Consider the following 51,380-nt stretch of genomic DNA (forward strand, 5'->3'; position numbering starts at 1 on the left):
TCATTAGAGAAATGCAAATCAAAACTACAATGTGGTATCACCTCACACTGGTCAGAATGGTCATCCTCAAAAAGTCTACCAACAATAAATGCTGAAGACGGTGTGGAGAAAAGGGAACCCTCTTGCCTGTTGGTGGGAATGTAAATTGATACAGCCACTATGGAGAACAGTATGGAGGTTCCTTAAAACACTAAAAATAGAACTATCATACCACCCAGCAATCCCACTACGGGGCATATACACTGAGAAAACCATAATTCAAAAAGAGTCATGTACCACAATGTCCATTGCAACCTTATTTACAATACCCAGGACATGGAAGCAACCTAAGAGTTCATCGACAGATGAATGGATAAAGAAGATGTGGCACATATATACAATGGAATATCACTCAGCCATAAAAAGAAACAAAATTGAGTTATTTGTAGTGAGGTGGATGGACCTAGAGGGTGTCACACAGAGTGAAGTCAGTCAGAAAGAGAAAAACAAATACCGTATGCTAACACATATATATGGAATCTAAAAAAATAAATAAAAGGTTCTGATGAACCTAGGGGCATGACAGGAATAAAGACGCCGACGTAGAGAATGGACTTGAGGACACGGGGAGGGGGAGGGGTAAGCTGGGATGAAGTGAGAGAGTGGTATGGACATATATACACTCCCAAATGTAAAATAGATAGCTAGTGGGAAGCAGCCGCATAGCACAGGGAGATCAGCTCGGTGCTTTGTGACCACCTAGAGGGATGGGATAGGGAGGGTGGGAGAGAGACCAAGAAGAAGGAGATATGGGGATATAAGTATACGTATAGCTGATTCACTTTGTTATACAGCAGAAAGTAACACACCACTGTAAAGCAATTATACTCCAATAAAGAAGTTAAAAAAAAAAGTGGACGGGCGAGAAGCAGGACCTTTGGGGTCGAAGGAGCAGGGCACTGCTGTTTTCCTTCATAAGCCTTTTGTTACAATCTGATTCTCTTTTTAAAAACTGTGTACCTGAACTATATTTCAAAAAACATTTTAAATGTATTTAAAAACAAATAGGATGTTTTCCAGTACACCATAAAGGATGCTGAATGCTGTCAATAATTTCGGAACAGTAATCTTGTTATCATCCCCTTACAAAACCAGCGGTGTGAAATGCACCCCAGGAGCCGCCCTCGGCAGCTCCCCGGAGGCGGCGAAACAGGACCCCGTCCGGTCTGGGGCCCCGGAGGCGGCGTGGGATGCGCCGGACTCGCGTGAGGCGGCAGCTGCTTAGTGCGCACTCACTCGCGGGGCCGGGCATTTCTTCTCTTCCCGGAAGACCCAGGACAGAGGTTTGAACGGGAAGCAGGCTGCCGGGGTTAGGCCGCTTCTCTGAGGGAGAAGTAGCCAGTAGGAGGTCGGGATTCACTTCTGACGGTGCCAACAGTGGCCTCCTTCGCCGTCGCAGTTTGAGGAGACCACTTACTGCCCCGCCAGGACGGTCGTGGAGGAACCCAGTGAACGGTGAAGAGGGGGCGAGCGCTCCTGACCTACGACAGGGACTAAGCCCTCTTGCAATCACAGCTGCAAGACCCCGAGGACCAGGAAGAGAAGAGCCTGGCCCTCTGCCGCCAATATCGACTGCCCGTGGAAAATTTCCAATGGAATTGGGAGGGTATGTTGAGTTCTCTAGGCGACAGATTAACTGAGACACTGGAAGTTAACACTGTCGATGAAGTGTCCAGTCCAGAAGCAGCGGTGCTGGATGCCTGGTACCTTGTTTGGCTTTCAGAGTTGGGTAAGGAAACAACAAATCAGATGTGCTCTAAGTCACTTGATTCAGCACCATTCCCTGATCTAAGGCTGTCTCTCTCAAGCGATGATGACCTTTAGAATAATACTAGACAGGCACGTGTAAACTTCTTGAAGAGATGTTAGTCACCATTACACCAAATCTTGGGTTCATTCAAAGTAGAGCCTCCTCTGTCAAAACATCGACTTGAATGTCAGAAAAAAACAATGAAAAGTGGAAGAGAGTAGAGCAATGCCCTCATAGTTGGAAACTGTGGAGGGGGATGATCAAGAAAGGACAGCAAAAGAAGTGGAGAGAATCTTGGAAATGTTGCAAAATTAGCCTTGAAACACTAAGACACTGCTCTTTTTTTTGCGGTACGCAGGCCTCTCACTGTTGTGGCCTCTCCCGCTGCGGAGCACAGGCTCCGGACGCGCAGGCTCAGCGGCCACGGCTCATGGGCCTAGCCACTCCGCGGCATGTGGGAGCTTCCCGGACCGGGGCACGAACCCGTGTCCCCTGCATTGGCAGGCGGACTCTCAACCACTGCGCCACCAGGGAAGCCCTCTTCTTTTTCTTAATGATCGATACAGAATTCTTTTCCTGTCACTGGAAAATATTCATATATCATATTTTAAAATTTTCAGTACTGGAAGGAAACTGCAAAAATTTTAAACATCAAATGCTGTGATCTCTTCTTGTTTCAGCAAAGCCTCGGTTCTTCATAAAAGGGGAATTTTATCTTAAATGGATAGTAAAATCCAAACAGAGAGAAGTGTATATTATATAATGAAACCTATTTTTTAAATATATCTGAAATTTCTCTTGATATTGTCTCTTTCTTGAGAGTTTATGAAGATGTCAGTCTTCTGTAGGAAAAAAAAAATTCACTGGCGGGCGTCCCTGGTGGCGCAGTGGTTGGGAGTCCGCCTGCCGATGCAGGGGACACGGGTTCGTGCCCCAGTCCGGGAAGATCCCACATGCCACGGAGTGGCTGGGCCTGTGAGCCATGGCTGCTGAGCCTGCGCGTCCGGAGCCTGTGCTCCGCAGCAGGAGAGGCCACGGCAGTGAGAGGCCCGCATACAGCAAAAAAAAAAAAAAATTCACTGGCATATTCATAATAGGTTAAAAAAAAAAAGGAAAGAAATCTGTCCTTTCATTTTACAGATGATGAAACTGTGATCAGAAAGGGAAATGACTTAACAAGGATCACGCTGAATCAGACATAGGAACTGGAGCCCAGCCAGGCTCCTTGGCCCAGTGCCTCTCCTTGCTCTGGAGGAGCTCATACCCAACTGTAACAATCAGATGTGAGTGTGGCATCAGATGACTGCTCATAAATCTCTTCATCATACTGAAGTACTGGGGGAGATAAGGGGATTGGTCCTTCAGGATCTAGAAAGGGTTTTAAGAAAACCTTAGGGATAGAGCTCTCCCTAAATCACACAGACTTCTTTCCTTGGGAGATTAAAATGGGTGAAATCCTTTTTTTTTTTGAGTAGCTTATGAAGGGGGTGGGTAATCACTTTAATCACTTATTGGGGTTGTTGTCAAGGCAATTCAATCCTCTGAAGTCCCTTCCATCTGTGGGTCTGATTCTTTGGTTACCAACTGGCTTGCAGGTCATATGTGGCCAGGAATTATAGGGAGGAAGGAAACTAATCCCTCTTCAATGTCTACTTTGAGTCACGTAGTGTTATGCATTTCATATACGTTATTTAATCTTCACAACAAGCTTTCTAGATAGGTATTATTCTCAGTCTACCCCAGGAGTTCACAAAGGTTAGGTAACAAGCTCCAAGCCATGCAGATAATAGGCAGTACAACTACAACTATTATACCATCTCTCACCTCCAGATGAGTGGGCAGGAGAGGATGATTACACAGTTGGTTCCCCAGCTTCTCCCTAGTGTAGGTAACCCCCTTGCACTGCTCAGTGGGTCTTCAGGGCAAGTAACTCCTGTTATCCTCCTGGTCTGACTAACGGCTAGGGCATGAAGCTGCAGCGGAGGCCCAGGGTGGGAACGCTCCTGCTAGGAGGAAGGCATTTGGGTTGGCATCTCTTCCCAAAGGCTCCAGAGCGTTGCATAACAGGCAGATTCTCATTGAACAATGAGGCCAAACTTTGCTGCCAAAATTGTCAGTTTAAAGGTTCGCTCTGGGATTCCATTTTGAGACCAGCTTGGACTGGTTTGTGAAGGAAGAGGCAGGGACGATGGGATCTAGGGAGATGGTTAACATCTGGAGCTCAAGTAGTTTGTGCTGCGCAAAGTCAGCAAGATCATTTGATATTCCTCAGTGAATGGCCATTTCCATTAGGATCCAACCAATTTCTGGTGCCCCAGGGACATGAGCCAGCCTCCCGTTGGGAGGGGCGATGTGTTAAAGACAAACTCCAGGGATGTCATCCTGTCCCCAGGCCTCTGCCTTTCTAAAGATGAGCCCTCCTCCTGCCCTGCTGTTACTAATCAAATTAAACACGTTTCCCAAGTTGGTGCTGTAACCATGACTGTACATTTCTGCTTCTTGAAAAGTTGTGGCTGCAGGGATGTAAAACTCACCAATCAGCTGTGGCCCACCTGAGGCATGTCAGTCAGCTTCCTCTCTGTATCTTGCAATAGCTACCAGCCAGCCACAGAATTAAGCACCAACTCCCAGGTTCCTTTCCAGCCTCTTCACCCACCCCCTACATCCATTCTGGCCACATCAGAGTCCTCTTTCCTTAGCTAGATTTCCCCCTTCCCTGCTTCCAATCCTCTGTGTGGTTTCATCTGCTGGATTGTTCTCCCAACCTCCCCTTGTCCCCAGTTAAAAGTTTCATCTTCCCTCAAAGTATAGCTTCAGTGATTAAGATCACAAAGCAAAATTGACTTTAGCAAACTCCATTAAAAGACAACCAGGGTCCAAAGCAGTTGGATAAATAGGGTGGCTTTAGGTTCACTTCTAGTTCAGAGATCATGCAGGGGATTGGAATCTGTGCAGAGACCTGTGGAACAACCTGCTTCCCTGAGGCACCCCCTCTTTCATGCTGCTGGGACTTGCACTACCCCTCAGGAGCAACTGGACAGCTGCAGCTGAGTCACACAGGCTGCCAGGGGCCAGCCAGAAGCAGAGCTGTGTTTCTTGGCATTTCTCCCAGGTCCCCTGGTGGCCAACTTCTGTGGCTGTGCTGGGATTCAGACGTATCTCTGTGCTCCATGGTGAGATGCTTCAGTGCACTCGATCAGGATTTATTCATTCTAGCGTTCCTCCCACCGTAGCTCCAAAATAATCCTGAGAGGGGATTTTGAGCCCCTCCCACCGTGCCTCTTACCCTTTGCATGCTTTCCGTTACCTCCTGAAGCAGACAGTTCCCTGCACCTGCAGACCCTAGCCCAGCACACACTGGGCCAGGCTGCAGCAAGTCCTGGTACCTAGAGCACTTTGCTTTGCTCACCCTTGCAATACCAGTGACCTTGCAAACACTTGGTTGATCAAACAGTCCTCTCTCAACTTCCAGCAGAAAACTCAAGTGGGTGACTGGAGGGCAGGAGCCAGGTCCCATCAGAACCTGTGACTGTGTCCCAAACCCCCCAAACGCGGGCCCACCCCTCTCTAGGCTTAGCCAGGTCTTACAGAGTGGGGCTTTACTAAGATCCAAACATATTAGCTGTTTGTTAGATGAGCTCGTTTGTAGCAGATATTCAGAGTAGGGTTGAATCCAAAGGGAAAGGGAAAAGAGAGACCAAACTATTTTAGATTATATTTCAAAGCGAGATTGGTTTGTGAACTTTGAATTTTCAGAACAAACTCTGGGTGTGTCCAGGTCTGTCCACAGGGCCCAAGGTCTTAGCTCCATTCTGAGCCATGGTGCAGACCAGCCAAGCTCCGTGACAGCTCCTGGTTCCTCACTTTCATGGGTGGCCTTGGCAGAAGCTTAAATTCCTGCCATGGCTGTCTCTGCAGGTTGATCCCTGCTCAGTTCCTGACCAAACCTTGACCTTGGGTTCTGAGCTGCTGAGCTGGCTCCAGAAAGTGTTACTTATCAGAGGTCAAGTCCACTGGCTTCATAGACCACCTGTGCACCCGGGGTCTGAATATCTCCATGTTGTCTTTGTTCCCTCCAAGGTTTACGTCTTCAGGATCCCACTGTGGAGAAAAGACACAAGAGGTACCTTGGTGGAATAGGCCCTTCCCATCTCTTACAATTTCCCCAACGACAGCTCCAATCTTGGTCCTCATGGCCCAGGCACAGACAAGAACAAACAGGTAAGGACAAGTTAACCAGGTCTGTGTTTCTAGAACCTAACAGGGCAAGTATAACTTTAAATCAAGGAATTAATGGGCAGCCACCCTGAACAGACCAACCCTACTTCCCCCTCCTACTCTCTGTTCCCCCCTCTTCACCAAGTCCTTCTCTAGTGAGACTCAGTCATGCTCCCTTTATCCTGATAATTCCCACCTCCCTGCCTAACTCATTCCTGGAAAAGACCAGGCAAACTCAACCCATTCTTTATGGCCCAGGTAAGTTCCTCCTCTTCTTAGAAGCCTATCCTGACACCCATTGAGCTCTCCCCAGCTTCTCTATACTGCCTGTACCACTGGTTTGCAGCTGAGCATGGGCAGCCCTGCCCTGTGTGTCCACCTTGTCCTCTCAGGTAGATGACAGAGCTTCTTAGGAGCAGGGTACTGGTCTGCCCTTGCCCCCCCACATGGTGTTTCCTCTAAACTTGAGGTCAGCAGACTTGTCAAAAACAAACATTTAAAACCTAATCCAGAGTGGTGGTCACTGCCTGTGAGTATTTCATCACTCTGACTCAGACAAGTATGGGAAATTGAAATGTGTAGGGGTTAAAAAAAAAAGGTTAAAAGGAAAAAAAAAATAGGTGAGCACACAAGAACTGATGAAGCTGTTTGCAAAATCCTCCTATTGTTCTAAAACAACAGATAAAAGAGAGAGCTTTTCATGTGGGCCAAGAGCAAGGGCATCATCTTTAGTGATTCCAGCCACAGAGGCAAGTAGGGGTCGGGCTCGGGTCCTCTTTCTGCCACTAACTTGCTTTCTCTTCTCTGGATCTTGATTTCTCCATTTGTAAACTGGGAGGCTGAATCAGCAGCTAGATAATACGATCTCTCATTTCTGAGTTTCTATGACTGGTGATTCTGAGTCATAAGGTTGCATTTGACAGTAGCAAAAGACCCAGGAAACAACAAGCAAAGGCCACGTAGGATGTGTCAGCCCGGGCCAGACAATCTTATTTGGGCAAGAAAATAGAGCCAGGCACGGACATGCACTCCAAGAAAAGTGTTCCACCAGCTACTCAAACCTGAGCAGAATCAAACAGTCCAGTCCTCAGAGGGTCAGGACAAGGTCCTCAAGGCTCCCTGAGCCACTGAAAGATAATGCCCACACCCCATTAGTTATAAAACACAAATTGTAGCTTTGTTTCCAACAGAAAGAGAGTCCCGTTCAATTACTGATTTACTGCTCATAACTGAACTGAGTTCTACTACTTGGTCATGAAAAACAGTATCATGTTAAAAAGACCACCTCATCCCCAGTAACCATGCAGGCCAGGGACTGAGCTGATTTCATTGGTGCAGTTCAGCCCCTTGTACGTGTCTGGGACTGTGTCAGGCACACATACGCTAATTTCTCATCTACCTGTGGATGCAGACTTGGGCAGACACCTATAAGCAAATTCCTTCCAGACGTTATCAGAGATCCCAAGTAAAAGAGCTCCCTGGCCCCTCAGCCTCTGAGACCCAGTTGCCTAGCAGTGGAAGTGGGGGCCTGTTCCATTCTCTGAGAATGGACAGTGTGCTTTTTGATGAATTCTGTTTTCAAGTGGAGACCCACGTTCTAGATCTCAGTTCTGGACCAGTCTCACCAGGACCGCCCAGGGTGCTCATTAAAAAGAGTGATGCTGGGCTTCCCTGGTGGCGCAGTGGTTGAGAGTCCGCCTGCTGATGCAGGGGACACGGGTTCATGCCCCAGTCTGGGAGGATCCCACATGCCGCAGAGCGGCTGGGCCCATGAGCCATGGCCGCTGATCCTGTGCGTCTGGAGCCTGTGCTCCACAACGGGAGAGGCCACAACAGTGAGAGGCCCTCGTACAGCAAAAAAAAAAAAAAAAAAAAAAAAAAAAAGACTGATGCTGGGGACCCACCCCAGACCCTATCTGTGGGTTGGGACCTAAGGCTTGGCATTTGAACAAGCTCTTAGGGTGGTTCTTAGCCGCCCTGATGTGTCAAAACCACAGCTCCAGTTCCTAAAATGCCTTCTTAAGAGTTATCCTTGCTACTCCTGACCAATTCCACTGCCGGCAAACAGAAACAGCCCACCACTCTGGTCAGGTGCACTCTTTAAAGTGGATTAAGCCTTCGAAAACAATTTAAATCTCTTCCTTCTGAATTCCCAGAATATTGTGTTTTAAAATGTCATTTTAAGTAATAAAAACATCACTGGAATCCAGGCATTCAGAGAATTTGAGCAAAAGATAATCTACTCTCTTATCAGAAAAAAAATCCTGGGAGGTGACAGGCACAGGTGGCTGTCATGAATCATGTGCTTATTTGTCACTTGGAGGCGAGGAGGGCATAGAGACAGCAGCCAGCTGCCCAACGTCTCACAATGACAACATAGGGGAACGTTGATCTCGACTCCTGCAGCCACTCCCGGCACCACTACCATTAGTGACCTGCTGGGCTTCCTCTTGTTCAAAAACTTTTGTTCCAAGCAAGTTTCTTCCTTGGGTTATGCATCTTCCCTGAGCCCCTACTAGATGGTTTGGACAAAGCAGAAAGAACTCTGAAATGGAGAGCCTGGAAAAAACCCTCGACTTTCAGACTCTCCACTCATTTTCAAATTCTTTTTTTTCCTAGAGGAATTTGGCACGGGCCCAGCCATCCAAGGGGGGCTCACAAAAGCAGGAACTGAAATCAAGCCACAGGAAGTCCCTTGCAGAATAAAGAGAGAGCACGATTGTCCATACCTGCTCCGAGTTTAGGGCTTCCCAATAGTTCTGCTGCAGAATAAAAAGAGAGATTAAAAAAAAAGTGTTGACTAGATTTTGCCACCATCACAGAGCAGAGATCAGCGCCAGCCCCTGTCTGCTCAGTGAGCCAGGAGAAAGGCCCTCCGCCGGTCCGGAGGCAAAGGAACAACTGACTTCAGCAAGCAAAAAGGCAGCAGCTACGAGTGGCTACAACTTAGTTAAATGGTCAGTAGGATAATTGTGATAATTATGAAGGGCTACAGGTCCTTGAAAAAATTATCATCTATGCAGATTTAAAAATTACTATTAGAACTTATTATTAGGCATAATCATAAAGATTCCATTTATTAACCACATGGCTGAGATGAGTCAACACAAACCCATGAAACTAAGAAAGAGAGATGCAAATAAAATCCTCATCTTGAAACTATGGGGTATTTGCTACCAGCCAAGATTCATATTTAATCAGCCTTTACCGCACGGTTGGTTCCACCCCAAGCCTCAAATATGTCTGGCTCAGGTTCTTGAAGGGTAGTGTCGCCGTCTGCTCTCATTCGTCCAGCACCTCCTGTAGTGCCCAGGACACGTGTGTGTGTGTGTGTGTGTGTGTGTGTATTCATAAGCTATGAATCTGCAAATGTCTGTTATACTGATCTGCTGCCAATCTGCACAGTACACAGGATTTGGCTTTATTGTCACATTGAAACAAAGCCCCTACTGTTCAATTCTTTTAAAATTTCCATTTTGAACAACTTCTGTTTGTTTGCTTTTGTTTGGTTTCTCTGAGCTCCTTGAGGGCTGCAGTTTGACTCAACTTTGAGTCTTCAGGACCGGCAGGGCTGGCGGAATGCACTCAGCCCAGTCTGTTACGTGAATCTGTACGTGCCTGCGTGTGTGCAGCTGTGTATCTGTTAGGATTATAAAAACTTTATTGAACACCTCTATTTGTCCACGGATAACTGCTAGCCCAGAGATGGGGCTCTGCTCTGGGGCCTGCACAAGTCCCATTCTGGGTCAGAGCTGGAGGTAGGGGTGGAGTCAGGCAGAGAGGTCTGACCCAGGCTGTGCTGGCAGAGCTGTGCCCCAAGCTCAGTGGCAGGGCACCTGGCCGACTGGAGGCGAAGGGCAGAGGTTCCACCTTGAAACTGAGGAGGGCAGGGAAGGGGCACCAAAGCTGGGTCCTTGGTCAGTGCCCCCCACAAGAATGCCCTGCCCCCTGCTGGGTAGGATGAGGTGGCCACTGCAGGAGGGAGGGCAGGATATGGGGATGTGGGTGGCAGAAATGAAGCTTGAGAGTCGTCTCCCCAGTTTCTCCCTCTTCCCTCCCTCTCCCACCCACCCCTTCCAGGTCACATGCTTCCAGCCTGGTACCTATGAACTACTTCCCCCCGTTCCACGGGAGGACAGAATGGACCTAGAAAACTTGAGTCACCACTGACTTCAGCTGTACCACGCCTTTTTCTCTTGAACAACTTTTTAATTATAAGATTTTCAGTCATACACAAAAGCAAAATCTAATGAACACCTGTGGACATATTCTCTTTCATTTGCTCTAGCTCCCCCAATTTTTTATTTGCTGAAGTATTTTAAAGTAAATAATTTCATCTGTAAATACTTCAGTATGTATCTCATAGATAAGGACTTAAAAACTCCTAAGCACAGGACTTCCCTGGTAGCGCAGTGGTTGAGAGTCCGCCTACCGATGCAGGGGACGCGGGTTCGTGCCCCGGTCCGGGAAGATTCCACATGCCGCGGAGCGGCTGGGCCCGTGAGCCATGGCCACTGAGCCTGCGCGTCTGGAGCCTGTGCTCCGAGGCGGGGGTGGGGGTGGGGCCACAACAGTGAGAGGTCCGCAAAAAAAAACAAACTCCTAAGCACAATGCCATTAATACCTAACAAAACCGTGATAATTCCACAGCATTCATCTTTTAATGACATCCTGCTGGGGAAAACATAAACTAAAAAAAAGATTAAATGGAGAACACACAAAATTACGAAAAATGATGTTTCCACACACACTGCAAAAGACGGAAATGTTGGTGACAACACAGGTGGAAAAAGTTACATAACTTCTGCAAATGTAATAGAAATAAAAAGAGAGATGAAAGAAAATATGCTAAGAATAAGAACATTAATAGAAAAACTGGTGAAACCCAAATAAAGTCTGTACTTTAGTTAATAGTAATGTACTAATGTTAATTTCTCTGTGTTGACAAATGCAGCATGGTGGTGCAAGATGTTAACATTAGAGGGAATTGGGTGAAGGTATACAGGAACTCTCTGTCCTACCTTTGCAACTTTTATGTAAATCTAAAATTACTCCAAAAGAAAAAGTGTATTTAAAGACAAGCAAACAAATAAAAAAGTTTAAGAGTCCTCCAACTGAATTTGAAATGAAACCTTGAAACCTCCTTTTCAAAATCTTCAGCATCACAAGCAAGCTAAAATTTCAGAAGAGTACCCACTAGTGGAAGTAGTAGCCAGGATTTCTTTTTTAAGTCACTTTCTAAACTAATGATAATGTGCCTAGGGAATACAATTAACTCAAATCTTTGTAACTGAGGTCTCTCTCCACCCCCCACAAAGAAGTAAAAATAAATAAACATTTGTGTAGTCTTCCCTGTTTCAAGAGCAAAATTTGTTCATTTTTGTATAGAAAATTTTTCAAAACCCAAAATAAAGATTGCTCAGGGCTTCCCTGGTGGTGCAGTGGTTGAGAGTCCGCCTGCCAATGCAGGGGACGCAGGTTCGTGCCCCGGTCCGGGAAGATCCCACATGCCGCGGAGCGGCTGGGCCCGTGAGCCATGGCCACTGAGCCTGCGCGTCCGGAGCCTGTGCTCCGCAATGAGGAGAGGCCACAACAGTGAGAGGCCCGCGTATCGCGAAAAAAAAAAAAAAAAAAAAAAAAGATTGCCAGGATTCTATCCCTAAAAGAGGGCCTCTATGAACAGTTATTGAATAGCCCTCTGAAATACAAACAAACACACACACACACCCCCCCCAAATTATGCAAATGGCTTTTCTCTCTTAAAGTATAGTGAGCATTTCCACATATCCTTGAATTGTCTTTAGGATCACAATTCCATCATCTCCGTGAACCACAGCATGTAGCGTTTCAATTCACCTCATTTCTAAAAGAACACTTTTTCGTGCTTCTGAAACCAAGAAGCAACCTATAGGCGCTGTCCACAGGGCATGTGGTAAGCTCTCCTTTGTTCCTGAAGACTCTGAGGTGTGTCTCAGCCACTGAGGAAACAGGGTCACTTTCTAGGACTGGGAGCTGGATGGGCCCTCAGAGACCATTTGTTCAACTCCCTCCTCTTACATCTGGAGAGAAGCGACTTCCCCAAGATGGGGGAGGTGAAATGGTGTTGGACTCAGGACCCATTATAAAGGTTTTTTGTTTTTTCTGATCATAAAGTTTTTTTTTGTTTTTTTTTTTTGCGGTATTCGGGCCTCTCACTGTTGTGGCCTCTCCTGTTGCAGAGCACAGGCTCCGGACGCGCAGGCTCAGTGGCCATGGCTCACGGGCCCAGCCACTCCGCGGCATGTGGGATCTTCCCGGACTGGGACACGAACCCGTGTCCCCTGCATTGGCAGGCGGACTCTCAACCACTGCACCACCAGGGAAGCCCTGATCATAAAGTTTTGAGACTGGCCAGATACACGCCAGCTACAGTTCCGTCTTAGATTTCATCAAGTAGATTTCCTTTTTGATTTTCCTAGTACCTTACAGGCTTTTAAACCTTAACACCATACGCTTCAAAAATCTCATCCTTTCAATTTCTTTAGTTAGTTAATTAAGCAGTTCTATAGCACTTACTCCGGATCAAGCACTGTCTCACCTCCCATACTTTCTTTCCTCCTCTCTACCAGCCCAAACTCCCCACTCAGCTCTTCCTTCCTGGGCTGTCGTGAGGAAAATGGGATGTGAGGAAAAATGGATCACAGGCCGTGGAGTGCTGTATGCAAAGCCCATGGTGAACTGGATCAGTAAGAGAGAAGTTCTGACCCACACTGGGCCGGTTTCCCTTATAAAGATGACAGTTTCACTGCAGGGACATCCCACGGTTGGGATGAAGGGGAAGCCGAGATGAAGGCCTATGTATTACAACGGTGGGCAGCAAGGGTTGGGAGCGAGCACCTCTGAACTCCACTGACAAGGAGATGCAAATACTGTATTTAGGCCAAACTCCAAGACCACCAGTGGGAAAGGCCTTGGCAACCCTGGCTCCTGTTCCTGATTTTTTTTAAATTATTTTTTCCCATTAAAACAGGAGATATAATTGACATAAAACATTGTATGTTCCTGATTTTTTTGGAAAAAGTTTTGCTATTCATATGCTGCTCAGAACCGAAGAAGTGGCCCAGGGAAGGGCGGGAAATGGCCATGATCAAGTTGGATTCAGGAGCAGGGCTGCTGCAGATAAAACACAGGATACACCGTGAAATGTGTATTTCAGATAACAAATAATGTTTTAGTATAGGTGTGTTTATCTGAAATTCAAATTCACTGGCCTCTTGTATTTTTTGCCTGTTAAATCTAGCAACCCTACTCAGGAACACAGGGAAGGCTTCCCGGAGGAAGCAGGATTTAGCCAGGGCCTTGAAGGGCAGAAGACAGATGAGCAAAGGAACCCAGAGAAGGGAAAGCTGGCTGGATGTGCAGAGGAAAACCTGGAGAGTTAGCCCTGAACCAGACAACGAAATGTCCTAGAGGTCAGGCTAAGGGGTCTGGACATAAACTGTAAGCAGTAAGGAGCCACAGAGGGCCTTAGAGCAGCAAGGCCATGGAGCTGATGGAGTGTTGGGAAGAGGAGGAGGGACGGAGGCAGGAGCTCAGTCAGGAGCTCTTCCCTGGATTTCAGGCAGCGTGATGGAAATGCTTCTAGAGACTGCGGAGGCCAGAAGAGGTTTTCTGAGTGGCACCCAGGCAGACACAGCAGCCCATTTTGCTGGTGGTTGGCCCCGCTGTTTTCCTGATGGAAGCCTTTCCACTTCTAAGAACCGACTCAGTGTAATTCACCTCCGCCTAACTCCCCCAGTACACTTGCTCACTTAAGGTCACTTGCTAAATGGGACCTGAAAGATGGCCCAGTTCAAAGCTCATCATCCGCGGGAACAGTGCTCTGTCAGAGCCTCACCAGCTCCCTGAGTTCATTATCTCCACTCACTGAGCAAGTCCAGAGAAATGAACGGCGTCACCTGGTTCAAAGGCTCTCAGGGCCAGCATAGGTGTCTGAGCCCGCTTGCAGCCCGTTGTCCACTGCACTGCATCTAGCACCATCGGCAGGCTTGCAGGGCCCCAGCAGCACCCCCACTTGATCCTCAGAATCACTCCGTAATGTAAGTAGGGCAGGTCTCCTGATTCCCACTTACAGAGGGAGAAACTAAAACCCAAGAAGTCCAGGGCAGAACCAAGGCCGCCTGGCAGGTCAGCGAGAGCCTGGACAAGCCAGTGTCCACCCGACCCCTGGTCAGCCCTCTCTCTCCTGCCCAGCCCCGTTGCCCTGGGGGGGCCCAGTACAGTCTTTCCTTACCCCCAGGGGAACTAGCTGACTGTCCACACATTTCCGGACGCACCATCTCTCACTGCTGCCGAGCACATAGGGGCACACAGATCTGTGCAGGGCAGATACCATGCCCTGAACTTAATTTCTGGTCTTTGGGACCTATTAGAAATTTCTGGCCTCTTTCTTCATACGTATATGTATTTACTTCTAAAATTAGCACTTTTAGAGTCAGTGTGTGGGTGTGTATTCTTTTTATTAACTAATTAATTGTTTTTTCCTTGAAAGAATGATTTGGCTTTAAGAATGACAAACATCCAAGGGACTGTGTCCTGGTCTGCTGGTGCTGGAAGCAGGGTCTGGAGAGGGAACAAGCAGTCCTGGCTGTCAAGAGCCTTAGGCACAGAATTAGCAGGACACGGGGTCTGGGACGCGAGCCTCTTCAGACAGCAATCTGGTGTGTGGTGTTTGGCTCTATGCGCGCGCGCGCGCGCGCGCACACACACACACACACACACACACACACACACACACACTGAGCCAGCTCCAGGTACAGTCATTCTCAACATGCAGACTTTCTTCTGTTGACAGAAACAGCCTCCTTGCAGAATTCCTACAAAGCTTCAATGGCATTGCTAGGAAGCACAGAAGGAAAAAAATGACTAAACACAAAGCTGGACTCAATCTTTTCTTGCATCCCAGAGGCTAGGAGGAAAAAAACCTTTAAAAGGCACAGGAGCAGTCTCAACACTGAGGGAATGTCGACCCTGCACTCATAAAACAGGTGCTGGCTGCCCCGGCAAGTGAGCGGGCCACTCCGGAAAGCCCTGCTCCCTCTGGGCCCTGGTCCCTCACCCACAGACCATGAGCCAGTGACCCTTCCTCCACATGTGTTCAGAACGCCCTCCGACGGCTGTGTCAGGAGACAGGCTGCCTGGTGTCGAGTAGCTGAGTGAGTAGGTGCACAGTCTCCGTGGAGTGTGCCCTGTCTTGTGGAGACGTCCAGAAATCCACACAGCCCACACAAATGGCCTGTCTACAGGGTTATGAGTCACATTCAGGCTCCACTGCCATTAGTCTGGTGCCCTGACCAGCCCATCCAGTGGACACTTGAGAAAAGGTGAAAATGACCCAGTTCTCCCTCCACGCAAGCTCCCGTGCCTTATCTGTCTCTACTTCACCTCTTTTCATGGGTGTTCTGCATCACTGGAATTCCTTGTAAATCCCAATGTTTTATCCTGCCTATTAGACAGGACCCTGCCTGAGAACACAGGTAGTGCATAGGTAAGTGGAGACAGTCCTGTGGAGAGAGTTTTCTCATCTGTAAAATGGGAATGATAGATAAGAAACTCGGCCCTGGGTAGTTACTGCTGAGGCAGTGGGGTGTAGTGGGTAACAACAGGGTTTCAGAGCCACACAGAGCTGTGTTCAAAACCCCAGGTCTGCCAATTATAACGATGACGATGATGACGATGATGATGTTTTCTTGGGCAGGTTACTAAAACTCAATGAATCCCAGCCTCCTCTTCTGGGAAACAAGAATATTTAAAGGTACTTGCCTCAGGGCTGTTAGGAGGACTATATCAAACAGTGCTTGTAAAGTATAGAACATACCACGCCTGCCTCATGACACACACGCAGTCACTGTGAGCAATGAATTTAAAAACGCGTAGTGAGCTGAGTGCTGTGGATACAGTGTATGTCGTGTTGAGGGACCTCTCTTCTCTCCACCTCCCTCAGCACGGCAGGAGGTAGGTCTTCAAACCTGTGGGTATGTGCCCCAAGGACATGGACACAAAAGCACCCTCTGAGAGTTAAGTCACAAAGTCGGAAAGGACCACAGAGTGACAAACACAACACCATAGCGACAAAGAGTGCCCCCAGGCCTCCAGAGTGGGGGGCACAAGCGTTCACCTATGGACCCGCGGGTCAAGCAGGAGCCCAGCTGGCTGGCAAAAGACACAGACGACTGTAGCCAGAGAGTACAAACAGATGCCCTGGGTGTCTCAGCCCAGTGTTAGGAAATATCTGAACTGTGCAATCCATCTTGGGAGCAAGAGAAGTCGCAAACCAGAAGAGGTGATGACCTGGGGCCCAGCTTCAGTCCCTTGGGTGTGGTGTGGTCTGGAGGAGCAAAGTCATGATCAGACTGTGACCAACCTACCAAGTACCTCCCACTGCGTGTGGTGGGTCAGACCAGCCCCCCTGCCCTCATGCATTTTTCTTTCAAATGCCCCCCCAAGAACATGTTTGCTAAATGAGTGACCCAAACAGGTGGATGAAATGCAGTGTCACACTCATCGGCTAAAAGACACCCTCTTCCTCCCCTTCAGCCATCAGGGAGCCAGAACTTTTAAGGAATATTGCTCTGAAAAACTGGGGAGCCCACCCAATCAATCCCACCGCCCTGAGGCAGCTGCTGGTTGATGGGCTTGTGGCTTAACTCTCATTTTCTTCTTTACATCTTCCAACATTTCTACAATAAACATGTATTACTTTTAAGAGAGAATATATAGATTAGAGAGAGAATATAGAGAGAGAATGTATAGATTACCAGAAGGCCGGATGGGCCACAAGCCTGACAAGCTACACTGTCCCCTGCTCGCATTTCCTCAGTGCCTGTGTTTAGTGAGATTCTAAGTAACTTCCGATCGGGACTCAGCGCTTTGTCATGTGGAACGCGTGGGTGTTTTGGGGAATGAAGTAGGAGGCTGTGCTGGGGGTTCTGGAGGGGGTGGGTGGGGTAGATGGGGGCACCTGGGCTTCTAAAAATATACCCCTTGTTTAGCAAGGGCAAAAGCATTCATCTCCATTTGCCTCATGTATGAGCGCGACCCTGTGCCCTTGGAATTTAAAAGGAAAGAGCGAATAGAGGAGAGGGAGAAAAAGGACCGCAAAACACAGAAACTGCCCGAAACAGCCACAGAGACAAATTTCTGAATTGTTCAAGGTCACTGTCCAATCCTTAGCTCAGTTGAGGGTTCCCACAGAGTGAGCTTGCTTCCCACCCTCCCCAAGCCCCCTCCCCCCATCTCACCAACTCAACTGTCCCTTCCCCTCACTGAACACACTCTCCCTCTCTCCCCTTAGCCTTAGACTCTGCCCGGACTGCTGGCTCCGGGCTGCCAAGACATGCACCTTGGGTTGTCTGACACATTCTGAGACCAGATCCAAGAAATAAACAGCACCAAATGAAGGACTCAGGGATACACGGAGCCCAAATGGTCCTTGGTCTGGAGCAGAATTTCTCCCTCAAAACCCACCTCTCAATGACCAACTCTGTGTGTTCCAGGATCAAGAGATAAAGATGAGGGCAGCCCAGGCCCCTAGACCTAAAAGCCTGTGCACAGCCTGGCCGGGGAGACAGGTCCCTGCAGCCCTCAGGCTACAGGGCAAACAATACCAGAGATGGAAGAGAGGTGTATGCTCTGAGCACCCAAGGGAAGGAGGCTTTAATCTCTGGTGTGTACGTGGAGGGGAGGGGAGTTCACACAGCAGGTGGCATCTGGGTAGGATTCTGACACACGGCAGTTGGGCCAGAGGAAATCCCAGGAAGAAAGGCCCAGAGCCCTGGGGATGAGGGAAGAGTCCATGGCCAAGGAGGACATGTAGGTGAGGGCAGGGGAGGGGCACGAGGCTGGGGCAGGTGTGCAAGGCCTGAACCCCACACCAAGGGATCTGGACTCTACCCCGCAGATCAGGGGCTCTAAGTCTTTCGGATTTCAGGGTCCACTACGAGTTGAACGAATCTGGGGGACTGACTCAGGACAGATGATTGATTACTTTGCCAAATAAGGCCATTAAGACCAACACCAAACCCTCAACACCAACTTAGCACTTCCTGTTACCGTCAATTCATAAAAGGGCATTTAAATATCAAAAGAGTGGGAGACCCCAGCAAACCCAGAATGAAGGACGGTCCCTCCCCCTGCTGGTACCACCTGTCCACTATGCTGTCCTTGTTCTCACTTGCCTGTGGCAAAGGGAAACTTCCTCCTGACCAGGGCTGGGAGCCACAGCTGTGGGGCTGAGAGTGACAGGACCGTAGACCTGAGAGTTAGACCCATTTCCGGCATCCAAAATGTGATGTGTTTTGTTCAAAGATCCAAAAATTCAAAATGAGGCAAAGCTTATGAAAGTGCCAGGCACAATGCCCATTGAGGGCCCCTGTGTATGACCCTGACAGCACCACAGGGGACAGCCTGGCGCTCCTTGCAGGGGAAGAAAGCCTTCCATGGTCAAATGGGTTTGGGAAACACCAAGACTCTTTAAAAAGTTTGTTAGGGGCTTCCCTGGTGGCGCAGTGGTTGAGGGTCCGCCTGCCGATGCAGGGGACGCAGGTTCGTGCCCCGGTCCGGGAAGATCCCACATGCCGCAGAGCGGCTGGGCCCGTGAGCCGTGGCCGCTGAGCCTGCGTGTCCGGAGACTGTGCTCCGCAACGGGAGAGGCCACAACAGTGAGAGGCCCGCGTACCGCAAAAAAAAAAGAAGTTTGTTAGTCAGCATTTATTTCTGCAAGACTTGAATGTGCCCCATGATTCAGCGTGCAGTGTTTCCATGACTCATTTGACTGCGGAAAGTCCTCCTCAGCACGGACAGCGTGGGAAAGTTCTCGCGCAGATGCTTATTCACTACTGAGTGGGCATGAGGCTGGCGTGGGCCGAGGAGAACAGAGCAGTGCAGGCACCTCAGAGGCACCAGCAAGCACGCGTGAAGGAGGCCCCGTGCACCTGCCGGCAGACACAGCACCTACCTCGAGGTCAGAGTTGATGGAGGAGACCTGGGAGGAGCTACTGGAGGACACGCACGCCCGGATGACCTGAACCGGAGGGTACGAGGGGGGCTCCTGCAGGGATGTGGCTCCCGTGCTTGTCTGTCCATCTCCAGGCAGCCTGGTGGCACTGCAGCTCGCCTGCAAGGTGTGCGGGGAAGGGCAGGCAGGAGACTTGGTTGGCATCTTTGTTTTTCGCACTGTCAGAGCATCCACGTGCTTCAGCATTCAAAAGGCACGAAAGGACGCAGCCGCCTCCACCCTCCTCCTGCGGCCACTCAGCTCCTCCTCAGAGGCAGCCGGCCCTCCTTTGTGTGTCCTTCCCAATAGTCTGTGCACACGAGAGCAAATGCATGTACACGTTTCCCCCATTTCCACTAATGGTAGTACACTCTATACTCTCTTATGCATCTTGCTTTATTTCACTTAACAACATGCCTTAGAAGTAGTTTTATAGCAGTTTTTTTTTTGGTAGCATTGTACAGATGTTCACAAGCTATTTAAACCAGTCCCCTGCTAATGGACGTTTAGGATATCCCCAGTCTCTTGCTTTTACAATCAACCCTGGCTGCAGTAAATTATACCGTACATTAAAAATTTCAGGATATAAAGGATAAATTCTTAGAAGTGGAATTGCTGGATCAGAGGGTATGAGCGCTTGTAATTTGGATAGCTCTTGCCAAAAGTGTGCTCCCTAGAGGCTTAACCAACGCACCCGCCAGCAGCCTATGAGAGTGAGCTGGGAAGGGTTAAGGGAGGAAGAAACTTGTGAGATTACCTGTCTGTCTGTCTGTCCATCTATCTCAGAAGAAAGCTTCCTCCCACAGGCCTCACAGGGGTTTCCCCAGAGATCCTCAAGGCTCCCGGCTGGGCTCGGAGCCAGGCGGTCATCCCACTGACACAGCACAGGGGGAATAACCCACCTTCTGGACCGTATCTTCCACCAACTAACCATATGACCTCGGCAAAAAACTTATCCTCCGGAGTCTCAGTTTCCTAATCTGTAGAAGGGGTTGGTAACCCCTGCCTTGCTTCCTTTGAACTGGTGTCACGGGGTTCAGGTTTAGTAAACGTCCTGGACACACGAGAAGAACAGCTGCTCATACGGGTCCCCAAATCACGCAGGGCTCCAGCCCTGGAGGGGTCAAGGGCACAGTTCCCTGTGAGAGTCGGCTGGAAGGGAGGAAAATCCACAAAGGAGACAAAGACAGCTTTCTGGGTGGGAGGGGGGGGAGGCGGGGCAGCAGAGGCCTCCCAGGCCACAACAAAGGAAATAATCTATCAATTCCTCAGGTCTGACCACACCTGAGTCAACAGAGAAAATGGAGTTTTCAAATGCTGCAAGCTGTTGACTCCTAGGACCCCACACCCTCGGTCTCCTAGGCTCAGCCTGACCCCAGCTGCATCTCTTGGAAAATCCCTCCTTGACCAGCACTCAGGAGGTGATGCTGGCAAGAGTGAGCACCACTCTGGCTCTTTTGCCCACTTCCTGATGGTAGTTCAAACAGGACGTGTATCAAGGCACATGGCAACAGGGTACCGATATCACCACAACATGCCCATCGGGACAGTCTCATGAAAAAAAGAAAATAATTTGCTAATGCAGCAGGCATGAAATGGTGGCATGAAACGGTGGCATAAAAAGCATGTCCTCTGTATAAAAGCTCAGGTGCCAGAGTCAGACAGGATTAGTCTGAAACCTATTCCTGTGATTTTCTAACTATGGGATCTTGGGCAAGTGAGTTAATCCTCCCTGTGCCTCATTTTAAAAGAATAATAAGGGGGGCTTTTCTGGTGGAGCAGTGGTTAAGAATCCGCCTGCTAATGCAAGGGACATGGGTTCAAGCCCTGGTCCGGGAAGATCCCACATGCCGTGGAGCAACTAAGCCCATGTGCCACAACTACTGAGCCTGCGCTCTAAAGCCCGCGAGCCACAGCTACTGAGCCTGAGTGCCACAACTACTGAAGCCTGCACGCCTAGAGCCCGTGCTCCGCAACAGAGAAGCCACCGCAAAGAGAATCCTGTGCACCGCAAGTAAAGAAAGCCCGTGGGCAGCAACGAAGACCCAACACAGCCAAAAATAAATAAATAAATATTGAAAAAAAAAAAGAAGAAGAAGGGTTTCCCTGGTGGTACAGTGGTTGAGAGTCCGCCTGCCGATGCAGGGGACACGGGTTCGTGCCCCGGTCTGGGAAGATCCCACATGCCGCGGAGCGGCTGGGCCCGTGAGCCATGGCCGCTGAGCCTGCGCGTCCGGAGCCTGTGCTCCGCAACGGGAGAGGTCACAACAGTGAGAGTCCCGAATACCGCAAAAAAAAAAAAAAAAAAAAAAGAATAATAAAATGATTAAGTATTAATAAATGACAATAGAAATAATACTAGTATCTACCTCAGGTTGTTATAAGACTCTGCGTTGCTAATAATTGTAAAAAACATTTATCAAGCGCTTACTCGGTGTCAGCCATCATGCCGAGTAAGAAGCTGCATCGCATTTTGGTCAAAGGCACAGACTCGGCAGAGACAGGTCTGAACCCTGGTTCTACCACCAACAAACCGTGTGACCTTGAGCAAGTTGCTTAACCTCTCTGGGCCCCATTTTCCTTCTCTGTAAAATGAGCATAATACCTCAAGGGTTGGCTGTTGGATTACATGAGTTGATCTATATAAAGCACTTAGACCAGTACTCCAAGCACTGTGACCAGTCAGTACAATAAGCATCATGGAAGGGTTGGCTGCTATTATTTACTCAGAGCCTGGCAAGTAGTTAGCCCTCAGTAAACAGACCACTATGCAAATGATGACCCTAGAGCCCAGGGAGGCGGCTTCTGCCCAGGCTCCCTGCTGGGAGCTGTCTTGGAGGCAACTCTCGCCCTCTGGTGGACACAGAAGGAAGAGGCCGAATGGAAGTATTTGCTCAAAAATGTGTTGGCCGGCCTCAGTGGAGGAGAACGGAAGAGGAACACAGTCTTCTCTCAAGGAGTCTGCTCTCCAGTGGGCATCCACTCAAGATTCAGGTACTGGAAGGGTTCAAGTGAATGCAACTTTTGCACTATTATTTTTCACAAGTTCCACGATTTAAAAATTTCTAGTGCAAAGCGTTGGCCAGATGCTGCCAGGGCTCCCTGTGCTTTCCCCAGGGCTTCCCATCACCCACCCACCCACCCACCCTCTGGACAGAAGAAGAGCTTAATGGCCGAAGTGGACTCTTAATCGTGAAAGCGTGCTCCAAACCTCCCAGAACTTCACTTACGTCACATACAGGTTATTTACACCCACTTTCCAAGGAACAACAGCAAAGAGTAAAACCTTTCTCTCAGGCACAAAGTCTGAGCGTCAGCACATCCCAGGGGCAGCCCAGCGGGGCGGCTATCACTGCACTCTGGGTTCCAAACACACCTGTACGGAGAACCCGTGACATGACGCACCAGGGTTTTGGCAAACAAGACAGAAGGAGACAAAGTTTATATCCCAGCAGGAAACAGAAAACAAACAAAAGTAAAAGATCACGATAAGTGCTTTGCAGAGCATTTTAAAAGGTAATAAAATAAACAGCAGAGGGGTGGAAGCAACTTTTCCACAGAATGAGTGGTGGGGGAAGGAGAAGGTGACATTTTTACTGAAATCGGAAAGACAAGAAAGAAGCATCCATGCAAAAAATCAGGAGGAAGAGCATGTAGGCAGAGGAACGGAGAGAAATTCTGTGCAGAGAGAGGTGAAGAGGGGAGAATAGGAGGCAGTGAGGGAGGGGGAAAGCGTGGGGCTGTGGCAGGAGATTAGATTTTATTCTGCGTGAAATGGGAAGCCAGAGGAGTGTTTTTAAACAAAGACGAACAAGATGTCATTTACATTTGTAAGAGACCCTTCTGGTTACTGGTTGTAAATGGAGGGTGTGGGACAAGAATAGCAGTGAGAGGAAAACCAGTTAGGAGGCTCCTGGATCTAACTTGTTTTTTTCTTTCTTTATTGAAGTATAGTTGATTTACAATATTGTGTTAGTTTCAGGTGTACAGAAAAGTGATTCATTTCTACATATTTATATGAATATACCTAGATTCTTTTTTTCCAATTCTTTTCTATTACAGCTTATTACAAGATATTGAATACAGTTCCCTGTGCTATACAGTAAAACCTTGTCGTTTACCTATTTTATATATGGTTGTGTGCATCTGTTAATCCCATACTTCCAATTTATCCCTCCCCCTACCCTTCCACTTTGGTAACCGTAAGTTTGTCTTCTACGTCTGTGAGTCTGTTTCTGTTTTGTAAATAAGTTCATTTGTAATTTGGGGGGGTCATATTTTTTAGATTCCACATATAAGTGATATCATATGATATTTGTCTTTCTCTGTCTCACTTACTTCCCTCAGTATGATAATCTCTAGGTTGGATCTACTTTAAAAGCAGTATTTGCGAGACTCACAGATGGGTGATATGGGCACGGGCGTATCGTGAGGGAAAGAGAGGAATCTGAGTTTGACCCACTGCACGGACAGTGGTGTCGCTTACTGACATGAGGAAGATGGGGAGAGGAGCTGGTCTGGACATGGAAATCCAGAATTCTGTATTGGACACGGCACGTGTGAGATGCCACATGGGGACGATGAAGAGGGAGGATGAAGAGGTAGTGGGGCAGCCAAGACTGGAACTGAAGGAGAGGAAAAGGATGGAGACACAGGCCAGGGAAATCAGCCCGAGCTGGCAGGTAGGGCTATGGGACTGGAAGAGTGTACCCAGAGAAGGGAGCCCTCCTGAGGCGGAGCTGCGGTACTGCAACCTTGAAGTCCGCTCACCAGGAGGAGCCCGCAGAGGTGAGGGTGGCAGAAAAACCAGGACAGGGAGGGGCCCAGAAATCAGAAGAAGCAGGCGGCCAAATGAGTAGAACCTCAACTGGACAGAAATGACCCCGGGATTTAGCAACTGGGAGGTCGCTGTAGCCTCGACAGGAACGACTTAGTGGGGTGTGGGACATGGAGTGGGCTTCTTGTCGCCTCTTTCCCTCCAACCCTCTTCCTCCTGAAGGCCCCCCGTGCAGAACCCTGGGAGTCATCTGAAGCATGCGGTCCTCTTCACCGCCACATCCTCACTGCCCCCACTGCTCTACCTGCCGACTCCACTGCAGCTCTGCTTCTCCATTGGCTGCAGCCTTGGTTCAGGCCACACCATGTCTTTCCTGGACTTACAACTGTCCCTCACTGACCCCCTTGCTTCTAGTCTCCACTCCCTAGTCTGCCCCCCAACATGCCTGAGTGACGGCTCTAAAATGCACGTCTGACCCTGAGTCTCTAGTCCTGAAGCCTCCTGAACTCCCATCACCCTCTGCGATCTCACACTTACCCCGCCTCCACCCTTTCATCTCCGAGCTCCCCTTCATCTGACCACCACCGCCCGCCCCCCACCAAGGCCTCTGAGAGTTCCTTCCTCTTTTTACAGGCTTTCCTGCCTCATTCCGCCCCTCCTGCAGCTAAAGTGTCACTTCCTCCAGGAAGCCTTCCAGGACTACCTCCCACCCTTCTGTGGCCCACAGCCACTTACCTGCTGCACAGGCTCGATGGTCAGCTCCAGGTAGCGGCTGACAGCTGCCATCCTCTTGAGGGGCTTGCAGTAAGGAAGCGTGGTGAGAGGCACCCAGTCCGAATTCTTTCAAGAGGGGATGGGGAGACAGAAAGGGGGATTCTTAAAGTCAGGAGACCTTTTCTCAAAACAGGATCCCAGTTTCTTCAAAAGAACCCCTACAGTATTTTTTTCTGTTCTTTTATGGCACATCTCACTTTCTGCTTCCTGTGAGATGTATCTTATCTGCCTCTTTGAGGTCACAGTAGGTGGGTGGGTCCCAAACTTGGCTGCACTGTGGAATCACCTGGGCTTCTTAAAAAACCAAACAACTGAAGTTTAGCTCTCACCCCCCACCCCGCCCCACACCAGACATTCTGATTTAATTGGTATGGATGTGACTTGCAGAGTTTAAAAGCCCCCCAGATCATTCTAAAGTATGGGAAAGTTTGGGAACCACTGAAATGGGTGCTAAATAAGTGTTTTTGTAAAGCAGTGTGGTTCTTGAACTTTACTGCGTACCAGAAGCACCCAGAGGACTTATAAAAACACCCCGGGTTTTGGATTTGGTAGAGCTGGGTGGAGCCCTAAGATCTGCATTTCTAACAAGTTTCCAGGCAGTGCTGGTCCAGGGACCACACTTTGAGAACCACTGATGGAAAGACTGCTGAAGAGATTACAAAGGCTCCACTTCCTGTCTTCAAAATACTAAACACACAGGGCTCTCTTGAAATACCTTAGCTCCCCATTGGGATATAATTTTGTAACAGTTTCTAGAATGGAATGAAAATAACTTCCCACTAGAGCCTCCTTGGGAACTTGGATCTTTGGTCTAAGCACCTGTATCTCCCCTTTTACCTTGGTCATACCCACACTACCTTCTACTTCATTAACTCAGTCAGATTACACTGTTAAACCTAGAAAATTCGGAGGAGGGGACCCGGTTCACTCACACAGAACCTCATTTCTACTCTGAAAGAAATGAAGGTAGTGAGGAGTCCAGGTAGTAGGCGAGACTTTTTTTCCTCAAAAAATGATCTTAGAAAAGGGGGAGCTGCTGTATGTTCAACTCTTTACCAGCTCTCTTATTATTATGAGGCACTTTCTCAACTATTTGCAACAAGGACTTTTGACAAAGAAAAATTGCCTCAGTTAGCGTAGCTCTGCTTACTTAGAGGGGTCACCCGATTAAATCAGCAAAAGGCAGAGACAAACACATTCACTGGTATGACATCATTGTAAAGGGTGGAAGTTATTTGTAAGCAGCACTTTTAAAAATCAGCTTTTTAGTGATACCAACTTAAAACAAAAGCCGTGTTAGTATGTGGATGTCAGATGCATGCGAAAGTGGGAACTTAAGTTTTTACGAAATGAGGGCAAAAAGCACATTACTTCTAAACTAACGTATTAATTTATATAGTATGTGAACTTAAATATATATATGTAAATTACCAAATAGCATAATAGCAAACTTAAAAAATACTTTGTACTTGGGAAAACAGAGGATCCTACTTATTCAGGGCACTCAGCATTGCGCGTAACAGTAGTTTTTTAAAGTGACCAACTGGCCAAGCTTGTGGGGACCCCCAGGATTCCCAGGCCCGGCCCCGGTGAGGCTCGCTGCCTCTGCCCATGCTGTGCACAAACACCGGGGGGCCCCGTCCAGCTGTGAGACCTTGCCTCGGTCCTTGCCTCCTGGTTTTCTTCCTCCTTCTCTGCACAGGTCAAAAGGGCTTGGGTGTCGGCATTCTCTCTGGCTTCAGAGGCAAATCCCAAAGCATGTCTCAGCTTGCTCTTCATCACCCAGGAAAGGAAAATGATCTGAGAAGTGAAGTTAAGGTCCACGGAGGCGGAGAACTTCAGCCACCGGTGCTGCCTTCACCTCTGCACCCTGAGGGCTCCATCCTGGGCTGGTTCCTTACCTCCCCGGGATCATCCTGTCGGGTCGGCCCCAGAACAGACACAGCTCATCTGAGGACAGAGCCAGGTCCAACACTCCCTAGCTGCTGTCCCCCTGAGGGCCCAGTACCCAGCCAGACGCTGCCTCTAACAAGCACTTAATAGATACTTGTTACACAAAAAGATTTTGAAAACCATTTTCCCTGGCTTACAAGGACAGTACACGTAGTGGGTTGAAGAGTGTCCTCCCAAAATTCATATCCACTCGGAACCTCACAATGTGATCTTATTTGGAAACAGGGTCTTTGCTGATATAATTAGTTAAGATGAGGTGGTAGTGGATTAGGGTGGATAAGGTAAGTCCTGTGGCAGGAACCTCACAGGAAGAAGAGGAGTAATGCAGAGATACACAAAGGGAAAAAGGCCAGGTGAAGATGGAGGCAGAAATTAAAATTATGCTGCCAGCTCGCCCGGAGATGGAAACAACCTAAGTGTCCATCATCGGATGAATGGATAAAGAAGATGTGGCGCATATATACAATGGAATATTACTCAGCCATAAAAAGAAACGAAATTGAGCCATTTGTAATGAGGTGGATAGACCTAGAGTCTGTCATACAGAGTGAAGTAAGTCAGAAAGAGAAAGACAAATACCGTATGCTAACACATATATATGGAATTTAAGGAAAAAAATGTCACGAAGAACCTAGGGGTAAGACAGGAATAAAGACACAGACCTACTAGAGTATGGACTTGAGGATACGGGGAGTGGGAAGGGTGAGCTGTGACAAAGCGAGAGAGAGGCATGGACATATATACACTACCAAACATAAGGTAGATAGCTAGTGGGAAGCAGCCAGTGGGAAGCAGCCGCATAGCACAGGGAGATCAGCTCGGTGCTTTGTGACCACCTGGAGGGGTGGGATAGGGAGGGTAGGAGGGAGGGAGATGCAAGAGGGAAGAGATATGGGAACATATGTATATGTATAACTGATTCACTTTGTTATAAAGCAGAAACTAACACACCATTGTAAAGCAATTATACTCCAATAAAGATGTTAAAGAAAAATAATAAAGGTGACTCCAATCTAATAAAAAAAAAAAAAGAGTCATGTACCACAATGTTCATTGCAGCTCTATTTACAATAGCCAGGACATGGAAGCAACCTAAACGTCCATCGACAGATGAATGGATAAAGATGTGGCACATATATACAATGGAATATTACTCAGCCATAAAAAGAAACAAAATTGAGTTATTTGTAGTGAGGTGGATAGACCTAGAGACTGTCATACAGAGTGAAGTAAGTCAGAAAGAGAAAAGCAAATACCATATGCTAACACATATATATGGAATCTAAAAAAAAAAAATTGTTCTGACGAACCTAGGGGCAGGACAGGAATAAAGACGCAGACGTAGAGAATGGACTTGAGGACACGGGGAGGGGGAAGGGTAAGCTGGGATGAAGTGAGAGAGTGGCATGGACATATATACACTACCAAATGTAAAATAGATAGCTAGTGGGAAGCAGCCACATAGCACAGGGAGATCAGCTCGTGCTTTGTGACCACCTAGAGGGGTGGGATAGGGAGGGTGGGAGGGAGACGCAAGAGGGAAGGGGTATGGGGATATATGTATATGTATAGCTGATTCACTTTGTTATAAGGCAGAAACTAACACACCATTGTAAAGCAATTATACTCTAATAAAGATGTTAAAAAATATTATGCTGCCAGAAGCCAGGGAACCCCAGGAGCCACCAGAAGCTGGAACAGTCAGGGAAAGACTCTCCCCTACAACCTCTGGAGAGAGAGTGACTCCACCTGGATTTCGGACTTCTGGCTCCTAAAGCTGAGAAAATAAATTCCTGTGGTTTAAGCCATCACGTTTGTGGTTATGTGTTACGGCAGCCCTCGCAGACTCAAATAGTATGTGAGAAAATCCATTTCTAAACTATTTATGCTAAATCCGCAGGTTTTCCACCCCTCCCCCAACCCCACCCAGCATCTCCACTCGCCACTGTCTGAGCTTAGCTTGCCCTTGAGGCCCTCACACCAAGGTCACTGGGGTGTCAGCACATCAGGCAACACCTGCTTGGGGATCAGAAACGGGCTCAGCGATCACTGACAGCTTTTCTCTCTGCTTCCCCACCCCAGGCTCCAGCACCGAAGAGGACAGAAAGCAGATGATCACCCGTGTAGGGCAGGTCAGCTTGCAAAGCCCTTCGCAGCCTGTGAGAAGACAAGGCAAAGGTGAGGAAAACAGGTTCACAGAGGACAGGGACCAATCCAGGTGGGGAGCAGCACTGAGACAGGAGCCTGGCTCTTCTGTGATCCCAAGGCCAGGAAGCTTCATACTCCCCTCTGCTGTTTCACAAAGCTCCAGTCAAGAGATATTTCTTCTTATTAAAAAAAAATAAAAAGGAGGAGGGACTTCCCTGGTGGCGCAGTGGGTAAGACTTTGCACTCCCAATGCAGGGCGCCCAGGTTCGATCCCTTGTCAGGGAACTAGATCCCACACGCATGCCGCAACTAAGAAGCCAGCGAGCTGCAACTAAGGAGCCAGCCTGCCACAACTAAGACCCGGTGTAACCAAATAAATGAATAAATAAATAACATTTTAAAAGGACACAAAGCACAAAACTGCACATTGCAATTGTGTCTGCCTCCCCCAGGATTCAAACCACCACCCTGGCTACTGGGAAAGAATTCTTTCTAGCAAGAGGGTAGGAGGGCAGATGAGGCACAGCAGCCAAGCCCCCGGGCCTGGAGTGGATACGGCGAGGTCCAGCGCTGCACGGCCGAGGGAGGTCAGGAACCAGGGTGTGGCCCGTAGCAGGTATTCAGGCCGCCGGTCATGGGCCACGATGGCCGAGGCGTAGAGGAGGCCAGCCAGGGCCGACAGGAGCCGGGTCCACAGGTAGATGGAGGGAAATGTCCTACCCCAGCACTGGGCAGAGAGAGAAGGGGGCTGGGCTGGGAGGAACACTGCCACCTCCCTCAGCTCCCTTAAAGCTGATTCTAAGACCCAGGCCCCTGGTAATGTAAGAGGTTGGAGGGCAAGCCCTCTGCCCATGGCCAGTCCCCAGAGGTGCCACTTCTGTTGGGCTTCAAGCTGCTTCCAGGAATTCCCTGGCAGTCCAGTGGTTAGGGCTCCTCGCTTCCACTGCAGAGGGCATGGGTTCGATCCCTGGTTGGCGAACTAAGATCCTGCAAGCCGCGCGGCGTGGCCAAAAAAAAACAAAGCTGTTTTCTTTGTCTGGTGAACTCCTATTCATCCCTCAGAACCTGGCTTAAACCCAACTCTGGGAAACCATCCCTTAACACCTCCACCCTAAGGGGAGCAAGTTATTTCCTCTTCAGGGTCCCTCACACCTCTGACATATCCCTCTATTGGAGTGCCTTTCACCCTGATCATGACTTAGCTCCTTACACATCTGTCTGTCCAACAGACAGAGGGCTCCTGAGAGCAGGGCTGAGGTCCTCACCATCTCGGTGCCCTGGAACCCAGCACTGGGCAGGGGCTCGTGAATGTCAGTGGGGAGAGCAGGACGGAGACTGAATTATGGAGAACCAAGGGCCCACTCTTCTCGTCTCGGGGCCACCAACTCTGAACCAGGCGGGACGGGAAAGTCAGGAAAATTAGAGATAACATTCTGGAAATTTTGAAGCCAAGGGGATATTTCTGGAGAATGAGCAATGGAAATACTGGTTTTTAAAAAAGGAAACATGCAATATTTATATGTAAGTATCCTTTACAGGTATAACGTCACTTTATATACACATTAAGTATATATACAAATATTATGTATTTCCAATTATATACAATTACATAGGTATTTAAATTAATACATAAATATAAATTATATTATATATATATGTATATATATATAACTTAGTTTGCTCATTAGATGACTGTACTTAGAGACATACAGACCTTGGTTAAGGAACGGAAAATATTCAAGAGAAAAAGCATGTTTTAGCCGATTTTCTCCATTTTAATTTAACCCTCAAAAAGATTCCTGGGACTTGCCTGGTGGCGCAGTGGATAAGAATCTGCCTGCCAGTGCAGGGGACATGGGTTTGAGCCCTGGTCTGGGAAGATCCCACATGCCACGGAGCAACTAAGCCCGTGTGCCACAGCTACTGAGCCTGCACTCTAGAGCCCATGAGCCACAACTACTGAGCCCACGTGCCACAACTACTGAAGCCCACGCACCTAGAGCCCGTGCTCCGCCACCACGAGAAGCCCGCGCACTGCAACGAAGAGTAGCCCCTGCTCGACGCAGCTAGAGAAAGTCCGCGCGCAGCAACAAAGACCCAACACAGCCAAAAATAAATAAATAAAATAAAATAAAATAAAAAAAGATTCCTGGGAATTCCCCGGCGGTCCAGTGGTTGGGTCTCCACGCTTTCACTGCCAAGGGCTTGGGTTCAATCCCTGGTTGGGGAACTAGGATCCCACAAGCCACACAGCACGGCCAAGGAAAGGGGAAGAAAAAGAAATAGATTCCTCAGAAGTGTTACATCTACCTCTGCATCTCTTCCGGTTTTGTTCCCAGGCCTCCCTGTTTCTGGCCTGCCACCCCCTGAGCAGACGGCACACAGCCGGGGACGGTGGCCCCTGGCCCACTGGCCCCAGAGGTTGCGGGTGGAGTGTCACCCCTTCCCATCAGCCCGTCCCACCTCACACGGCCCAGCAGCACTGCTATGGCGGGAAGCCTTTGGGGTCCTCCAGCCCACCCACCCCCATTTTACAGAGGACATTGATGGGCAAAGGGGAAGGTGACTTGCAGAGCCGGGCTAGGCCCTGAGCTGGATGAGGCCAAGCTGGGGGAGCCCTCTGCTCTCACTCCCGTGCCAACCCACGCCCAGCGCCCACTGACTCAGAACTCAAGCTCTTCTCAGGGTCGGTACTAGGGTCTAGAGGGCTCCGCCTGCGGCGCTGAACACACAGCTGTGCTTCAAGCATCACTGCTTGAAGACTGGAACTGGCTTGGTGACTCGAGATGTGGTATGAATTTCTCCAGCACACACAGGCCTGTCTAGCAGGTCAGGACAGACGGCTGGGAGGACGACCTGCCTGGTGGCTTCCCGGCAAATCCGCGCTGGGGACTGGAAGCGGGCTGTGCCTCAGACACTCTTACAGCAGCAATGATTCCCGGTGTTGTCAGCACAATGCTTTACTGATCAGTGCGTGTTTCGCACCCTTTGTCCTGTTCAAGGACTTGCTCCTGGAAAAATGGGAACTTTTCCCACCAAAGCCACCCAGCCAGGCTGCTCCTCAGCGCCCCCTGCAGGGGTAAATTAGAAGCAGCTTCTGGGGGATCCAGGGTCCAAGTCCAGGCTGGCTTGGCCTCCCATAGCACTGCAACCCTGCTGGCTTTCTCCCTAACGAGGGAACCCTAGCTCTGGGTTATTCATGGGACCAGAGACACTCAGGGCTGGCAGCCCCTCCGAGATTGCCCAGCTCAGTCCCCTTGCAATCTCCCTCTATCTTCTTGCCAAGGGGCCATCAGGTTTGAATGCCTCTAGTGATGAGAAGCCCACTACCTCCTAAAGCAGGAATAACAACACCAGCTGTTCTCAACATGCCAGGCACTGAGGAAAGTGTCTAACCCATGGAATTCTTCCTTTAACCGAATGGGAAGCGGCCCTCCCAGTAACCTCTTGGTTATTGATTCTGGTCTTGGTCCTGTTCTCCGAGACTGCAAAGAACAAGGCTGCTCTTTCTGCCCCAGGATAGCCCTCTGTTTCCTGTATCCATGAGCTTCCTTTTCTCTAGGCCAAATGCAGTGACTCATTAAGAAGTGTCTGCTGGAAGCTACCCTGGGCAGACCCCAAGCACCTGGAACACAGTGAGAAATGAAACAGACAAGGGCACTGCTCTCACACTGCTGATGCTCTGCTAGGGGACCAGGCAGCAACCTGGTAAGTAACTAAAGAGCTCATTCAGGCTGTGATAAATGCGATGAAGAAAATTAAGCAGAGGGAGGGACACAGCGGTGGGACTGGCCTGGGGCTATTTTAGGTGGGATGGTGTTATGGGTTGAATTGTGTCCCCCCAAAAAGATGTTGGAGTCCCAACCGCCAGAGGTAGTGAATGTGGCCTCATCTGGAAATAGAGTTTTTGCAGATGATCAAGGTAAGCTGAGGTTATTACGATGGGCTCTAACCCAAGAGGACTGTGTCCTTGTGAAAAGAGGAAAGTCAGACACAGAAACGTACGGAGGGAAGCCATGCGACCACACACACACACACACACACACACACACAGGGAGAACTCCACACAAATCCTGGGGTTGTGCTGCCACCAGCCAAGGGACTACCAGAAGCTTAGAGAAAGGCCTGGAACGGATCCCTCTCTAGGGCCTTCAGAAAGAGCGTGGCCCTGCTGACACTTTGGTATCGGATCTCTGGCCTCCAGGACTTAAAGACAGTATGTTTCTGTTGTTCAGAGTCTGGGATACTTTGTCATGGCAGCAGCAGGAAACTAATACAGGTGGTCAGGGCACTGCAGCTGTTCCTTCAAAGGCCCGCATGTGACACGGCTTCCCAGCCCTGACCACACCCTGGAGGCCCATCCCAGCGGTGGCTGAACTGCGCACAGTGTTCCCCACGCTCCCCTCCCTTGCCCTGGAGACAGCATCTTTGCTGATGAGGCCCTGTGCCCCGGGAGGTTTCAGGCTGCAGCTCCCACGAGCGGTCAACTAAGCACCGCCTCCTCAAATCCTGTTCTCCTGGGATTGCTGTTAAACCACAGTGCTCTTGGGCAAGACTAAATGATGGGCCGTCACATTTCTGGCATCAGGCCCTGCCATTTTCACGCGTCCGTAATATGTGGCTCTTCGGCAGGCGCCCTCCTGCCTCGGTGGCCTTTCCCGCACACTCTGCTCTGCCCTGAGTGCCTTCCCTTCGCCTCTGCCTCCTTAGACCCCACCTGGCCTTCGCTGCCAACCTGGGGCCGCGCCAGCACCCAGTGCCTGACAGTGTGAACAGTTTTCACCCTCGCTCATTTGAATAATGCAGGAGGCTTCTCTCTTTCTTCCAGAACCCCAAACATTTGATTCTTTCTTAGAGCATTCAAACATCCTGCTTTCCATTTCTGTGTCTTCCTTGGGGAGACTGTGAGCTCCCCAAGGGCAAGCAGGGCATCTCAAGGCACGTCTGTTCCCCCAAGGGACTGGCCATCACATGACTTCCCTAACCCCAGATGCCTGAAAAATACTGCCAACAAGACACTCTCGAATACACAGACCCCAGGAGCTGCATGACCCTGTTCTCTAAAAGCTCAGATCTTCTCGCTCCTTAATGGGGTGCTTATCCATCCAAACTCAGGGGCTCCTTCCGGAGAGCCTGATTTTCATTTGCTACGAGAAATGGAGAGAACACGGTGCCCTCTCCCTGTGAGTCTCAGGACCCTCCAAGGCCTGGGGGCGGCTGTTCGCTGCCCACACACATGTGTATACACGCACACACACCCACGTACACACCCACAGGCGCACATGTGAACGGAGACACCACCTCTCCACCCCGGTGACCTGGAGCTGGGAGGATGCTCCCAGATGCCCTAAGACCTGCCAGGGTGACCCACAGTCCCGGCCCCAGACTCACGATTCTGGAGAGTGGGGGGATCCGGGAAGCCCAGGCGCCCAAGGCTGCGATGCCGCCCAGCAGGTAGCCAAGGATTTCAGTATTGTCCTGCGGGAACAGTGATACACTCAGCACCCTGAAGATATGCCCATGCACCCCAGGCCCGTCCTTTTCTGCTTTTAGGAGGTTCTTCCCAACAAGGCCTAACCCTGACGCCCACCCCCAGGGCATTTGTTGGAACTAGGAGAAGGGGAGGGGCCCGCATTGCCCCCGCCCCCCCCCCCGCCGTCAGGTCCCCCTGAGCAGGCTCGACCTCACCTGTACCAGGCTTCCCAGCAGCCTCCGCTGCGACCCTCGGATGGGGCCTGAAGCCTTCGGGACAGCGGCCCACAGAGCCCAGCCTGGGCCCAGGCTCAGCGGCAGGACCAGGGCAAATATGCTGGCCCTGAGCTGCCGCCTCCTCTTTCTCTCCCGGGAGCCCCGACCTGCAACAGACACCAAGGTCCCACAGGGCTCCCGGGATCTGGAACTCGACAGACAGCTGCGTGGGAAGAACTGGTGTCGACCCCAGACCCGAGGCCAGGATGGGTTCCCCCACTGTTCCACAGGCCAGCCCCTCACCCCCCTTCAAGGGCCTGTGGTTGGGTTTTCCCCCCTTCCCCTTATCCCCCCCCCCCCCCCCATGACTGGCACTCCTCCCCTTCCTCAGCCTCTCATAGTGTTTTATGTTTCAAGGCAGGGCAACGTGATCCTTTTTCATACGCATCTGCACGCACACAGAGTCGCCCGTCCTAGACTGGAGGCCGCTGAAGGCAGGCACTGTGCCCGGCCAGTTCTAGAATCTGCACAGAGCCCGGCACAGAGTGGAACCGGCACAAGCTTGGTGAATGTATTATAAGTGGGCACACTGGTGCCAAGGCACCAAAGCTGTGAGTAGGATAAGCATCGTCTTTGAAAGTCTCCTTGAAATAGAAGACAGATCCACCTCTGAACAATTCCAAAAAGAACATTCCTCCTCTGGGCAGCCTCGAGCAGCTGAGAGCATCTTACATCACCCCTGATGCAAGCATTTCCCTTTGGGACAAGGGTCCGAGCACACTGCTGCCCCTTCTCAGGAAAGTCCCAGTCCCACATACTTAAGGCTACTCATCCCATCTCAGTCACTTCCAGCGCCCGCTCGGCCTGAGGCAGCCCAGGTGGTTCGCTTGGAGCCCCTGGACTTGTACACTGAGTATCACTGTCCACCCCCAAAGCCCCGCCCCCTCCCCTTCCTGACCTCTGCCCATGCTGCCCTTTCACCTGGAATGCCCTTCCTTGCTGTCCCAGTTCCGACGTCACATCCTTCTCTGACACCTGCAGCCCCTCCCCTCCTCTGGTTGCCCATTGTGAGCCCACACCCCCTTACTAGCAGCGCTAACTAACTTTTAGGCCCCTGACTCCCTGCTCTGGGTGAAACCAGGGAGCTCGCCCATTCGTCTGTGCTTGGCAGGGTCCAGGCTCGGGTGTGACAGGGAGAGGCACTCAGCACACTGATGGATGAAATGAGTGGATGGGTGAAGACAGGAACAGATGGCAGCACACTTACCTGAACTGGACTTGACTTTGGAGCTGCAGACTGGGAAGAGAATGGACACAAAGCTCACCAGGTCAACAGCTGCTAGGTAGACACCAGTGAAGACCTGGGAGCAAAGGAAAGAGGGTCTTGGTGTTCAAACACCTTTCAGCAACTGTAGCACCGCTCATTCTGGCTCTCCTCTACCACGTGTGTTCCACTGATGTAGGGCTTCCAGGGACACCTCCAACCCCAGGAAAGGTTGGTTATCACCTCCATTTGACTAACGAGGAGATGGGGTGCTTAAGTAACCAATCCCATTATGCAGACGCCCATCAGAGAGATGGGATAAGAACTCAGCCCGCCCCACTTTCCACTGGACAGCATGGTCTCTGCTGTGCAACTTTGGCCGCCACTGAACTTCCCTGGGCCTCGGTTTCCTCATCTAGAAAGCAGGGATAATAACAGTGCCTCCCTCCTTGTTAAGTAGATTGTATGGGCCGATACACGGGAAGTTGCTTAGGCCAGCGACTGGACGAAAGTAAAATGCACCCACCCATACATGCACTAGCTACTGACAGTATAGTTGACGCTTGAACAACTCAGGGGTTGGGGCACCGACTCCTCTGCAGTGGAAATTCCAAGTATAACTTTACAGTCAGCCCTTTGTATCCGAGGTTCTGCAACCATGGTTCAACCAACTGTGGATCCTGTAGTGCCGTAGTGTGTATTTATTGAAAAAAATCCATGTATAAGTGGACACACACAGTTCAAAGCCATGTTGTTCAAGGGTCCACTGTACTTAGTGCTTAAGAGCATGCGTTCTGGGGTTTGAATCCTGACTCTGTACTTACTAGAGGGTGACTTTCGCAAGGTTATTTAACCTCGCTATGCCTCAGTTTCCACATGTATAAAACAGGGATGATGAGAGCACCCACGTCATAGGTCGATTTGAGGATTAAATGAGTTAATACATGAAAAGCCCTTAATGTCAAGTACATAGTTAAGTATTTAATAAATATCAGCTATTATTATTGGACTTGAGCTAGGCCTCATTATAGTCTATCAGCTAATGACAATGGGCTCCCAGAAGGAAAGGTGATTTGTTTCTGATAGAACGCTGCTCACAGCAGGGTCTAGAACTCTCCAAATCTGTGTCCAACCACTAGGCTCCCCTCCTTCACATCTACCTGGATGGCAAAAGGCCAGGACCAGCCCCCTGAAGTGGGACCCATAGGTCCTCCTTGGGATATGTGTTTTGGGATAAGCCCCTTCTACACAGATTTGTTTGAGGGTCTAGACTTTGGAAAAACTTGAAACTGCTTCTCACTTGCTCCAAAGCCCACATCACCACCTCGGAAAGGATTCAGACACCCCTGCCTGAGCTGCGGCTGGGCCCTGGGCTCTAAAACCAGTAACAGCAACAATCCCTTTTTACTGGATATCTACTATGCGTTAGCTGGTGTTTTAAGTGATGGGGATATGGTAGCGAATAAAAATTTTTGCCCTTATGGAGCCGACATTCTAGTAGGGGTTAACATACAGTAAGCCATAAACATAATGAATAAGTAAAGTCGATGGTATATTAGGGAAAACTAGAGCAATGAGGTTGTCTGGAGCACCTGTGGTAGAGGCAGGGCACACTTTTAAACGGGTGATCAGGGAGGCCTTATTGAGAAGGAGATATCTGAGCAAAGACTTAAAGGAGGTGAGCAGTGAGCCACGTGGGTATTGGAGGAGCAGGAAGGCCAGCAGCGGCACAAGCCCTGAGGTGAAACTGCCTTGCATGGGGAAGGAACGAGACAGAAACCACTGTCACCTGTAGGCCCAACACACCTGGATGGTGAGCTGTTTGGCCAGAATCGCCCCGATGGTGTCACACAGGCTGGTCAGGAGGCAGCAGGCAGCACACAGCACCGATTGGTCCCGTCCGGATTTCTTCCCACACCTCAGATAGAGAAGCCTGCGGGGACAGACGGGCGTGTGGGCAGAACACAAAGACGTGAGTTTGGGTTCCCAAAGCAGGTGTCTGAAAAGGGCAATTGTGACTTTAGGTCCCTCAGAATCACTTTCTTCCCGATATTCAGCAGGTGCTTTTGACCTTAGTTTACAGGTGGTTAAAGAAAGGATGGAAAGCCTCCGAGCCTCTGACCAACAAGCCCATGGCAGGAGGCAGACCTCGTGAAAGGATGAAAGAAATTCCTCCTACAAATCTGGCTGCCTCAAGTTCGTGACCCACCACTCAGTGCTGACAAATGAGCTGTCAGCTGTTATGTTTTGAAAGGCAACAGGAGGGTTATAAAAGTAACCCAATCATCGCAGTTTAACTGCAGAGCAGAGTTAATTGCCTGGATTAAAAAGGCAACTCGCTTCTTTGAAATTAAAATGCAATCCTTCTAATCCATCTGTGCAGTGAAATGGCCTGGCTTCTGCCAGCTGCATCCAAACTGATTTCATTTTGGGTGCATGTTCCTCACATACCGGGGGAGACTCCGCTAAGCTGCGATGGCACTCTGGGCTGACCTCCCCCTAGGGGCCCCACTGCTGGCTTCTCTCCCTTACTGCCCGCTTTCCACCCCCAGGAACAAGCGCAGGAAGGCAGGACAGACTGGAAGGGGCCAGATGTCTCTCTGTCAGCATCATTGATCGGAGCTTGGAAATACTTTATTCTAGATGTTTCCCTGCTCCATTTCTATGGAGAAACTGAGGCACGATTGCAGCTCTGGTTTCACTTCATTTAACCACAGGGTGGTACTCACTCTACATCATTAGGACCATATGGCTGGTTCTGGGCTCAGCCCTTGGGACTAATGAATGAGGACAGAAGGCCATTGGGCTCCCAAACATTCCCCGACCAGCCAGCCGAAGCCCAAAGCTCACAGTGGGAATACCAACTGTTAATTTGGGTCCTGAAACTGTTTCAAGGCCCAGGAGTGAAGACTCCTACATTAGAGACTCTCTGAGTTGGACCCAAATTAGAAATAATTCATTTAGGGCTTCCCTGGGGGCGCAGTGGTTAAGAATCCGCCTGCCAATGCAGGGGACATGGGCTCGAGCCCTGGTCTGGGAAGATCCCACATGCCGTGGAGCCACTAAGCCCGTGCGCCACAACTACTGAGCCAGCGCTCTAGAGCCCGCGAGTCACAACTCCTGAGCCCGTGTGCCACAACTACTGAGGCCTGCGCGCCTGGAGTCCGTGATCTGCAACAAGAGAAGCCACCGCCATGAGAAGCCCGCGCACCACAACAACGAAGAGTAGCCCCCGCTCACCACAACCAGAGAAAGCCCGTGCGTGGCAACCAAGACCCAACACAGCCAAAAAAATAAAACAAATAAATAAATAAATAAATAGATTTAAAAAAAGAAATAATTCATTTCAACCCTCCCATTTGAGAAAGGAGAACACTGAGGCCTATGGTGAAAGGTGAGTTAACGGCAGGCCTCTGCTTCACGTGTGGCGGCTCTGCGTGCGCCCTGCGGCTCTCCGGCCACTTCCCCAGCCCTTAGGGGTCAGGGATCCCGGGCTGACTCTGACCCAGTCCCCACACAGCTGAGGCAAGGCGAAAAGGCAGCGGCTGTGCTCTCAGCCTGGCCACTGGGCATTCTCGAGGGAGCTCCTTAACCTCCCCAAGCCTTAGTTCCTGGAGGGTAAGACGTCTAATAATACTGGCTTTAGAGGGTGGCGGTGAGGGACAAGTGAGATAAGGCACATAAAGTGCCTTGTTAGTTCCCATCCTCTGATCTGGGTAGTTTACCTCACAAGCCTGCCCCTTTCTAGTAGGTTCTGGGATTTCGGTTCTCCCCATTTACTCAGGCAAGTTAGTTAACCTCTCAGCAGCTCAGGCTTCTCATCTAGGCGGGGTCAATGACAGTCCCTACCCCATGGGGCTGCGGCAGGGATCAGTGAGTTAACGCAGCACTAGGCCCTCAGTAACTGTTCTAAGTGTCTTCTTATTCCTATTCCAGGGACTGGGCAGTGGAGCTGCAGAATCTCTCCACCAGCGTCAAATGCCTGAGGGGAACGTGACTGCCTGTCAAAGGTGAGCCGGTGTCAGCCTCCCTCAGGGGTGGTCCTTCTCCCCTGCCAGGGAATACGTGGGTGGCACCATCCTCCAGAGCTTGGGACAGGGTGGCAGAAGATCTGGAGACCATCTTTAGCCAGACTTCACCCTTAGAACCCACGTTATGGGGACCACTTGGCCAAAACACTCCAGGTGTCGGACAGACCAGGGCAAAGTCTGTGGCCAGAGTCGGATACTAGCCTCCCCTCTTCTCAGCTAAGAGGGCCAGTAAATTGAGGCCAGAAACATTGAGAGACTTGTCCAAGGCCCTTGCCCTCCGCCAAGGGTTGATGGCAGTGTTGGAGCAATAATAATGCTGTTTAATGAGCATTTAGTAAGAGCTTTACCAGTACTATTTGATCCTCCCAGCCGTCCTATGTGCTATCATGCCCATTTACGTGAGTAAAACGGGCCCCAGGGATCTTATAGCTCGCCCAGCTCACACGGCCAGTAAACGGGGAAAGGCTGACACTAGAACCCAGGACTGGCTGCTTCCAGTCCACGGCCCCGTCCACTGCACCACCCAGCCTCCTCCTGCTGGCTCCCAGCCCAGTCTCCTGTGCGTGGAATCCGGAAAGAAGTATCTGATTTCAGTCTACAGCAAAATGTTCCTCTCGATCCTGCAATTGTGCTGCCTCCTGCATCCTCCCTTTCTGCCCCCTTCCCTCTAGGTTTCCAAGCGCGAGTTGGCAGGGGGCAGCGCCCCATTTCCCCCCGCGGCCGCCCCGGTCCCCGCCCTGGCGCCGCCCGGTCCCAGTCCCCATTACAGCGCGTGGACGGCGATCCAGCAGGAGAAGGCGCAGATCCACAGGCCGAAGGAGATGCAGACACGGTGGCGGGCGAAGCAGTGGTCCAGGTAGTCCCAGTCCCAGAGCGCGGGCGCAGGGCTGGGCGCCTCCCCCATGGCTGTATCGGCTCCGCCTGGCCCGGTGCCCGCGCCGCCGCCTGGCCGGGGACCCGCGCGCAGCCTCCCCCCGCTGCCCGCCGCCCCGGGCGCTGCCTCCCCGCGCGTTTCCTCCGGTTCTGTTCCTTCGCGGCGGCCCCAGCCGAGCGCGCCGACCGCAGGCCGGAGATGGGCGCGCCCAGATCCGCGCTTCAGGGGGCGGGCGGCGGCGGTCAAGACTCGAGGGAAAAGTTTCCGGGAACGCGCGGCTCCCCACCCCTCGCGCTATTGTCGGGGGTCGGCGGGCGGGAGGCCGCCCCCCAGTGGCGGAAGCCGGGAGCAGCCTCTGCACAAAGGCTGCGCCCCACGCCCCCCAGACAGCGGCAGCACGGCTCCAGCGGACCCCTTCGCTGCCACGCACCCCCAAACCCGGCGGCCAGAGCGGAATACAGTGACCTGCCGGCGCACTGTGAGGCACCTCGTCCGTTCATTAACCCACCATGTTTCCTGAGTCAAACAATACATACTTGGCGCCTGGGGAGCTTGCTTGGGCGCTGGGGATCCCGCGAGGAGTGGGGCTTGGTCCAGATCGTTAAAATGGCACAATACAAAGGGTGCTGTGGGAGGCCAAGAAGGAGGAATCAAACGCGCCCCTCTGCATCCTCCCTCACTCTTTTCTGAGGCTGGAGCTGCACCCTGTGTCCCTGTTCCGTTGCCCAAGCGGGGCTCTGGAGGCGAAGTCCTCTTACCCCGCGACCCCCGCAGCCAGGGAGCCCCGTGATTTTTGCAATCTGTCCCCTCCCATCCAGCCACACTGCCGTCAGTTCAAGTACACAGGGCTATTGTTCTTGAAAACAAACTATTATTATGATTTAAAATTTTCATTGTTGATTTTAATAACTTTTCTTAAAGGACATGACTATATCATTTCTTTCTTTTATTTTTAAAAATAGCTTTACTGAGATCCCATTCATATATCATAAAATTCACCCATTTAAAGTGTACAATTCAGTGGTTTTTAATATATCCACAGAGCTGTGCAACCACCACCGTTATCTAATTTTAGAACATTTTCATTACCTGCCAAAAAACCTAGTGCCTACTAGCAGTTACTCTCCACCCCTCTCAAGCACTCCCAGCCCTAGGCAACCACACATCTACCTCTGTCTCTATGGAGCTGCCTATGCTGGACATTCCTTCTAAATGGAATCATCCAATAGTGGCCTTTTGTGGTTGGCTTCTTTCACTTAGCATAATGTTTTTAAGCGTCATCCATGTTGTAGCAGGTGTCCGTATGTTATTTCTTTTTATGGCTGAAAAATAATCCATTGTATGGTTGTACCAGATTTATTTATCTTTTCATCAGCTGATGGACATTTGGGTTGTTTCCACTTTTTGGCTGTTATGAATAATGCGCTGTGAACATTTGTCTACAAGTTTTTGTGTGGACATAGGTTTTCAGTCCTCTTGGTCACATACCTAGGAGTAGAATTGCTGGGTCCCATGGTAACTCTGTGTTTCAAGTTTCGAGGAACTACTGGACTGTTTTCCAAAGTGGCTACACTATTTTATTGGTTCATTCATTTTAAAAAAGTTATGACCACACACGGGAGAAATAAAACACTATCTGTCAGGCATTGTGCTAGGAGCGGGGGACACATTGTTGAGAAAAACAGATGTTTTTCTACCTCAGTGGAATTTACAGTCCAGTAGAAAAGAGAGAGATATTAAACAGGCAATCGAGCAAATAAAGATAAAATTAAAATATGTTATTAAGCAAAAGGGGCCAAAATTCAAATAGTAACATGATTAAGATGAACTGATATAAAATTCATGCCAACTAAGACAAGATTAAAGGGTTAAATTAAAAATATATGTAACCCAAGTTTCTCATAGTGTATAAACAAAAAATGCTCCTAGTCTGAAACCTCTGCCTTCTGATTCTTTTTTTTTTTTCTTCTTCATCTTTTTTTTTCTTCTTTGTTTTTGCCTTCTTGTTCTTTTCGGGCTCTTCCGGTGTTTGTTCTCTGTGCTTACAAATGGTCATCTCTACCTTGCTCTCCTGTGGGTGCTGACCAGTGGCTGCCTAGATCCTGGGTTCCTCTAGTGATGCTGTCTACTTACTGCTCCCAAAGGCAGATCTATCCAAAGATAATCTATTCCACTAATTATCTCACTGAAGTGAGGACACAGCCCACAGTTTTGTGTCACTCTCTCACCAGGCCCTAAGGTTGCCTTATGCTCTCAGTTTTGTTTTGACTTGAAGATACCACTATTTAATTTGATTCAATCTTTGTTACGGTTTCCTTCTCTCTCAGGCTCAGCATAGACCCTGGGGAGGTGGGCCTAATTTAAAAGTTGCGGGGACTTTCCTGGCTGTCCAGTGGTTAAGGCCCCGTGCTTCCAATGCTGGGGGCACAGGTTTGATCCCTGGTTGGGAACTGAGATCCCACAAGCTGCATGGTGCGGCCAAAAAATAAAAGTAAAAAATAAAAGTTGCTTCAGGGAATTCCCTGGTGGTCCAGTGGTTAGAACTCGGCGCCTTCACTGCCGTGGCCCCGGTTCGATCCCTGGTCGGGGAACTAAGAACCCTGCTTGGCCAATCCTCCTCACCCACCTTGGACCAGGTTTACACACATTAACGTCTTTTTCTTAAATTAGTAGTTAATTCTCCACCTTTTCTGTGACTCCTCTGAGAATCTGAAGAAAACCTCATCCCTGAAAAATACGAACTTGTGTGCACACCCACACACAGTTTCTCGTATAATCTTAAGGAATTTATGGAACGCCTGAAATTCAACTATGGATTCCATAGCAGAATAGACCCAGACTAAAAATCCCTAGTTTAAGGGTTTAAGTCCTACAGGTACCCTGCCTGAGCAGTTGAGCCAGTGTGGCCCACAGATTGTTGGTATCAAAATCACTCTGGCTGCCTGTCAAAAAGCAGACCTACTAAATCCAACTCCCTGGGCATGTGTCCTTGGAATCTGCATGGATTAGTTTCCTGGAGTTGCTGAAACAAATCACCACAAATGCAGTGGTTTAAAGAAACAAAAATGTATTCCCTCAGTTCTGGAGGCCAAAAGTCTGAAATCAGTTTTCACTGGACCAAAATCAAGGTGTTGGCTGGGCTGCCTCTCCATGGCAGCTCTGGGGGAGAAGCTGTTTCTTGTCCTGCCACTTCCAGCTTCTGGTGGTTGCCAGCGTTCCTTGCCTTATGGCTGCATTCCTCTGATCAGTCTCTGCCTCCTGCCTCCGTGGCTATATTGCCTTCTCCTCTTCTGTGTGTTAAATCTCCCTCTGCCTTTCTCTTATAAAGACACTGTGATTGCATTTGTGGCCTACTCAGGTAATCCACGATAATCTTCTTGTCTCAAGTTCTTTAACTTAATCACGTCTGCAAAGACCCATTTTCCACATAAGGTAACATTTACAGGTTCCAAGGATTAGGACTTGAAATCTTTGGGGACCATTATTTAGTCAACTACACTGCTTTGCACAAGCTTCTTAGGAGATTCTTTTTTTTTTTTTTAAATTTATTTATTTTTGGCTGCGTTGGGTCTTCATTGCTGCATGCGGGCTTTCTCTAGTCGTGGCGAGCGGGGGCTACTCTTCGTTGCAGCGTGCGGGCTTCTTATTGCGGTGGCTTCTCTTGTTGCGGAGCACAGGCTCTAGGAGCGCGGGCTTCAGTAGTTGTGGCATGCGGGCTCAGGAGTTGTGGCTCGCGGGCTCTAGGGCGTAGGCTCAGTAATTGTGGTGCACGGGCTTAATTGCTCCACGGCATGTGGGATCTTCCCGGACTAGGGCTCGAACCCATGTCCCCTACATTAGCAGGCAGATTCTTAACCACTGTGCCACCACGGAAGTCTCTTCTTAGGAGATTCTTATGAGACACACTAGGTTATGAGATGGCCCTCAGTGGGGCTGGAGAAGCTGCGGGGAGCTGTTCCCAGTCTCTGGATATCTTGGCTCATTGGATGATGCAGTGGGAAGACGTGGGCTTTGGAGAATCTTGACTGGAATTCTCACTCTGCGTCCTTGCAGGTGTGATTGGGGTGAAGCACTGATTCTCTCTGCACAGGAGTATTTTTACCTGTAAACTGAGAATAGGAGTACCTATCATAGAGTTACTGTGATTATTAGAAATCCTGCAGATAAAGCATCTGGCACATGTCAACAGTGGCAATTATTATTGTTATTGTCCTTCCTAGGAAGAACCTCAGATCCACTAAAAAAAAGAGGTATAGGGCTTCCCTTGTGGCTCAGTGGTTGAGAGTCCGCCTGCCGATGCAGGGGACGTGGGTTCGTGCCCCGGTCCGGGAAGATCCCACATGCTGCGGAGTGGCTGGGCCCGTGAGCCATGGCCGCTGAGCCTGCGCGTCCGGAGCCTGTGCTCTGCAACGGGAGAGGCCACAACAGTGAGAGGCCCGCGTACCGCCAAAAAAAAAAAAAAAAAAAAAAAAGGAGGTATAAAGAATATGTGAAAAGGAAGATCAACAATGGAGGGAGACACAGAGCTCAGTTCTTCCCTTCCCCACCACGTTCCAGGAGCATCTGTCTTCTGTGCTTTACCTCCCAAGTGAGTTATCTGCAGCTCAGAGCTCCCAGACTTTAGACTCACATACGCAACTGCCTATGCGTGACATGTCTTGCATGTCTTAATTGAGCGCGTCTAAAACCAAACTGGGTGGTTTTCCTTCCCAAAGCTGCTCCACCGGTGGTCTTCCCTACAAAGGTGATTGGGCGTCCTGGTCCTGAGGGGGGAGGTGCCTGCTCTCCTCCTCTGTTAGGGTGCCTCTCAAGCACAATGAGTGTTGTCCTTCTACCAGGCTGTGAGCACCTTGCAGCTGGGGTTGGTTAGTTCCTACCTGTCTCCCCAGCTCAGTGCCTGGAATATAGTTAGAAAAATATTTACAGAGTGAAAATATTGATTTTTAAACAGGCCAGAGAAATGTGGTATGTACTTAAGAACATATTGAAAATGCTTTGGGTAGTATAGTCACTTTCACAATGTTGATTCTTCCAATCCAAAATGGTTCTAATGAACCTAGGGGCAGGACAGGAATAAAGACACAGATGTAGAGAATGGACTTGAGGACACGGGGAGAGAGAAGGGTAAGCTGGGATGAAGTGAGAGAGTGGCATGGACATATATACTCTACCAAATGTAAAATAGATAGCTAGTGGGAAGCAGCCACATAGCACAGGGAGAGCAGCTCAGTGCTTTGTGTCCACCTAGAGGCGTGGAATAGGGAGGGTGGGAGGGTGGGAAGGAGGGAGACGCAAGAGGGATGAGATAATGGGAACATATGTATATATATATAACTGATTCATTTTGTTATAAAGCAGAAACTAACACACCATTGTAAAGCAATTATACTCCAATAAAGATGTTAAAAAAAAAAAGAAAATGCTTAGGTGATACCTAACATTGCATGTGTGGGTACATTGGGGAAGGCTTTCAAGAAACGCATGAGCTGGGCTCTGGAGAATGTTTGCTTTTGGTGGCAAGGCCATAGCACCAGTCCTGCAAATGTGCTCCTGGAGGTGGTAAGAGCTTGTCCATGGGCACAGGAAACAGCAGAGGTTCTGCAGCGAGGGGAGATGGGCGAGAGGGGCAGATGGTCCGGTCCTGAAGGAGCCAGGACTTCATCTTGTAGGGAACACTTAGGATGATGCATTCTAACCAACTCCCTCCCTGCCATTAGGACCCCTCCCAAATTCTTCCAGTACCTTCCATAGGGCTCTCCACTTGATCCGCCCTCAGGAAGTGTCTCAGTTCCTTTGCCAGGCTCCTCCAAGGCCCAGAAGCAAATGTTTTTTTTGGCCATGGTCCAGAGTTTGTCAGAAAGAAAAACTAACAAGAGGACCATAACACACGTCCTCCCTCACAGCTCGTAAACTTGTCCTGTTGGTAGAGGCACTGCGCCCATCGGCATTATCCTGACGCAGGAAGGGCTGCAGTGGGCTGAGCATTGCTGAGGAATGGGCGGCCAATCAGGCCGTAAATCCCAGCCGCTTGTGGTGGTGGGTGGGACAGGCTAGCCGCTCAACAGCTTTTCTCTTCTGAGGACACATTGCCTCCTGCCAGTGTTCTTTAAAATGCATTATTGAGAGGAAGGGCTTGGGGCTACTCCTCAAACAACATTTAAAAAAAAGTTCTGCATCGGTGTGTTTTACCTGCTATAAATACAGAGAAGTTAATTCTAAGAGAATGCAATACTGACCCTTCCAAATCTTTAAAAAATTTTTTATTGAAATAGAGTTGATTTACAACGTTGTGTTAATTTCTGCTGTACAGCAAAGTGATTCAGTTATACATATATATTCTTTTTCATATTCTTTTCCATTGTGGTTTCACAGGATATTGAATCTAGTTCCCTGTGCTAGCCAGTAGGACCTTGTTGTTTATCCTGGCCTTTCCAAATCTTAATCAGTCCCGTTGTGGACAAGTTGGAGTGTTGTGATTGAAGCAGGTGGTAGGACTGTTGGGGTCCTGGGTTCTATTTAAAACTCTGTCATCAACACACTGTAGGATCTTGTGAGGGTTTCTTCACCTTTTCCCCCTCAAGCTCCTTGTAACATCTGATTGCTGAAAGTCACTTCCTGCATATCACTCAGAAGCTAGGCAAGGGCTAATGGAACAGACACATGTTGAGATGTTACATCAAGGAAAGTCCTTTTTTAAAGGGACGTTAAAGCAAGGCAACTCACCTTTTTTAAAAAAATTAATTAATTAATGTATTTATTTTTGGCTGCGTTGGGTCTTCGTTGCTGCAAGGGCTTTCTCTAGTTGCAGAGATCAGGGCCTACACTTTGTTGCGGTGTGCTGGCTTCTCACTGCAGTGGCTTCTCTTTCTGCGGAATGTGGGCTCTAGGGGCGCGGGCTCAGTAGTTATGGCGCACAGGCTTAGCTGCTCAGTGGCATGTGGGATCTTCCTGGGCCAGGGCTCGAACCCGTGTCCCCTGCACTGGCAGGTGGCTTCTTAACCACTGCACCACGAGGGAAGTCTGGCAACTCACCTCTTAAAGCGAATTGAGCACTTGAATATTTGCATTGAGATAATTATTTAAAAGAAATGTAAGTTCTCACTGCCGTTTGCAATTCAGAAAGCAACCAGCATCCTGCTAAGTTCCTACATGCCAGTATGGGAGCTGGATAACCACCCTGCCTAAAAGCCAGCAAAGGCAAAGAGTAAAGACAGAAGCTCTGTGTGTATCTGTTAATCGTGGTAACTGTTTGATTCTGTAGTCTTCTGGTACAATTTTGTCTGTGCTTCTGAATGGCTCCTGAGCCCTTATGGCATTTAACTGTCAACTCTTACAACACCTCACTCCCCGATTTTTTATTTTGAAAAATTTCAAAACTACAGAAAGGTGAAAGAATACCTACCTAGATTCACCAACTGTTAACATTTTGCCACATTTGTTTTGTCTCTCTGTCTCCACTCGGAACCATTTGAAATTGCAGGTATCATGACATTTTACCCTTAATATGCATCAGCATGTTTCTCCAAGGATGGTCTCCTCAGAACCACACTTCTATTGCACTGATACAATAATCTTATCTAATAGGCAATCCGGGGATGGGGGTGGGGGAGGGGAAGTGGATGAAGGTGGTCTCAAAGTACCAACTTCCTGTTATAAGATACATAAGTACTAGGGGTGTGATGTACAACATGATGAATATAATGAACACTGCTAATGAACATAATGTATGAAAATTGTTAAGAGTAAATCATAAGAATTCTCATCACAAGGAAAACAATTTTTTCTATTTCTTTAATTTTATACCTATACGAGGTGATGTTCACTAAACTTACTGTGAGAACCACTTCATGATGCATGTAAATCAGATCATTATGCTGTACACCTTAAACTTACATAGTGCTGTATGTCAATTATATCTCAATAAAACTGGAAGAAAAAAATGTAATCCATATTAAAATTTGCTCAGTTTTTCCAATCATGTCCAGTAATGTAGTTGATTTTTTTTTTTTTTTTCAGTTTAGGATTCACTCATTTAGCTGTGTGCCTCTTTAGCCCAGGTCCCTTGTTTTATAGATTGTCCCAAATGTGGGATTCATCTAGTTGTTTCCTCGTGATTATATTGAGGTTAAGTGCTTTTGCAAAAGCAGTACAAGGTGATGTCGTGTACTCCCTAATACACTGCATCGGGGGTGCAGAATGCCAGGCTGGCATTCCACGGGTGATGCTGAGTTTGATCACTTGTTTAACGTAGTGGCTGCCAGGTTGCTCCATTGTAGAAAGCACTTTCCCTTTGAATTTAATAAGTAAGGGTGGGTGATACTTAGAGGGGTGTGACTATCCAGTTCCACAACGACCTTTCACTCAGTGCTTTCAGCATCCGTTGGTGATCTTGCCTGAATCCTTGATTTCGTTGATGGTTACAAAATGATGATCCTATCATTCCTTCTACATTTTCTCCCTGGGGTTCTTTTGTAAAAAAGTTTCCCTTCCTCTCCCTTTTTTGAATATTACTATGGATTCAAAAATCCTTTTTAAAAAAACTCAATGGTTTATAATCCAAAAGATTATAAGTGTTTTAATACTGTGTGTTGCCTACTTTAGAAGTAGACAAGATGTATAAATTATAAATGTGAAATTTACCCCTATTCTCCCCCAACTCTGAAAAAAATCTCATCATACTGACCTTTGATTGTTGGGTCAGGCAGGAGTTAACAGTCATTGCCTTTAGCAGTTAACTTCTGAAGATGTCACTAGCCACATTTTAAGTGCTTAATAGTCACATATGGCTGTAGTTACGTACTGGAGAGCACCGATTATAGAACATTTCCATTATACCAGAAAGTTCTGTTGAAGAGCACTGTATTACAACATCCATGGCAGCACTATTTTAAAAAACCAAAACCCGTTGGGTGATAAGGATGTGTTACTGTAGCTTCATCCATTGTAACGAACGAGCCACTGTGGTATGGGATGTTGACAGTAGGGGAGGCTCTGTGTGTGGGGGGACTGGGGATAAATGGGAACTCTCTGTACTTTCTGCATAATTTTGCTGTGAGCCTAAAACTGGTCTAAATAATAAAGTTTATTAATTGAAAAATTAAAAAAACCCAAACCTGAGAAACCTCTACAAGTCTATCAATAATAAAACTGATAAACTGTGATATATTCACACCATAGAATACTATTTGGCAATGAGAATGAACGATTTACGATTACACGTGAGAATATGGACGAATCTCACAAACCCTGATTAAAAAAGTGAGATACGTAAGGGTACACACTGTTGATTCTGTTTCTATATAATATAAAGCGAGGCGAAAAGGTTAGAACAGCGGTTAGGTGGGTGCTGGTCATGCTCTGTGCCTGCATCAGGGTGCTGGCTGCGTCAGTGTGTTGCTTGTGGAAATTCAGCTATCTGTACACTTATGATTGTGCACTTTCTGTATACCTATTGCACTTCAATAAAACATTTAAAAATTTTATTGAGGGTCTTTTTGCTAACATAATGCCTTTTGTTTTTAAATTGCTCAAAATGGTTATTGTTTCCTCTTTATACTGGAGACTTTTTAAAAAATATATTTATTTGGCCGCATCGTTGCAGCGCATGGGCTCTAGAGCACGTAAGCTTAGCTGCGGCATGCATGTGGGATCTTCGTTCCCCGAACAGGGATCGAACCTGCGTCCCCTGCATTGGAAGGCGGATTCTTAACCACTGGACCACCAGGGAAGTCCCTATACTGGAAACTTTTGAAAGCACCATTTTTCCTTTCTGTAGGGCCTCTCGCCTTCACCTGGTATACAGTACGTTGAACACAACAGACGACAAATGGTTGTTAGGCGTGGAAATTTAAAACGATTTTCCTCACTTCTCCACAAAGACCGAAGATGGGAAAAGGCTGGTAAAACAAGGTGGAAGTTAAGTAGATTTCTGGCTTGCTGCCAAATTTTTCCTGGTTCCCCACCAAGAAAACATATGCTGCTATTGGCTTCTTGAGAGAAACCACACTTCCTACTAATGTCCTGAAAAGTAAACAGATGACAGATGTATAGCAGGTTCTACTTGAAAAGGGTGGCATAGTCCTTGTAATTAAATATTGGAAAAAAATTTCGAAACAAAAAATTTGATAGTGTGATAATGACTGCACTTCATAAATTTAAGTACTAACCTGTAAAACAAGGGTGAGAATACTTAAAAATAAAAATTGTGAGGATGCTTAACGAGACATGTTCTGGGCAGAAGCAAAGGTGAAAGTAGAAATTCCCTCTTCGTGGTGTCCTAGTTTGGGTTCCTCAGACCGTAAGCAAAGACTTAGGTTCAGTTAGTTTATTTGGGTGGTACTTCCGTGAAGCAGAAACGAGGAAGAGGAGAGTGAGACCGGGAAGGGAGAAAAGGAAAGGTGAGTTCATGAGACGGTTTTAGCCGTGGGCAAGTGGGGCTCAGTTCCACTGAGGAAGAACATGTAGAATGTACACACTGGGTGAAAGGGAAGCTGGGGTGCTTACCAACTGGCCCCCATTCCTTACTGGTTGGGGGTTACCCCAGGGAGTGTTGAGCCCCCAGCCCTTCTAGACTGCCCTGTGTGCAGGCTGAGCAAGCTCCTGGGGTGCAGGAAAAGTCCTCAGGTGGGAAAGCAGAAAACACAGGGCTTGTGGAAAGCTGTGAGCCTCCACAGGAACCGTGTATTGGGCTGCAGGCGAACTCCAATTAGGCTAAGGGATGTGGAGTGGGTGGGGCACCTGCACAGACATCATCTCTTACCAGCAGTACATGCTAGGAAATTGAGTCAGATACTCTTCACAATTGTTACACACCCATGAATGTTAAATATCA

The 51,380-nt window shown here is 48.9% G+C and overlaps 1 protein-coding gene across 3 annotated transcripts; it reads right to left on the reverse strand.

Moving 5' to 3' along the window:
* Nucleotides 1–4,980: 4,980 nt before the first annotated feature.
* TMEM44 (transmembrane protein 44) lies at nucleotides 4,981–40,807 on the reverse strand. Of its 3 annotated transcripts, XM_004278767.3 has the most exons (11): nucleotides 40,443–40,804; nucleotides 37,451–37,577; nucleotides 35,648–35,741; nucleotides 34,381–34,547; nucleotides 34,084–34,170; nucleotides 29,249–29,419; nucleotides 26,251–26,391; nucleotides 24,553–24,657; nucleotides 19,002–19,160; nucleotides 8,737–8,769; nucleotides 4,981–5,890 (listed from the first exon to the last, which is right to left on the reverse strand). In XM_004278767.3, the coding sequence occupies exons 1-11, from the start codon at nucleotides 40,577–40,579 to the stop codon at nucleotides 5,780–5,782; spliced, it is 1,332 nt and encodes a 443-aa protein (XP_004278815.1). In that variant the 5' UTR covers nucleotides 40,580–40,804; the 3' UTR covers nucleotides 4,981–5,779. The 3 variants fall into 3 exon arrangements, with proteins under 3 accessions (XP_004278815.1, XP_033259630.1, XP_033259632.1); XM_033403739.2 differs by lacking the exon at nucleotides 8,737–8,769 and having other exon boundaries at nucleotides 40,443–40,802; XM_033403741.2 differs by lacking the exons at nucleotides 26,251–26,391; nucleotides 29,249–29,419 and having other exon boundaries at nucleotides 40,443–40,807.
* Nucleotides 40,808–51,380: the final 10,573 nt, after the last annotated feature.

Source organism: Orcinus orca, chromosome 5 (genome assembly GCF_937001465.1).
Source record: "Orcinus orca chromosome 5, mOrcOrc1.1, whole genome shotgun sequence".
NCBI classification, from domain to species: domain Eukaryota; kingdom Metazoa; phylum Chordata; class Mammalia; order Artiodactyla; family Delphinidae; genus Orcinus; species Orcinus orca.

What these genes read in the sequence shown, in the direction of transcription:
- TMEM44 (XM_004278767.3), bottom strand. Translation starts at nt 40,579, where the DNA reads ATGGGGGAGGCGCCCAGCCCTGCGCCCGCGCTCTGGGACTGGGACTAC. An exon ending in CCAAACAGCTCACCATCCAG is followed by an intron (nt 35,742 to 37,450) that starts GTGTGTTGGGCC and finishes CTTTGCTCCCAG; the next exon opens with GTCTTCACTGGTGTCTACCT. An exon ending in TGCTGGGAAGCCTGGTACAG is followed by an intron (nt 34,171 to 34,380) that starts GTGAGGTCGAGC and finishes CTGTTCCCGCAG; the next exon opens with GACAATACTGAAATCCTTGG.